The sequence below is a fragment of the Parasteatoda tepidariorum genome, chromosome 11 (genome assembly GCF_982258835.1).
Source record: "Parasteatoda tepidariorum strain Cologne lab strain chromosome 11, Ptep-v5.0, whole genome shotgun sequence".
NCBI classification, from domain to species: Eukaryota; Metazoa; Arthropoda; class Arachnida; order Araneae; family Theridiidae; genus Parasteatoda; species Parasteatoda tepidariorum.
This window is the reverse complement of record NC_141765.1, coordinates 72,554,716-72,626,804: the sequence shown is the minus strand read 5'-3', so window position 1 is coordinate 72,626,804 and position 72,089 is coordinate 72,554,716.

The following is a 72,089-nucleotide window of genomic DNA, read 5'->3' as shown; positions in this document are numbered from 1 at the left end:
TTTTTCCCTTTGCTCTTGCGTGGGAAACGTTCGATCCATTTCATAAACCAATAGCAACTACTAAGATTTCCCTCTTTCCCTAAATTAAGACATTTTACGGATTTTACTTTGCAAGATTTTCCCTAACATATAACCAAGGAGCGCAACTTTTCATGTGCACTTTTACTCATTCTCATGACTGCTCTTGTCTAATAATTAATAAATAAATTTTGTACCCTCCTTCCCGACCTATGACCTGTTTTAATCCTTCCACTCGGCAACGACGTTATATATATATATATATATATATATATATATATATATATATATTACTGGCTTTTATACACAGTTGCCATTACAAAATGCATGTATGTTTTTAGTTGTGTAATAAGTAGGATAAAACATTCCTTTGTCCGTTAAGCCTAATTTGAATTCGCTTTAATTTTCCCTCTGTGCTATGTGTTTACACGTTTTACAAACTAATAATATTTTAAGAAATAGTGTGTATGCATCCCCCCTACAAAACAGTTCTTACTTTGTATTGTATCGTAAAAATAATTTTGCTGAGTCATACATGTGACATATTTGATCGTTATTATAAACTTAAGTTTTGCAGAACATCAAAAATGGGAGCAATAACTTTAAACCAAAAGTAGTGTAAAGGTGTTTGATTACACCAGTGTTTCCCAAACTTATGACTTTTGTGTACCCTTTCTGAATTTTTCGTAACGCTGTGTACCACTAATAAAAAATGAATGCATTTGAAAAATGCATATAAAAAAATTGCACAAAAGTTAAAAATTTTAACTGGCTGTTGACACTACTAATTATTAACTGTTAACTCTGTAAAAAATAGTCAATAGAAAAATACGTAATCGTAAATTTTCATGGCTAGCTTTGTTTTTAAATAAAATTTTTTGAAATTTTCGTTTGTTGCAAGTTATTTCGCATAAGAACGCGTACCCCAGCTAAACTGTTCCCGTACCCCTGGGGGTATGCGTACCACACTTTGGGAAACACTGGATTACACCATGGTTGCTTCACTACGCCACTTTTGATGTAAAGTTGTTTGAAGACATCGTTTATGTTTTATACATTCTTCAACGATTAAAACAGAATGAATTACAGTGGCAACATAAATTTGCTCTTCTATTGTTTTGTTGCCCATCAAAGTTGGTATTTTTAATTCTCACCTATAATCCAATTCCATGTATTTTTCATTATAAAATGCTTGCAAATAAAAGTAGAAATCCATTATTCATTTAGATTTCATTAAAAATGAAAAGGTCCTGAATTTACCCAATGAAAACATTTTTGAAAATTACAATGGAAAACACTTTTAAAAATACAATAGAAACATTGTTAAACAGTGAAAGCTTTTCTAAAATGACAATTTCTGATTATTAAAATATCCAATCTATCCAAACCTCACCTTCAAAAACACAAATAAAACAACCCTCTATTTTGAAAAAGCTGTTTTCTTATAGTTTAGAACAAAAGAACCAAAATTAATTAAACACTGTTAAAATCAATATTTCAGCGGATTGTGTTTTCTCTAAAAATAAAATCCTCTGAATACCCCTACTCATCTCTATGATAATGTCCAAAATTTAATCAGAGCAGTTGGAATTTTACTTCTTTTTATCGCTAAGAAATTACCTATGTGCCTTAGAAAGATTTATCTAAATCAGTACTAACATTTAGCGATTTTTTCTTATTTTAGCGTGCCAAACATTTTTATGTTTTCGTTGGTGTGAAAAATTTCACTGGTGTAAGGTCCTTTTTAAGTGTTTGGCCAGCTTAATCAATGTATTCGGTTAATTAAACTTAATTGATCCGCTTCGAGCTTATATACTTAAGGACTGCTTTATTGTTTTATGGACAAAGAAGTTCTTTCGAAAGAGGAAAAATGCATGGGATAAGAAATTTTTTAAATAGCTGGCATGCGTGAGTACACAGCGTCTTTTAATCGATCTTTTTTGTTGCCTCCTTTGTTCGTTAAATACTAGATGAAGAAAAATTCTCTACGCTTCGAACAAGCTGTTTTATCCATTAAGTAAGCAGTTAGCATTAGTTCAGTTTTAGGGGTTGAATAAATATTAACATTCTTTTTCAGCTATAAAGTTCGAATTTATTTCGAAATAATAGAGCACAATTTCTTTAATTGCACTCTAGGGAAAATCAGTTCAACTTAAACTATAACACGGTGTAAATATTTTCAGCCTTAATAATATGTAAATTGAACCACGTTCAAAATAAACTATAGTATCAAACTTATATAATATTAGTACTATACTCAGAAATTTGAATGATATTATGGCCCAATTATTCATAATAATTAAGCCATAATATTGTTGATGCATCATAATCGTTGACGAAAAAAGTGCTGATTGACAGCCAATTTTTTAATCGCCATTTGATATATTTAGTCTCCCCCGGTAGTGATTGTTAATTTTATCTAATAATATAAACCAGTTAAAAACGCAACCTTGTCCACACTGGTTAGACGGAAAAAAAAGAAAAGAAAGAAAGCAAAGCAAAAATAACGAAATATACTTACTATAGGATGGTCAATTTAATCTATTGGAAGAAAAATTCTTAATTGGCTAAAAAGGCTATCGGAATTCTTACAATACGTGATGTCGTGGGAGAAAAAAACTGGCGTTCAAGTAATACTCGCCGATGAAGAAGTACGAACTTGGATGCTCCAGGTGGTTGAAGCTATTATTGACATTATTTACTAATAAATTTCTTTGTTAATTTATAAAATTTTTTCATGTGCAAATCCATTTCAGGCAAATCCGTGGTTAAAATTATTTACTAAAAAGATTTCTTTGATAATTTATATAGTTTTTCCATGTGCAAATCCATTTCGGGCAAATCCGTGGCTGAAATTATGTGCAAAACAGGCAATTCATGTTTCTTTCTCTTCTCTATATTATATTTTTTTCTTAAATATGTATTTATTTTCTAAAATTATTTATTGTCAACTTCTTTAAATTATCCAGTATAATATTACCTTGCGCACATCCATATTCAGGCTCATCTTTGGTAACTAACAAATCAAACTCACTTCAGTAATTCAGTAAGAACGCACTTTAAAACAAAACTCCTCTAGTTACGCTTTTATCTCAATTTGCGTTTTTGTTTTCACATTTTGCAATCTGGCAATCTTGTTACGAAAATATTTTAAATCATTCTTGAAAAATTTCCCGTTCATGTAAGTTCATTTGATTTCGCTACTCGCTTTATAGATTATGGTTTATGTTTTATTCTGTTTTTTCTTTAAATTTTATTTTCTGTTTTTGCGTGCTATTTTTACTTATTGCGTTCTATTTTATTTTCTGTAATTTTCGTAAAACTTTTTGAGTGCTCCTCACACTATTGTATTGATATATTTTGCTTTGGCTTTATTGATACAATATTAGAAAGCACTCTTTTTTGCGGATATAATTGTGTGGGCTGATGAAAAGATTATATCTTTTGTTTTCCAGATTGTTTAAAAGAATTCTATCCTTTTTTTTCGGATTTTTTTCCCCAGTTCTTGTTATTTTTATTTTTAATATTAATGTTCTTTTTTCCCCCTTTTTTCATTAGTCTGTAATTTTCCTTTGTTTTATCTTCACTTTAAACTTATATATATATATATATATATATATATATATATATATATATATAAGTTTAAAGTGAAGATAAAACAAAGGAAAATTACAGACTAATGAAAAAAGGGGGAAAAAAGAACATTAATATTAAAAATAAAAATAACAAGAACTGGGGAAAAAAATCCGAAAAAAAAAGAATAGAATTCTTTTAAACAATCTGGAAAACAAAAGATATGATCTTTTCATCAGCCCACACAATTATATCCGCAAAAAAGAGTGCTTTCTAATATTGTATCAATAAAGCCAAAGCAAAATATATCAATACAATAGTGTGAGGAGCACTCAAAAAGTTTTACGAAAATTACAGAAAATAAAATAGAACGCAATAAGTAAAAATAGCACGCAAAAACAGAAAATAAAATTTAAAGAAAAAACAGAATAAAACATAAACCATAATCTATAAAGCGAGTAGCGAAATCAAATGAACTTACATGAACGGGAAATTTTTCAAGAATGATTTAAAATATTTTCGTAACAAGATTGCCAGATTGCAAAATGTGAAAACAAAAACGCAAATTGAGATAAAAGCGTAACTAGAGGAGTTTTGTTTTAAAGTGCGTTCTTACTGAATTACTGAAGTGAGTTTGATTTGTTAGTTACCAAAGATGAGCCTGAATATGGATGTGCGCAAGGTAATATTATACTGGATAATTTAAAGAAGTTGACAATAAATAATTTTAGAAAATAAATACATATTTAAGAAAAAAATATAATATAGAGAAGAGAAAGAAACATGAATTGCCTGTTTTGCACATAATTTCAGCCACGGATTTGCCCGAAATGGATTTGCACATGGAAAAACTATATAAATTATCAAAGAAATCTTTTTAGTAAATAATTTTAACCACGGATTTGCCTGAAATGGATTTGCACATGAAAAAATTTTATAAATTAACAAAGAAATTTATTAGTAAATAATGTCAATAATAGCTTCAACCACCTGGAGCATCCAAGTTCGTACTTCTTCATCGGCGAGTATTACTTGAACGCCAGTTTTTTTCTCCCACGACATCACGTATTGTAAGAATTCCGATAGCCTTTTTAGCCAATTAAGAATTTTTCTTCCAATAGATTAAATTGACCATCCTATAGTAAGTATATTTCGTTATTTTTGCTTTGCTTTCTTTCTTTTCTTTTTTTTCCGTCTAACCAGTGTGGACAAGGTTGCGTTTTTAACTGGTTTATATTATTAGATAAAATTAACAATCACTACCGGGGGAGACTAAATATATCAAATGGCGATTAAAAAATTGGCTGTCAATCAGCACTTTTTTCGTCAACGATTATGATGCATCAACAATATTATGGCTTAATTATTATGAATAATTGGGCCATAATATCATTCAAATTTCTGAGTATAGTACTAATATTATATAAGTTTGATACTATAGTTTATTTTGAACGTGGTTCAATTTACATATTATTAAGGCTGAAAATATTTACACCGTGTTATAGTTTAAGTTGAACTGATTTTCCCTAGAGTGCAATTAAAGAAATTGTGCTCTATTATTTCGAAATAAATTCGAACTTTATAGCTGAAAAAGAATGTTAATATTTATTCAACCCCTAAAACTGAACTAATGCTAACTGCTTACTTAATGGATAAAACAGCTCATGTGCAAATCCATTTCAGGCAAATCCGTGGTTAAAATTATTTACTAAAAAGATTTCTTTGATAATTTATATAGTTTTTCCATGTGCAAATCCATTTCGGGCAAATCCGTGGCTGAAATTATGTGCAAAACAGGCAATTCATGTTTCTTTCTCTTCTCTATATTATATTTTTTTCTTAAATATGTATTTATTTTCTAAAATTATTTATTGTCAACTTCTTTAAATTATCCAGTATAATATTACCTTGCGCACATCCATATTCAGGCTCATCTTTGGTAACTAACAAATCAAACTCACTTCAGTAATTCAGTAAGAACGCACTTTAAAACAAAACTCCTCTAGTTACGCTTTTATCTCAATTTGCGTTTTTGTTTTCACATTTTGCAATCTGGCAATCTTGTTACGAAAATATTTTAAATCATTCTTGAAAAATTTCCCGTTCATGTAAGTTCATTTGATTTCGCTACTCGCTTTATAGATTATGGTTTATGTTTTATTCTGTTTTTTCTTTAAATTTTATTTTCTGTTTTTGCGTGCTATTTTTACTTATTGCGTTCTATTTTATTTTCTGTAATTTTCGTAAAACTTTTTGAGTGCTCCTCACACTATTGTATTGATATATTTTGCTTTGGCTTTATTGATACAATATTAGAAAGCACTCTTTTTTGCGGATATAATTGTGTGGGCTGATGAAAAGATTATATCTTTTGTTTTCCAGATTGTTTAAAAGAATTCTATCCTTTTTTTTTCGGATTTTTTTCCCCAGTTCTTGTTATTTTTATTTTTAATATTAATGTTCTTTTTTCCCCCTTTTTTCATTAGTCTGTAATTTTCCTTTGTTTTATCTTCACTTTAAACTTATATATATATATATATATATATATATATATATATATATATATATATATATATATATATATATATATATATATATATATATATATATATATATATATATACTATGCGCAAAAAAGGACCACTTTGAATAATTTTTGTTTCAATGATCATATCTTCACTTTCTAGGACTCATTCTTCGAGTGGGTGACCTCAAATATGCTAAATACCTAATGCAAACGATATTTTAAGTTACGAAATCAGACACAAAAACATGCTTTCTCACAGGAAACATACCTTTTTCTTAGCGGATTTGGATTTTTGACCTTCAAAATACGGGGGATAGTCGCAATCTGGAAAATTTGATCCCAATAATTAGATCCGAAGAGCGGTCCAAAGTTTGGACCGCTTAATCTGAATTTTACTTGCTGCGTATTTCGTTATGCCTCGAAGACATTTTAAACTGCTAGAAAAATTTTGTACACAACTATAAAATTTGTTTAGCCAAAGATAGTTCCATGCGAAAAATAACTTTGAGTAAATATTTATTATTTCATAAATTTTATTTAGTGTCAATAGAAAAAAATTGAATCCTAAGGTATAAATGTTTTACATCATTTTAAAGAACGCCTCTGACAAAATCGAATGTGAACAAAATCGTTCAAATAGCTCCTGAGAATCCAAAATTAAGAAATTTGTGTTTTAAAAATTCAGTTTCTCAGGAAATTTTTGGCTGATATCGTTCAAAATTTGTATTGTTCCTTATACAATTGCCTGTAAAAAAAAAAAAAAAAAAAAAAAAAATTTAAATTGCATTCTTTAAAATTGATATAGAAAATTGTAAAGCTTACAATTCCAAATATTTTGGACTGTTATTAAATAAAGTAGTAAAAAATAATAAAAAATTTTGAAAATTAATTTTTTGCATCGAATTTTTTTTAGATAAAAGAATTTTATAATTGTGGAAAAATTAACATTAAAGGGTCCAAATTTTAAGCAGCTGTTCTAAACAAACTATTGGGGCCATATTTCTCAGATTCCTCTTATATTTTGAGAGCCAGAAATTCGAATCTGTTGAAAAGAAAGGTACGTTTATTCAGAGAAAGTAAGTTTTTGTTTCTGATTTCGTAACTTAACGTCTGTATTAATTAATTAGCATATTGTGGTCTTCCTTTAAAAATTAATACTGATTCCTAGAACGTAGAGATCTAATCATTATGCCAAAAGATAGTCAGAGTGGTCCGTTATTATTTATTTATTTTTTGCGCAATTGTATTTCAAGAAATGATAATATGAAAATTCGATTTTTCTCAGTTTCTGCATATATTTTTAAGCAATTAATTATAAGAAAAACAATTTGCGATTATTGATTTTTTAACTTTTCATACCTATATCTTTCTAACATCTTCTAACATTTACTTTATTTAGTAAATGTTAGAAAATTGTTTTCATGTGAATTATTTTTCCTTATAGTTTTTAAAAAAGATGTTGTAATTGAAAAATAATACAAAATCTGATGCGAAACTGTTTCACTTTAAACTGTTACAAAATATATTTTTAATAACCCAAAGCACAAACAAGTCTTAACAGATTTAATTTGCTTTTAATTATCACCCGGAAGCTTAAGCGTGGAGTGAGGGGAGGGAACACACCTTTGTTTTTAGAAAACTGTTCGCCTATTTTAAGTTTTGTACATACTTTTATCGATAAATATACGTACTTATAAAAAATAAATAGGCATATACACAAAAAATTTAAACTAAAGGAACAGTTTTCAGAAAAAAAGTGTGCCCCCCCCCTTCCTAATTTTAAACTTATGTTCCAAAAATTATAAGAAAATCAGATTCATCATAATGTTCTTTTATTTATTGTTTAACAGTGTATTTCCGTGATATGAAATTCTCTTTAAGTCTAAAAGAATGAAATTTCTACTATGTGCAATAATGTGCTACTTTTTAATATTTTAATGCATTTAGCGCAATCTGGTATTTCAAATCCGGTGGTAGGTTTTTAAAAGTTATGTGATAATCAAGTAAAATAGCTTAGAATTGAAACATGCCGTGAATCGGTACATTACATTTAAAATAATTGACTAATGCGAAATGGATATTTCGTATGAAATGGAACTTATTGGTTAACAATTATAAGAATAATGAACATAAGCATTTAATCACATTTTACTTAAAAATTTATGATTAAAAAATATTTTTAGTTCAAAGGATGCTGAAAGTTGTTCAATGCTATAAAAAATAACTTAAAACGATATTAAAATCTTTTGACAGTTATAAAAAATTAACAGGTCCTTAAAAATTATTACACAATGTTATTAGAGCATAAGTGAAATAAAAAATTATATCGTGCATAAATTAAAATAAATAACCAATAACCAGATTTTTAAACTATATTAATTCGATCTATTTTAACATAAAAAGCAATGATCGAAATAATTAAAAAAAATTCACTAAATGGTTTTTAAGATACCCCTTACGCTGAAAAGTAATAAATATAAAATTATTTCATTAAATTATTAAGAAACTATCTAAAGTAATTAATTTCTTATTAAATTAAATGTAATTTTTTGGTGTTTTCCTTTAAATAGAAATTTTTTAAAAAATCTGAAGTTTTGAAGAATTATTGAGGGGGCACGCGCCCCCCTGTGCCTCCCCCAGACACTACGCCTGTGTCTCGCAGTGCACTGATCGTAAAAACATGGTTCCTAGTAGAACGCTGGAGTCAAGCATCACTGGTTGCGGTCAGTAAGTGGTTAGGTGACCACTTTGATCAGCCTGCGTAAGGACTGCGAGTGTGTGGTATTGGTCCTCGTCAAACTGTGCTACCGTGTAGTGCTCGACATAGTGCTTAGGTCATCGGGCTACCAAAGAGGAGGAGACATCCTCTCTGCGGAGGATTAAAAGTGTGAGGGCATGTCTTCGGATCAGCTCGGGAATGCTTCTAAGACCCTCGCTAATACAGTTCCAGGGCGACGTAAGTAAAGTACCTATCTTCCTCACATAGGTGTTTCATACTATTTATAAGACTCTTATCATTCTCTGTGGCAATCGCACGAGACCACCCTTGATCTCATCGATGGTCGCTCGAGTTGGTCTTCGAGCTGCAATTGAGCATCCTAGGTTTTCTCATACGTGTTCGATGGGATAAAGGTCAGGGAACATCGCGGACCACTCCAATCGTTGAATATCCTTCAGTTGGAGGCATTTGTCCATCTACTGAGCCTTGTGAAGACGCCATTAAAGGAGAAATTCAGTACATATGCATGTGGGAAAGTCTCACATGGAGTACAAGGATCTAGATCCTGTACCGCTCACCTGTCAGAGTACCTCTACCGAACACATGAAGGTTGGTATGACACTCTGTCATAATCCCTGCCCAAACCATCAGAACACCTTGATCATAGTGGTCCTTTCCGACAATGTTAGAAGGCCCATATCGACTCCCGGGGTCCCTCCGGATTAAAACACGTCTTGAATAGCAGTGCTGACTAAATCGTGACTCATCACTGATGAGAACCCACTGCAATCATCCTCTGTAAAAGATAGGTGCTCTCGTCACCATGTTAGACTGTCCTTTTGTGGTTCACAGTCAAAGGGATACAGGGCGACTGGCATACAGGCCATCTGCATTAAGTATCAGGGCGACTGATATTTGTGAAATGGATATTTCTGTTTGCATTATACAGGTTGCGAGAAAGTGTGTGGCTGTTTCGGATCTATACCCTTCAGCTAGAAGTCTCGAGTACGCCGGTCTTGGGCCGGCATTATAGCTTTTTTGCTGCCTTGATCAGATCGGTGGACCACTGTTCCTGTTTCTATCAGCTGTTTCCACCAAGTGAACACCATATTTCTCGAAATCTCGAGATCCCTAAAAGTGGTAGCCTGTGATTGGCTCGGTCAATTCTTTCAACAACCCGCCATCTTGTTTCATCCTCTAGATGATGACGACTGGCTATACTAACGATGGATAAGGAAAGAAATTTAAAAAAACAAAGATTGGGTTAAGCTACAATGTTTCAAAACGTCCTTACGCTACAGCTTTGGAAAGCAAATATGGTATCTTTACACAAACGTGATCACAGCGCCATTGCCTTACGATGTCACAGGCCACTGCAAGGTAGAGGTGTTCACGAAGAGCTTACTTATCATCTGATACCTTATTCGCACTTATAGTTATATGCAATATCTGATTGCTTATAAACGTTACTTATTTTGTTCATTTTTTTAAACAAAAAAAAACAACCGTTTTGCTCTAATTGTTTTCATCAGTGTCATGAAAATAGAAATCAGAAATTAAAACACATTTCAAGATGTCTTATCTGTACACAAGATTATACCGATGAATAAGTAGTTTCTCCTCATTAAGTATCAATTACCATTTGAAGCTGTCTTAGCAGACATTCTACGAGAGACTTAATGGTGTCTAGTAGAATTTGTATCGTTTCGTTCAATATTTTTTTTTCCATTTTTCCCTCCATTTTTCAGCTGTATTCTTCTCAGCTTTTTCAAGTTTTTGTTTCAGTATTCCCCACAAATTCACTGTGAAACTGAAATCAGGTGACGAAACAGGCTACTTTAAAATATTTATTCCATATTATCATCCAGCCATTTTGCGAGTTGTCATGAAATGTGAGGACTAAATTGATTTGTCTTGTTGTTTCAAAAAGTCAGTTGTGTTAGGGTAAAGCGTTTCCATAATGGGAAGGTGGGACGGAACTTTTGCTAATTGTTTGGAACTTCAATGGAACATCTCTTTTTCATTGGATGGAATGGATCATCTTTTATTCGTATTAAATATGATATTCTATGCTAATTTGCTAAGAAAATGAGATGTCTTCTAGATCCTGGTCTTCTTTGAGGTCCTTCATTATTTTTTTAGCATTTGTTGATACGAGAATTGTAGTTCTGTTTTTTTCAGTCATTTCCATCAGTTTTCGGGTTTCATCAATATCCATGCTTGTTAAAGTTTCAAGTTAATTTCCATCTTTTTCTTGCTTGGATATAATTTGTTATTCAAATCAAATTTTCAATATAAAATACATTTTTAAATGCGAAATGTTGATTTGTATAGAATTACTATATCCCGTCAATTAGTTTCCTTAAAACATCTCCAATATTAAAAATAAAACTATGTATAACTTAAAAAGTTTGCATTTTTTTACTTTGCCCTGTATTGCCACATAAATTAACGGTATTAGAGTTCTTTTGAACAGTAATCTATGTTAGTAGTTCAGTAGTCATACATCCATTTCCAATATTCTGAAGAGTATTGACTTTTGCATATTTAACTTCTTGAAATTTCAGATAAAAATTATTTCATAACAATAAATATTTGATTGAATAACTTCGGAATGGAGTAAAAGTTTCCAAAGCCTTTTCTTACTTCATATTTCCCCTAAGTTGAATAAAAGGATACTTTAATTTTAATATTATTGAGTATATGCAAAAATTAGACTAGAAATTATTATAGAAAGGGGACACATTTCTCCAGTCCACTGACAAATTAGCTTTCTATTCAGGTTTTCGTGTTATAAATACGCTTAGTAAATTCGACAATTTTTTAATTTCAGATATCTATAATATCAAATTATACTCTACAATGATTAACATTTTCTGAGCCTTTCGTTGAATGAATTATTAATCACTTTTCAACACGATTCTCTTAAATCTACCCCTACACGATAAAAATAGTCACTATTACAGAGGAACAATGTTCTTCCAAAGATTTAACTGTATTTCGGTCTCTTAAATCTGACAAAATACAAACGTGCTTCTGAAACTTATTAAAAGACTGGACGCCATCCATTTCCAATGTAAATGAAGGTCACGGATTCACTGAATAAGGTCAAACTCTCTGATTAACACTCACAGACCTTTACAGATGTGTCCTGATTACACCATTCTCTCGACAGTTCATTAAGTGGCAAGGAAAATCTTGACTGTACTCAAAGTTCTGTTCATGGATCAGCAAACATTCCGGCCTATTGTAGTAGAAGACAGTCAATCATTGGTGGCCGAGAGAAAGAGGTCTTTGGTCCTTTTGTATAGTGAGAATTCTCTTCTGATTTGGACAGGGTTTGTTAGGAGGGTGGCAATGAAATACAGAATGTCGAGCAATCAGAGTAAGGGCGAACCTCCAAGAAACAACATCTAAACCTCTCATTCGTCACTATCTTTGGGGTTGGGGGGATGCGAGAATAAAATTGCCTTTTCCGAAATCATGCAATAGAAGGCTGGTTCCACAAAAGGATACTCTAACATTGCGGAATCACGTTTTGGGGGAGAGGGGGGAGGAGCTTTTGTCCGCATCAATGACTGTCTCGCACATTCCAGATGATGCTCTTTATCATCCTGGATTAAAATGTCGTCCGGGACAATTCCGGAAAATGTGTTCCCTTTCGCGTCTTTTCACAATAGGCCTGGCTCATCCGATGATAGAGGAAGTTCAAAAGACAAGAATTTCCTAGCCTGTTTTCTTCCCTTCGTTTTAGTACTTCCCAAATATTTCTGATTCAATTCTTTTGTAAGAGAACACTCCAGTCATTCAGTGTCCAAACTTGATGTTGCAGTTTCAATGAACTCATTTTTTTTTTACTTATTCTCTTTACGTTGATTTAATGAAACTGTGTTTGTGGATAAATAAATTTTTGTCACTCAAAAGGGAGAGTGTTTTTATTTTATAAACAAAGTGTTCAAAACGAAATTTGCTTTTTGATTTAAAAAGATTTAATGCACACAAATGTAATTTTATTAAACAGACTTTGAAGGGTAACTTAACGATAAAGATTTTTTTGTACATTAATGCTGCTTAATTCAACTTAATAATAATGTTACTTTTTGCAATTAGTTGAGCAAATATGAAATGTATAATTTCTGCTTTACTTTTATTCATTTCATTTTTTATAAAATTAAAAGCTTTGCAAGTTTTTTTTTATTTTTTAAATTGCAAATCACTGGAAACTTAGTGGTACTTCAGATGAAAATTTTAAAATTTTGATTTATGCTTATTTTTATCAAATTATTTATTTTAGGTTATGAATGACTTTTTTAGAGGGATGAAAATTCTTCCCGACAAAATAAGAACTTATATTCCTTGCAAGAACTGCACCGATATCCAACTTACCCTGGATCACATTCTCAAGTGCCCAGCCCTTACCCCATATGTTTTACAACTGGGTATGGTGCTACTGGCTTCAGAACTTCGTGAGATCCTCTACAGTAATGATGTGTTGGAGCTAGCGGATGCAGTTTTGAAGGCACACGAGACCATTTAATTATCCATCGATTAATTGTCCAAGATTTAAAAAAAAATAAATAAATAAAAATTTTTTTTTTGATGCTTATTCTCAATTTCAATCAAATATTAATATTTTGTTCAGTCTTTTTCTTCTTTTTAAATGAGAGGGATGCTTGTCAGTTTCAGATATGGAAAAGCTCCAAACTGTTTTCTAATAGTATATTCATAAAACTTTTACTTCATTGATAAAGTTTATATACTTTTATGTATATATAATATTTTAAATCTCAGTTAAATAAATTGAAATACTCGCATTATTGTTTCTTTTATCGACATCTTTTTATAATGATAGCTAAAATAAGTGAATTACATAAAAATTTTAATAAAATTCAACTTATTTTAGGTTTCAAATTGATGTTGCTTTAATATGTAGTTATTAAACGAGTATTTCGGATAGTGCATGAGTTTTAATTGTTTTAATATTTGTGTGATAAAAAATAAATAATGTATAGTGATCGGATTCTCATTCACCATCATACAATCTTAATAGTTGGAAATTTAAATATGCTAATTAATTAGTACAGATGATATTTTTAATTACGACACAGGAACGTACTTGAATAAACCTATATTTTTCCCGAAGAATTAAATTGGAAAATATGGTCTCACTAGTATACTTAGGTAAACCCTTTAATTTCGATTTTACGTATTTCACCTATGGAACAATTCAAGCGAATTAAATGTTTTTGCCCACAATTATAAAATTCGACTACAAAAATTATTTTTTTCCGGTAATTAAGCTGTTTAATATTTCATTATTTATTTTATTAATAATAAAAAATATATTTTAAGATCTATAAATTTTCACATAATTTCAAATTATGTAATTTTAAATGACAAAATCTAAATTTTGAGCAGTTCCAAATAAATTCTAAATAAAAATTCCAAATTAACCAAAATTCCAAATAAATTCTAAAATTTCAGAAATTTCTATATTTTTTTTTCTCAAGAGCAATTTGACCTCATATTTAGTAACTTAAAATTACATATGTTATTAATAAGCTGTTTATCTACTTCATTTCGCTTATTATTAAGAAAAAACGTATTCAAGTGTTGAGGGCTTTCTTCAAATATTATATTAAATCATCTTAAGGTAAAAGAGTTAGTTTTAAAATTCCGTACAAAATTATCTTTGATTTGTATAAATATCTCTATAGATATGGTAAAATATATAAAAAGTAAAATTTACTGGACAAAATTTCAATCGACTGAACTAATTTGGCTTTATTTTCCAGATTGTCTGAACTGTCTATACTTTAAGATTCTAAATTTGTCAAAAAAGGTATATTTACTCATAGAAGGTACTTTTTATATAGTTTGGAAATTTAAAAAAATATCTTCTGCTCAAATTATATAGTATACCCCTAAAAACATTAATATTGCATTTTATTGCGTCAAAATTTGATTAGTTAAAAGTCGTACAGTTGTTTTCGATTTTGCACATAGAGCTCTACTGCAAAATAAAAGAAAAAAAAATATTACTATTTTTGGCATTTTCTAAAAACTTTTTTTCTGAAAACCTCTAAAAATTTTAAGATTGTATGTTATTATGCGAAAATTAGGTTATTCGAAAGTAATATAGTTGTTTTCTACTTTGCACACAGTGCACTATTGCAAATTAAAAGTAGTATTACAATTTTTGGCATTTCCTAACAATTTTTTCTTTATTTCAATTACTTTTGTATATTATTCACTTATGCTATAACCATTTAATACTCAAAAAATTACTACGACTGACTTTAAAAATGATATCTTTTATTTTACTTTGTAGACGTCTTACTCAACTTTAAAGTATTAAATACTCCGACCTTAACTGTATACCGAGGAAGTACTAAAACATTGTGTGAGAAACAAAACAACATCTGACCGAATCTAAAAGTATTAAATTTTAATTTGAAGATGTGTTAATTAATTTAAGCAAATAATAATTGAATAAGAGAAAGGATTATGTTACTTTATAAAAGTTAAGGGATATTACTCTTTTATTAATAAACCATTCAATTTAAGTTAAAAAATAAAACCCAAATGAGTAATTTCTCTTAATCGTCACTTACGGATTCAGTACGATTTAAATAAAGGAAACGATTTGGAGTATGTTGTCCAAATAGCTTCTAGAAATTACAAAATGTTACCATTATTTTTTGCTTATCACCATAAATTTACAATTGCACGTATTAAAAATCTCTTTCATTTGAAGATAATTTTATTCAAAACTATTTAATAATTGCTTGTCAATATTCGTGATTTAGTTGAATAATGACAGAAAATAATTTTTGAGAAGTTTTAAAACTTCTCTTAAAATATATAGTTTTTAGTGTTGAAACTCAAAATTGGAATTGTTGTATAGATATTAATAAGAGTTTTCAAAATTAAGACTTCAATCCATTTTTATATCTTAACCAATATTTAACCAATTTCACTGAAATTTTAGAATTGTTAATTTAAAAAACGCAAGTATGATTTCTCTTGGTAATGTCCTGTAAGTTTGTTAACAAAAGAAAGAAGAAACTATTGCATCTTTGACTCCAGTTTTCCCCATGCTATTGGTATAACTGTAACTTAACCAATTTAACAGATATTTCTCCAAAAGTGGAGATATATTATAATATTATCTTCTTGAAAAAAGTTTTCAATAAGCTTACGGAGAATATGACGAAGTAACAAAAAACGAACAAGAAATCTGGCTGTATCCTTAACTCAGTTTTCACGCATTACTAGTATCATGGTAACAAAACCAGCTGAACAGAAATTTCTCTCAAGTGAATCGACAGTATTAGTTGATTCAGGAGATTCTTTTTGAAAAATCTTTTTTAACAAACTTACGTAGAGTATGAATAAAGAAAGAGAGAAAGAATGAATGAAAACGCGAAGTCCTTTTGCATCCTTTGTTCCGGATTTCCTGCATGATTAGTATCATCGTAACGAAACCAGTTTTACAGAAATTTTTTTCAAAGTAGATAAACATTAGTCGAATTAGAATATTCTTTTTGAAAAACTTTTCTAACAGACTTACGCAGAGTATAAAGCGAAATCCTGCTGTATCATTTAGTGTAGTTTTCCTGCAGTATCAATATCATGGTAACAAAACCAGTTTTACAGAAATTTCTCTTAAAGTGGATATTTAAGTTTCTCAGAAGTTAAGATTGTTTCTGAAAAACCCGTCTACCAATACCTAGTACGAAAAAAGAAAGAAACTAAGAAAGCATGCAGTATTTTTAAGTTGATTATATGTTATTAAGTTGATTTGTATTAAGTTGATTCATTTCAAAAAATCTTTGTAACGATCTTATGTAGAGTATGAAGAAAGAAAAGAAGAACGAGTGAAAACGCAAAATCCTACTGCATTCTTCGTGATAGTTTTCCTTTATTGTTAGTGTCATAGTAACAAAATTACGTTTAGAGAAATTTCTCTCAGAGTGGATATGCATTATAAGTTGATTTAGGAGATTGTTTTTTTTTTCTCTTTCCTTTTTAAAAAAACAATTTTAACAAACTAAAAAAGAACGAAGCAAGTGAATCAATTAAGCTTACTGTATCCTAACTCCCGTTTTTCTGCTTTTTTTCGTTTTTAGTTTCATGGTAACAAAACCAGTTCTATAAAGATTTCTCATTATTAGTTGATTTAGGAGATTCATTCTGGAAAATATTTCTAACTAACTTACTTAGAGAAAGGAGAAAAAGAAAGAAAAAATGAATTGAAACGCCTAACCATACCGTATACCTTATTCTAGTTTTCCTGCATAAATAGTATTATGGTAACAAAACCAGTTTTTTAGAAATTTCTCTCAAATTGCATAGATATTGTAAGCTGATTTAAGAAGTTCTTTTTAACAACTAAAGAACATCATGACGATCAATTCTAACAACTTATGAATATTATGACAAAAGAGAGAAAGAAAGTATGAAAATGCGAAACCTTGCTGTATCTTTTATTTTAGTTTCTTTGAAATTATTAGTATCATAGTAAAAAAAATATTTGAAATATTGACTTTGAATTATTTTAATTATTAATTTTTAATTATTAATTAATAAACATTTAATTATTTATTTATTTTAATTAAAAATTACTGTTATTAATTTATTTTGCTTTTAATTAAGTTTTGATATGAGAATATTGTACTTGGCAAGTTAATACCTTATGATTTTTTGAACTATAAGAGACAGTGATTTTGTAAAGAAAAATTAATAGAAATTTTATGCTGCGGTAAAACATTTTTTTATCATGCTCATTGAAATAAAATACTTGATAAAGAATCAAATTAATCTCTTAATTTAAAGTTTCAATTGATGCATAAATGTTTAAATATATTTATTTACATTTTGGAAGATTTTATTACGTTTAAAGCAAGTGTGAGGCGTGATGATACAGCGAGATACAGAAATTGTCAGTAAAATCAGAATGAAAATAGGTTTATATAGTTTTCCCGATATTATTTACCACACAGGTGTGTCTACTTACACTAAAAATAAATAAATCAGACTTACTTGTTTCCATATATTTATTATTTTTTTAAATGTTAAAATTCTTTGAAAGTTTTATATTTAATGTTTTTTTTCAATATTTTTTTATATTCTTTCAAGTTGAAAAAAGGATTAAATTAACTCTTTAGAAAGGTATCATTGACCTTTATCGTTCTATTGATGGGCGTTAAGTAAGATGATCAATGAAGCAAACACTGTATATTTTGCGCTATTTAATTAAAAAAAAAATAAATAAAGAATCTATCACCATTATATAATTATAGTTACTTATTAAAGGTAATTTGTTGTAAAATGGTGAAAATAAACGAACAGTGGGTTTAAAAGTAGTACCGGTTTTCAATACCTTCAAAATTATCTTATTGATTTTCATTTTAACTTTTCAATAAAAACCGATTATAATGCAGCTGGAAATAGGTTTATATGCATAGTAATAATTATTATTAACACAATTTTTTGCATTTTATTCCATTTTTCACTTAGTTTTCAAAATTAAAATGATGTCAGCACTATTATGCCATTAAAGTGCTTGCGATTGTTAGTGTTTTGTGAGATCGTCAAGAGATGGCGCTGTGTATTCAAAATAGTCCTTTTATTAAAATCTGTTAGTTGACATTCATTTTTGCTATGTTAGTTCAGTACTTATTTTTATAAAAATTTACTTAGAATGAATTTATAAGAATTATATTCATTGTTTTTTAAATTCAAGTAATATGTTGCTATTTTGCTACTTTTTAAAAGTAATTATCTATTTGAAAACATAAAGTGAAAAAAAAAAACAAAAAGAAATACAAAACCAGAATGAAGTTAGATTTTCAGTAGTTTCGATCGAAAAATGTTATTCCGGAAATAATTTTTAGATAAAATTTTAAAATCATAAAATTGTTCAATACTTACAAAGTTTTAACTCGAGAAATCTTTTTATGACGCTCCATTTTATTTTAAATGTTATTTCATATTCAAAAGCTGATGATTTTTCTTTTTTAAAGAAGCTGATTCAAATGCTGATATCGATGGAAACGAAAAAAAAAGTTTAATTGGCAATGAGATTTATTTAATATTTTTTTTCTTGTTAAGACGAAACGAAATAAATATTGTTTTAGCTAAGTATTTTATACAGTTACTTAAAATACAATCTATAATTTCGATTATGTTTTAAAAAATGTGTCTTTTCATTAAATGGAAAATAATAATTAAATAAAAAATAATTATTTATCAGTAAATTGAATTATTTATTTTTATCACTAAGTATTCATGTTCTTCCAAATTAAGGGGGCACGAGTAAATAATTTGTCCAACTCTTAAAGTGTTTATAAAATGTTATATTGTTAATTTCTTTGAAACTTGCCAGCAAAGCTTATACTTTGAATTAAGTAAAACAAATTGTAAATCAAAGTTTATTCAAACTTTTAATTAGAAAAGTACGAGCTAGCTCAAATAAAACGATGTATATTGAAATTCTAAACATTTTAGAACGATTTTGCTAGATTTTTAGACCTAAATATTCTGTATGTAACTTAATAATATGTATCTCTAAGATAAGAAATCTTCTTTCTGTTAATGCTAAAGTATCATTTATATCATAATGTATATAACTGTAGATAAAAAAAATTGCAATATTTTTTATCATGAAGGGACTATCGGATTCTTTTCAGTTAGGAATGCTTGCAATGCTTCTAACCTAAAAGTAAATCTTCGGTGATAATTTTTCTCATATAAACATGAATTCTTTTTCTTTCTTGTTTTTATTTCCCTTCGTTTTTTTTTTACTTCTGTTTTTGTGAAGGTTTAGGATTTAGTGATAACCTCGCAGTTTTAATCTCCGAGTTTAATCTAATAATTAATGAATTTTTCAAAAGATACTTATTTGCGAATTATTTTCTACCAAATTTTAAATCTAGGATTTTGGGATTAAATAATAGAATGTCTGAATCTTAGAAACATAGGAATCAGGAACATTATTTAATCGCTAATAACAAATTAGGGATGAAATAATACCTTCATTTTTTCATTTAAAAAACTAGGAATCGAGGCAGCTCATCGTAGCAGCGTTACAACTTTGCTACGAGCCTTCAGATGACTTTTAAATAAGCACATAAACTAGAAATAAATATTAGAAGTAAAGAAATAAATTTAAATAAAATCAGCCATAGCTGAATTCTAAGAATAAATTAATCCTTGATAAGAAATTCAATAAATTGCTGAAATCTAATCATATTCTCGAACCTTGTCATTACCATCCGTTATTCAAATTTCTGTTGTTAATCTCTCTTCTGTAACCTTTAAATAATAATCAACTTAATGCTCTTAAATTTAACAACAACTTAGCTCTACCTTCCCTTCCCTTAATACCCAAGTTGGTTGCAATTATTCATAGAGCTGTTACATTTAGTATTCGCAGTACTTTTCAATAAGAATCAATTAGACATTTGATTGCTCTTAATTTAAATTCCAGGCCTTCTACTTTTAATCTTAGCAAAATTTTTCTTTTTGAATTGAAATCTTTAAAGTCTAAATCTGATAAAGGTGGTTAAATTGCAGTTCTAGACCAAGTCTTGTGGAATCTCTAAAATTAAAGGCCAAAATGAAGTATTACCTAGTGCTAATGAGTTGAATAAAATTAGATCTGCCATGATATAAATATTCTTAATCATCTAAAATATTCTCTTACACCTACTATTTCTCACTGTTTTATTTAAAAGCAGGTACCCATTCTTTCTAATACCTTTTCTTTTACATTAGCTAAGCATCAGTTTTATCCCCATTTTCTAATATGAATCTGTCAAAAACTTGTATGATTTTGTTAATAGGCTTCGTACATCTACATCTAATGAAAACATAATGGTCTTTTTCGATGTTAAATCTTTATTCGTTAATTGCCTTAAAAAGAGATTCTTCCACTTTAGACAAGTTGAAATTGACGAACTTTAGTCGCATTTGCTTAAAAGCTTTCTTTTTTAATGGTAAATTTTTAATGGCAATCACTTCACACTTGAACAGGAGAGTAATAAATGTTTGTATTGATATTATTATATGAATGATTATATTGATGATTATATTAATGATTATATAGATGTTTATATAAATATCTATGTTTATATTAAATAATAAATGTTATTACTCGTAACTGAGATGAATTTCTGAAAATTATTTCACACACGAGGAGTAATCTTTCATCCTATTCCTCTAACATAAAGATAGTTGCCTTACGAACACTTGTTTACTGTGCTTCTAAAATTTGTTCTCATATTCATTTTCTCAATGCAGAGCTCTTGACTTTATAGCTATCGCTACTGACAGTGGACCTTCTAATATTATTGACTTCATTTAATGAAAATTAATCACTCAATCCAATAAACCCTCTAATTCGAACTTTAAAAATTAGATTGTTTGACCATATTATCCAAAAAACAGTCCCCAAATTGATGTGATTTTGATTAAATTTCAGTTTAAAGTAGCTTTTTCTCTTATAAACAACTAAATTTAACCAACCTCAAAAGTCCTATTGTTAATATTAGTAGTTGGGATAATTATCAAATTTATTGCCTGCGTGGTCTATCGCATACTGGACAAACTAAGCTTACCCTTAAACTTCAACTTAGAGAACATGGAAGTTACGTCTAAAATCAGAGTATAAACGATCTTCCATCATCCTAGATAGTAAGAATTCTAATCACAGGTTTCAGTTTTTTTCTGTTAAAATCATTCAATATAACTGGTCATCTACGGAACTTTATATCTCGGAATCACTCCACATTTTGAAAATTCTAATCACACCTCCTTCTAGTATTTCATCCTTTCGCAATGTATGGAAATCTATTCTAATTTAATCTTTTGCTCCTGGGGTTCCCGCCAAATCCTCTCACACCTGTTCCTTATCACCCTTCTTTTTATTATCTTGTTCAAACTTGTTCCCCTGTCCGGATTGATTAAATCACATTGCACGTGTTTATCCATATCTTTACTTTTCATTTGGTGTTTAGACATTGAGGAAGGTTCTTTTATAGAGAACCAAAACTACTGAATGTTCTTTTCTATGCTTGACTGGTGCTTTATTCACGTAGTTTTTCGCTTTATTCTTCGTAATACGAGTCAATAATTAGTTACATACTGCCTTCAGCAGTACACAATTGTTCTATTATTTATTCAATTTGTCGGCATAAGCTTTTACACAAATCTTCTTGCATGTTTTTTTTTAATATTAAAAAATTTAGAAAGATATAAATTAAAAATTAACAGGTCACGCAATTCTAGTTATTTTTTTAAAAAGAATATTAAAAATCGAGGAATCTTGTAGAAAGTAAGGAAGATCTACAAAAAGATAACAGAACAGATGGACTTTTATCATCCTGAAAGGGTAAGTCATGTTTGAACGAAGCGCAGATTTTTTTTGAAAAAAAATTATAGAAAGATATAAATTCAAAATAAACAAATCACGTAATTCTAGTCAGTTTTTTTTTAGAAGAATATTTAAAATATGAGGAATCTTATAGAAAGCAAGGAAAATTTACAAAAAGATGACAGAACAGATGGACTTTTATCATCCTAAAAGGGTAAGTCATACTTGAACGAAAGGCAGATTTATCTTTTCTTAAAAAATATTAAAAATGTATAAGATATAAATTCAAAATAAGCAAATCCTGTAATTCTAATTAGTTTTTTTTGAAGGAATATTTGAAAAATGAGAAATCTTATAGAAAATAAGGAAGATCTACAAAACGATAATAGAACAGATGGACTTTTAACATCCTGAAAGGGTAATTCCTGTTTGAACGAAGCGCAGATTTTGATTTTTTAAAAAATATCGAAAGATATAAATTCAAAATAAACAAATCACGTAATTCCAGTCAGTTTTTTTAAAAGAACATTTAAAAAAATGAGGAATCTTATAGAAAGCAAGGAAGATTTACAAAAAGATAAAACAGATGAACTTTTATCATCCTGAAAGAGTAAGTCATGTTTGAACGAAACGCAGATTTTTCTTTTTTAAAAAAACATTAAAAAATGTATAAAGATATAAATTCAAAATAAACAAATCACGTAATTCTAGTTAGCTTTTTTTAAAAGAATATTTAAAATATGAGGAATCTTAAAGAAAGCAAGGAAGATTTACAAACAGATAACAGAACAGATGGACTTTTAACATCCTGAAAGGGTAAGTCATGTTTGAACAAAGCACAGATTTTGATTTTTTAAATATTAAAAAATATCGAAAGATATAAATTCAAAATAAACAAATCACGTAATTCTAGTTAATTTAAAAGAAAAAAAGAATATTTAAAAAATGAGTAATCTCACGAAAGATATACAAAAAGATAACAGAACAGATGGACTTTTAGCATCCTGAAAGGGTAAGTCATGTTTGAACGAAACGCTGATTTGGGAGTCAGTGATGTGACAACAGCAAACAGATATATAAAAAGGAACATTCCCCTCAAATGGGGGAGTAGGAAGCCTCCTAAATTGGTTGATTTGGGAACCGTTTTAAATTGGTGAAGGCTATGTTATATGACTGTTAAATAAGTGGTGCGGTAAAAGTATTCATCTTGCTGAGTAATGACGAAGTTAACCAACCAAAAAGTGCATTCGCTATGGGGAATATCGATGTAATTATGAATTTTCTATACCCCCTATTATATTTAGAGAAGGGAATGCGCTAAAGTCAAGCGATTTTTATCTGCCCTAAAGAGCCTACTATTATATGAGTATTTAAATCTTTACTCATTAGGCTACGGCACGGCCAAAGAAAATTGAATCAGGGGGGATGCATCCTGCTGTTATTTAAATGAAGTAAATAATATATGGAACAGTTGTAGTTCTGTATTATTAATTTTTTTCTTCTAAATGTTTAGGGATAATAGAAAGACTTTAACATTACCTTACTTTTTGTTTCATATGATTGTTTTATTATATATTCAGAGTGTTTGAAAAATGCGAGAGGATTATTCTCAAGATATTTTAAAGACTTCTGTTAATATAATTTTATCCTTTCTTGTATTTAATTATTATATTGGCAATTCTCATCAAATACGACAACTTGCAGTATTTGCCACAGGAGTCTAATACTATACTATAAAATAGTAAATTTTTTTAAAACTTTATTTATTATCATTATTGTTACCTTTTTATAATGATTTTATAATGATTTTGCTCTTATTTTAACAATTATCTATATTTGAAAATGTATGTTGAATTTCAAAATGTCATTTTTCTGGCATGCTACAAAAATTACTTTCTTTCCAACTCTCTATAAATTTTTCTCTATCCAATAAATTACATCTAAACTAATAAAAACATTTCAAAAGGATGATGAATGATTTCCAAAATATTTAAAAAAATAAGTTTTTCAGTTAAAAATTTGTATTCCTTACGTAAATATGCTATTTTTCTAGTCACTTATTTTCATTTATCTATAACCTACATGAATGATTCTAGCGTTAATTATTTTTGTTTGTTTAAATGCATGATTGGTAAGCCATTTTTTTAAATATATCTTTTAATAGAAACTAAGTTGACAGTTTCAGAAAAAAATTCATTTACAGAGATTTTAAAAAGCAATCGGGTTATGTTTTCTTAAAACCATTAATACATAAAATACGTTATTAAATTTGAGCGCTTATAAAACCCATGTTGTTGACAACACAAAGTAAAAGTGTTAGATCTAAAAGTAGATGAAAATGGAACTTAAAAAAAAAACTATAAAATTATAATGTCATTATCCTGGATATCATTACCCTGGCATTCCTCGCCGTTATTATACTGGTTGTCGTTTTCCAGGCACTAGAATGCCAGGGAAATGACAAACAGGTAAAAATAATTTCGGTTTTTAAACTTCCCTTAATTGTTTGTTAAATGGAAATAAATAGAAATAGGTGGATTACATAAGAACAGATTTAAATTTGAAGTTGAATCATTTAAATATTCTAAGATAGAAGCTGTTCCATTCAATCACTGTTTTAAAGAGCATTAGTTAAACAACATTGTCAAAAAGGTGAGAATAATTTGCAGTTTAAATTACGCTTTTTATTTTAATAGTCACAAACAGTTTTAAAATAGGAAAATAGGGACAATAAATTATGAGAGGAAGTTATGTACAATAGTTAGTAACAGAATGTCTGCATTTTTAGTGCAATTATGTTCACTTCTTTTTTGCAGTCCTAGAAAATAAGAAATTTTTGGTCTCAAATTCTTGTGAAACAAGACTTTCTTTAAAATTGCTAGAACTTCTCAAAAATATTTAGATAAAATTACTCTAGTATAACTGTACATTATTTATTAGAAAATTATTTTTATAATTGTGTATGTGTTGACCGATTTTGATGCAGTTCTTTCTGAAATTGAAATTTATTTTATCTTGTCTTTTTGTTACCATTTTGATAAAGATTCCAAAATTATATATTAATTATACTTTATAAAACACCCTTTATTTATTTGTTGCTGTTGATGTTCTTCAATAAGCTTCTCTGAGTTATGTTCACTACTCTGTTTAAGACCTAATTGTATAGACAGTTCTTTTATTTAAATCGCTGAAAATTTAGCATAGTAATGATCATGCTATTCTTATCGAAAATTTCAACAGACGAAATCTATAATTTTGTCTATTCATCTGTATCATATATATATATATATATATATATATATATATATATATATATATATATATATATATATATATATATATATATATATATATATATATATATATATATATATATATATATATATATATATATATATATATATATATATATATATATATATATATATATATATATATATATATATATATATATATATATATATATATATATATATATATATGTATATATATATATATATATATATATATATATATATATATGTATATATATATATATATATATATATATATATTTAGGACGAGGCTTCTGATTTTAAAAAAATTGTTATCGAACCAACCAGATTAAAGTGGTGGCCATAGATTTAAAACATGTAAAAATTTCTTTTGAAATATCACATAAGAATGTTTGTTTTATATCATCTTTCCTTAAAGAAAATCTCTAAAGACAATTTTTGTTATTAAAATAATAACTATAACAATATACTTTGGTTGTGTTGATAAAGTAGTATGCACTTTAGTGAGATCTGCAGCATATTCTGAAAATTTATTAGTTAGAATGAATCTGAGTAATTTATTTTCAGCTTAAAACAATTTTTCTTATTTCGGTATTTCTAATGAGAGATCGCAACTTATTATAAATTTCTTTATTTTGAATAGTCTAAGATTGTTACAAACTTACTGATATTGACGAACTGTTAACGGAAATTTAACTGCTTATTACTAGTTTATTCAAAAAGATAATTGCTTATTTCAAATTGAGCCATTTTGAAGAACTGCCTATTTCAAGATAACTGTTTAGGTAAGTTTACACATTTTGGCGAACTGCATTTTCTAAGATTACTAATGGAAATTCACTCATTTTAGCGTACTATATATTCAAAAATTATTGATTATTGTAAGCTTACAAAAATTTGATGTACCACCTACAACTTATTGCAAGTTTATTCATTTCAATTTACTGTTAGTTTATACATTTCGTGTTTAAGTGGGGCCCTTGTCAGACATTTGTTTTCTTCATTATGTTCGAAGATTTATAACAAGAATCCACTTCAAAACTGAATATATCTTCCTTCCACCTTAAAGAGTGTTATTTTTCTTGCATAATTAAATAAGTAAATTTTTAAACAAGCCTTTTTCTTCCAAAGTTCACTTTATAGATATTTAGCCTCTCTAGATTCGTAAATCACTATAAAGTATGGCCATCAAAAATCTAATCATTATAGCCTCGACGATAATTCTAGAAATAATAATAATAAAAAATAAATAAAGTCTCAGTTTAATCAATAAAATTCACCTAAATGAAAGATTTACACTCTTTATTTCAGACCAAATTTATTTGCTTAAGATAAAAAATAACCGATACATTTCAGTGTTCCCTTTGATTGTATACAACAGCCGAATCAAATTCACCAAAAAGATTTATTACTGATAAAATAATAATCTTATCTCCCAAGAATGTTAAGAGCTGAATGGTATTGGTAGCAAGAGAATCATTATTTATTATTAATGACGAATAGCCTAACATAAAAGATTTTCCTCTTAGAAATCACATGATGATGAAGGAGGGGTTTACATCACAGTAAAACCCTCCTTTAAGGATCAAAGCAGATAGAGACCTCCTTGTATCTTAAAGAAAAAGCATGGGAAAATATCTCATGGCCTCCGATCTATTTCATGACAAACAAAATATTTAAGAAGTCTATGTCTTTTAACAATATGAAAGACACTCCTCTTCAACTTTCTCATCCAAATGTTTTATGAATCAGAGCACGTGCGCTCCTTTTGTGTGAATGTCTGGTTGGTTATATACAAGGGGGCTTTAATAGGGTCCCCAACTTTTTAAGCCTTCTGTCTTTCAATAAACTGGAACAGTTGGATCTTATATAAGCCTACGTGTGTTTTTAAAAGTTTTAGACTGTTTTTAGAGCGGCATTTTAAATAAAATAAACAGAATTGAAAATATGTCATTTTTTTTATCGTTGTCCTTCTCTTTCGTTTCTTTTCTATTCTTAAAAATAAATTGGACTCTTAAGTATTTCGAGATCTAAGGCACAGAAAATATACATTGATGACAATAAATAACGGGAGACTATTCAGCTAAGTATATCTCAATAAAATTATCTGATACCTAGTTGTAATAATGATCTAAAGAGTGGTCAAATATATAAATAACATGGTTTTCTATGTATTTTTTAAACAAGTTTGTTTTGATTCTGATTTTTGTGGACAATTGTGTTCAATATTGTGTATCAAATCACCCCAATATACGCAGTTGCACTGAGTATAGAAATTTATAACAAAGATAATAAATCAATTTAGATACTCATTTTTGGCTAAATGGTTTCGCAAATATTTGAAGGAATCTTTCTTAATGTTTTTGGAAAACTTTTGCAAGTACGAAAATCGTGTTTATGACGTGGATAAATAATTGAACTGCATTTTTCGAAAATGGTAAAATATCTGTAAAAACCATGATCACTTTTTGGTATTTTTTTATAGGTGACATCTCATGACACAATCAGTTTATTGAAAGAAAAGTAATCTTCAGAAATGTCGATTGGACTTTTTTTCAAGGGTTGAGTAAAATGGAAATATTTCAGAAGTCTATTAATGGATTTACTCAAATAAAAACTTCATCACCTTAAAACTGAAATTATCCACGTTAAACAAAAGAAAGAAAAAAAAAGCTTACGTAAAAAGGTGGTCAAAAATTAAGTAGGATAACATTGTAAAAAATTAAGGGACAAATTGTATGTATGAATGATTAAGGGCAATATAAGCCTTATTTTCGCACTGTTCATGAAAGATTTTTTTTTAATAAAAACACCATTTTCACGTATGATTGTACTGCTCTGCTATCAATTGGAAATTATGGAAACTTGCAAAGTACCTATCTAGAAACAATATTAAGGACTAGTTTGCTGCAAAAATGTTACCTTATGAAAAAATTAGATTTACCACCATATTGCTACAAATTTTACCTCCTTACGCTATTTGAAATAATTTTAAAAATTCTGGGAAAACAATTTGCTTTATCTTGAGTTATTTATAAATTATTACATATTAAAAGTAGTTAATACTAGTAGTTAAAGGAAGAAATATTATTTATTAGAAAAAATATTTAAAAAATTTCAGAAAAAAATATTTAAACGAGCAGTAAAAATTTTTTCAATTTCTTCTAGATCTAACTTCGAAACAAACAAAATTGTGCGTAAATTTTTGGATTAGAGATAAAATTTTAACTTTGATATTAATAAGAAATTCTAATGGGATTGCTGAAACTTTAACTTATTCTGTATATAAGACCAACTTTAACTTATTCAGTATATAAAACCAACTTTAACTTGTTCTGTATATAAAACCATCCTCATTCAAACTCAAGAGAGTCCATGGTAATTTTTTTTAAAAATTGAATGAATGTAAAAAGCACACTTTAAAAATGGTTGTGTACTATAGCTCGGTGAATTTGGTGTAAAACAACCATAAAAATTGTGTGATGTCACACTTTATTTCACAATAACATCGATTCGAGTGTTCATATTCGCCTTAAAGGGAATTGTTAAATCTAAACAACATTAATTGAAAAAGCTTGCACCTCACTCACTCGTATTCACACCATTCGCAAATTTCATCCGTTAGCATGAATTTAGGAGTACTACACACCAACATTTAACCCGACCCTTATACCCCTAAAGGGGCATTTTTCAGTAATTTTGGATTGCATTGGATATCTTCAGTATACTATACGTGCTAGTAAAGTCTCTAGAATTGAAATTCCCGTAGTCGGTCACTGATCCATGGGTGCAGGGATCTGGAGAAAATTTCCTTCCCCTTTAAATCTATGTCTAAATTGAGAAGGTGGCCGCATGACTGAGATCTTTTCTGAGAAGGATCAAAATTACGATGGTATGTCTTTAGTTCATACTCAGAGATTTTTCCCAGACCGTCGCCGATAGCCCATTGTGCAGCTCTAGTGCGATGTAAATAAAGTACCTACTTAGAATGCTTATAATCAAATTCGAAAGGATGTGAATTTGTTGTGTTTTGTAGGCTGCTATACATTTACAGAAATAAAAGTTCCCCCTGACATTAAAATACAACGAGAGAAAATGCACTCTCAAAACTATCAGAATTTTGTAAAATTTACCAAGTTGTTTGGCTAGACATAAACACGAAAAAGTACAATAATGCTTCCGTAGCTTTTGGTAGCAATTTTTTGGTAAAATTGTAAATAAAATATGGTTTTATTATCATGCTGTTTAGTAGTATATTGACGAGAGTTTGGTAATTTAAGAAACGGTAATTTTGACAGTGCTAGCATAATTAGATATAGTGCGAAAACTTTCAGTTTGATAACCAATTTTATTTGATCGTTAATTTTTTTTCAGACCTTCTTGTTTTTTTTCTTCATTCTTTTGTAAACTATTTGTTAGCATCTAACAGCCTGTAAAACTATTAAAAAAATGCATAGTTTTAATTATACAAATGTCTGAACAAAGCTGAACTAAAACAGTCAGTGTCAAGCTGTTTCAACACCCTGATGATGAAGCATGGTGGATTGTATCAACCCTGAATTTATTCATTTATTGTTGCACATAATTATGCAGGTATGTGTTCATAACACAAAGGTCAGCTAATAAGCCCTTGTGAAGAACAGATAGCTCTAGATAAAGATGGACATTACAAAGATATATCCAGAGATACTGTAGGAATCGAACCCACCACCTCCACACTATGTTAGATCTATCTTTGTAATGCCCTACGCTAACTTGATCTGTTCTTCAAATTGACTTCGTAATGTGCACACAATATATATGAGTAACAATAAAAAAGCGTCCTCCCTGGCCTAGCGGTATCACCCGCCAAACGCTGTGCACGGCGTGGAGGGGGGCGGGTTCGAATACCGCAGTTACCCTGGATGCATCTTCGTGCTGTCCTTCGCTATACTGTGCTATATGCTCTTCCATTTGACAAAGGTTTATAAACCTAAATTGAGCACACAAGCCTGCAAATGTATGTCATTTCAATAAACCAATGTTGTTGTTGTTAATTTACGTCGCACTAGAGCTGCACAATGGGCTATTCAATAAACCAATAATCAACCATAAAGGGGTCTCCCTGGCCGAGCGGTATCACTCATCAAACGCAGTGTGAAGCGTGGAGGTGACCGGTTCGAATCCCGTCATAACCTTGGATGTATTCTTTGTGATGTCTTTCTCTAAATTGTTCTAGCTGTCCTTTTAATTGACAAATGTTTACAAGCCTAAATTGAGTAAACAAGCCTGCAAATGTGTGTAATTTCAGTCCCGCAGTTGACTGTTCATTAAGACACGGAAGCATCACTGGCTGGGGTCAACGTGCGGGTGGGTGACAGCTTGGATCAGTCTGTGTAGGGACCAAGGGTGTGCGGTATTGGTCCTCGTTAAAGTGTTTTACCGTAAAGTGCTCGACTTCGCGTGCAGGTCGTCGGGCTACCAAATCGAAGGTGCCATCCTCTCTGCAGAGGATCAAAATTGTGATGGCATGTCTTCGGATCATCCTGTTTCCCAGACCGTCGCCAATAGCTCATTGTGCAGCTCTAGTACGACGCAAAAGAACAACAACAATGTAATTTCAATAAAGTAACAATAAATAAACAAATACTTTAAATATTATAGTTTGTTTCTTATTTATTAATTTTACAGCGGCTGCTACTGCTGTAGTTGCTGTAGTTTATTTACGTCGCACTAGAGATGCAAAATGGGTTATTGGCGACGGTCTGGGAAACAACCCTGAGGATGATCCGAAGACATGTCATCACAATTTTGATCTTCTGCAGAGAGAGGATGGCACCCCCGCTTCGGTAGCTCGACGACCTGCACGCGAAGTCGAACACTTTAAACTAGAACAGCTTAACGAGGACCAATACCGCGCACCCTTGGTCCCTACCCAGACTGATCCATGTGGTCACCCACCCGCACACTGACCGCAGCCAGTGGTGCTTGACTTCGGTGATCTGCTGGAACCGTGTCTTAACGATCAGTTCACTGCGGGACAATTTTACAGGGGCCGCCCTGACCGAGTAGCCTCGCCATTTTTCAAAATGATGTTTAGAATGAAGATAACGCGCTAAATAAATAAATTTATTTATAATATATATGCAGGCTTGTGTACATCGTACAAAAAAATGGTTTGTCTCCTGTCAGAGAGAGAGAGAATTGAAAATATTATTAACTTAAAGAACAGTTGGACATTTTTTTATTGCTCTTAGGAATATAGATGAGGAATATGTTTGTTGTACTGTGAAATAAAAAACAAAACAGGAAAATTAAAAAAAAAGGATTAAAAAACTACTGAAAAAGTGCAATTTTCTTTGACACGAAGTTAGTGTCATCTCAGAAGTGACATTGAAATAGCTACCTTCATATTCAGGTATGAATTTCATTTCACTGTAATCTAAATGTCTCGTTATAAGCAAATTCCTTTTTTAATAAGTCATTCATTAATACTGCAATTTTATTGCTCTTCGGAATATGGATAAGAAATATGTTTGTTGTACTGTGAAATGAAAAACAAAACAGGGAAATTAAAAAAAAGATATTAAAAAAACTACTGAAAAAGAGCTATTTTCTTTGACACGAAGTTAGTGTCATCTCAGAAGTGACATAGAAATAACTGTCTTCATATTCAGGTATGGATTTCATTTCACTGTCTAAATGTCTTGTTATAAGCAAATTCTTTTTTTAATAAGTCATTTATTAATACTGCAATATTTTTAAACAATATATAGTACTTCTAACAATAGCATACAATACGCAAAATAAATAATGAAAAAATAAACGAAGTGCCTGACTTCAAATATGCTAATTAATTAGTGCAGACGAACGACGTTACGAAATCAGACACAAAAACCTACTTTCTTTCTACGGATATAGATTTTTAACCCTAGAAATATGAGGGGTAACCACAATATGAAAAATATGATCCCAATAGTTTGGTGAGGAGAATGTATCAGAAAGAGGTTCAGATGTTTGGGTAAAGGTTACTCATTTCAAAGGTTGATAAAGGTTACATTTGGGTAAAGGTTACAAATTCATTTATAGATAATTTATAATGAAAAATACAAATTTAAATGATTAGAAATTGTAGAGAGCAGAGCATTTCCGCTACAGCCCATTGTGGCTTCTTCAGTCGTCTTCAATGGAGGATTCTGCAACTCGAGATATACTCCTGCAAGAAGTGTAATAAAACCTCTGAATTGTCAAGCTAAAGCCGCATGACTTGGTATATAAAAGAAACATACGTAGAAGCAAAACTCAAAGACGAATTTATACGTTTCGCATTCAAAAAGGGAAAAGGAGTTGATACGAAATCGTAATTCTTAATTTTTTTTTTTTACTTGAAAAACTTAGTTTTCAAAATCATTTTACTTTATTTTCGAAATTTAACTTCTATGCAATTTGCTTGATATTTAGGTTTTCGTGGGTGTAACGTAATTGTGAGTTAGTTCCATCAAAAAATCCTCCACGAAGGCAAAATACTCCCAATACTTGATCCAGGAGTTCCCTTGTCTTCTGGATTGGGTTCAAAATTACAAAGCTACGGAGTTAAACATTAGTAGTTGAAAACCCAGAAACGGATTGCGTTCGCTAATGAAACTCGTGATTTACATGCAGATTTTTGACTGGGAAATCATGTTTAATCTCTGGATTAACTCATGGACTACCTGGTGATAACCCACGTTTGTGAATACGGATGTTAATGTTTTGATTACTTTTTCCGTATTTCGCATTATATCGAGAGCTTTTTAAGCGAAAATTTTAATTATAAACTTCGTATATCTAAAGAAAATTCCAAGCGAATTGTAATTTTTAGGAAATATTTTTTTAAAATTATTTTATATAACAAAAATCCAATAAATTTTGAATTGTAGTTTGAGCTCAAGCAGTCGAATAGTTTCTGTTAAATAAAATTTTAAGAAAAGTCGAATTTTTAAAATTTTATTTCTTAAGAACTATTCGACTGATTTCGTTCGAGTTTTATAATTTAACATTTGAAATTACATTCGTTAAAATGAGGTAAAAAAATTTTTATACCATACAATTCAAAATTTTTTTTGATTATTAAATAAAATATTAAAAACTAATAAAAAGTTACTAAAAGTAATCTTTTTTTTATTGAATTATTTTTGGATAAATGAATTTTATAGTTGAGTTCAAAAATTTTTCAATTCGCTTAAAAAGTTCTCGAGGTATGGCGAAATGCGCAAAAAGTAAAATTAACATTAAGGGGTACAAACATAGGAACGCTTTCCTAATCAAACTATGGGGATCATATTTCGGGATTTAGAAATCCGAATTCATCATTAAAAAAAGTTTATGTTTATTCAGAGAAAGTACGCTTTTGTATCGTAACATAAAATATCAGCTGCGCATATTAATTTTGTTTATAGTATGTCAGAATATTTTGTGTTTATTGCTAACCAGTGTTACTGAATTTGAGAATCTATTGTTTAGTTATAATGTCACTTTGTAGCTTTTTGAATTTTTTTAAAATTATTTTTCATAAAATTTTAATTGCAAAACAAATATTATTAAATCGTGTTGAAACTCCATAACTAAAGGTTTCAAGGAAAAACCTATGAGTACAAGTGAATGTTTCATTTGCGTCACTTACTGAATAATTTTAATTTCGAAGCACCTACCCCAAAATATTCAACATAAATTTCTATAATAATAAATATTGACATTACAAAGCTTTTTGAGAGCATTGAATAATAAATTATTTATTTCAACTGTATTTATTCATTCAAATTTTTTTTATTTTGTATGGAGTTAATCAATTTGGCTAATAAAGTATTCATATGTTAGATCCTAAGTTTTTTTTTAATTGAAGGAGTTTTTTCCTGTTCCCTTTCCTCACTTTTACGCATTCTTAGTACCTGAGTAACGAAACTAGTTTTACAGAAATTCATATAACAGGTCGGATGAAAGCTAATTAAACATTTTTATTGTTTGCTTAATTTATTTACTATTACTATTATGTCGTATTTAATTATGATTAAATTCGTTTGAAATAAAATAAACAATTTTCATCTAGTTGTATAAGTAGTTTCATGGGCATAAAAAGGGAGAAACAGCCATAACCATTTATAGGAGGAGGATAGTTATTTAAAATGCTTTATAATTGACTTTGGGAATATTTTTTCATATTTAAAATCTTCTGAAATTTTTGTTTAATCTGTTTGAAATCTTTTTTGGAGGAGAAAATTTATTTTATTTCAATTTAATATATCTTGAAATTACAATCTTACAAGCTCAAAGTATCAAATGGAAAAACCACATACATAACCAGTGCCTTATTTCGACAGAAAATGAGTTTACTTTTTTTTTTCCACGGGGAAATTTTCAAAATATTTATAATTATTATTATTTTTTGTGGAGATATTTTTCTAGTCGGTTTTATTTCATGTTTGTCATCTGAACGTATAATTCACTTTTATGCAACTTTGTCATATGAAATAAAAACTAAAGAAAATTAGACGAAGCACATTTGTAATCAGTACTTGTGTTGGATGGTAATATAGAATTTGTAAAAACCAGTTAAGTTACCAAGGAAGCTGAAAAAACAATCTGAGCTTCTTTAAACATGCTTTCTTTTTTTTATTTTTTTTTTATCAGAGTTTGTAATAAAATGAGTTCCTGATTATCGATTGCTAAAACTCCAGAAACAATCCGTAGGTCCCAATTTTTCAAAAGTTAAATATTCTCGCTACAGCCTGTTCCGAGCCAAGGGGTCATGGAGATTAAGTCTCCACAATCGCTATGATTGTGTTAAAGTTGTCAGCGTTAAGCACAGGTCACCTTTATTTCTTAGACAAGCTGGTATCGATTGATCTGAAGCTAGAGAGATTCAAGTGAGATTGAGGTGAGACTGAGGTTCAAATCCCAGTTATTGTCATCGGATTACTTTAAGTTGTCCATCAGACAGTATTTTGGTTCAATAGGACTCTAGTTCATAAAGAATCCAGACGAAAGTTTTTGTTCTATAATTCACGTTTAACCCCTTTCCTTATCGCTCCCGTGAAAATGACGGGGTGAGGTTTCGCCCTCTATTTCTCGCTCCCGTGATATTTCCGGGCTTGAGTGTTCAGTAGTAACGCGCCAATAAGAATAAAACTAATTCATTTCTTTTGCCCGGAAAATGTTTTATATCTCATTTTACGCACCAGATGGCAGTACCAGGATATTTTTAAAGTAATTGTAGATGGTTAGCCCATTTTAAACTAGATGTAGGAAGGACACTCGGTACCATTGTCCAGATTGGGACGTTGGAATCTGTATCTCATACTTTGAAATTTATCACACAAGAAAAAATTACTAATCTTTATTTATATTATACGTATGTTTAATAAAACTCCTTTTCAATGTTTAAAATACATATTTTTTCAATTTTCTTTGCTTGCTGGAGAACCAACATTAAGTCATGTGGGCTTTTCCTAAAATTTTAATTTTTTAAAATTTTAAGCTAAAAACAAATCAGAAATTAAAAATGAATATACATATATTGTTCATACACATATTTTTATATTATTTTCAGGGATAAAAAAATAGGCACTTTTATGACCGTTTTTTTTTTTGAAAATTAACCGATCGTTAAGGGGTTAACGAACGTATTACTAACGGCAAAATAAATTAATTTGGCAGTCTGTGTATAGAAATAGTTAAAACAATTTTAATTTGTTTTTCATATGTAGAGTGACAATGCTAAAACTCAGCCCAGTATATGTTTGTAGTGTTTCTTTTCTTCTTCTGGTTGTTAAAGCCTTAATCGTATTTAAAAGATGCATGTAAAACTGTGCTATACTGAAGGACAAAGAATTTTCAGTTTATCGTAATCGAATTAAAAGAACAATATACTTTGCGAAAACTTTTTTTTCTTTTGAAATGATATAATTTATTTAGATTTTAAGAGGATGAAATCATTATACTTGGAAGAAAGTTTGAATATCATCGTCTGTATAAATTAATTCAAATATTTAAAACTAGAACTTGAACAATTAAGCTTAATTTTGGTATAAGGAAATCTGATCACTAGACCAAAAGTTATGAAAGTGCACCTGTTTTTATTAGAGAGCAAAATAAAAAACAGAAAACTTTAATAATTTTTGATCCAATGATCTGTTTTTTTTTTATGTATAAATACGATATCCTAATACTATCAGGGATTGACTTTATGAGTCCTAATTAATTGAAACAGACGATATTTTAAGTTAAAAAATTAGGCGCAATGATTTCTTTCTTTCTGAAAAAACATTTCTTTTTTTTAATGCATTTGACCTGATCCCTCAAAACTATCCGATATCTGAGAAATATGGTCCCAAAAGTATTGGTGGTCAGAAGTCTCATTTCCTAAAAGTTATCTTACGTTAAGCATATTTTGCTGTAGAGAACTAAAAAATCTTGTTCTGATTTTTTGTGCTGATGATTCCACCCAAGAAAATAAGTTTGAAAAACATATTTGTAATTTTTATTACATAATTTAATAATATTCAAAAAAGTTTTTGATTTAAATTGTGAGTTTAGTGAATGAATTGTGAGTCAATTTTTGAGTTTGAATGATGTCGTAAATAACTGAATCCTAAATTTGAACGATATCTTTCAAACAGTTTTCAAGTTTTAAAAAAAAATCTTTAAAACACATTTGTCAAGAAACTATTCGTCCAATTTCGTTCAAATTTTAGAATTTTTTTTTCCACTGTTGGATAATTTAAGAAGATGTACAAAACAAATGAAATAAAACAAAAATACGACCACCGAAGCCGACGTCTTCAGGGGGTACCGGCCCCGGTAGCCATTAAAAACAAAACCATTTCTATTTGAGGGAGAAGCAAAAGCTTAAAATATCTCCCTCAGTACCCCGATGGTTTTGTATAGAGGTCCAGGAAAAACAAGATACATTCAAAAGAATAAACAAATTACGAAAAGAAAATCAATAAAAATCATCAGAAAATTAAAAACTCACAGTCACAGGTCAAGAATCAACTTCAAAAGCGGAGGAAAAGAAAACACTAAAAACTGAAAAACAACGCCCCCTATAATAATGCGCAGTAAAAGTTTAAAAATGATATGAAAAGGTCAGGAGAAGGAGATACGTAGATAAATTAATAGAATGCTTAACTGGGGCTGCTCAGTTAAGACTAGAATTGCGCCCTGTTAAAAGAAAAAATATAAAAAAACCTAAAAAGCATCAATCATTTTTTTAATTAAAAAATTAACTTTACAAAAATTAAAAGGAAAATCATTTTTACTCAAATTATTTAAAAAATTATCCACAGCTTCTCGAAAACTTTCAACATTATTACAAATTTTCTTGATCCTAACTAATTGCGAAAAAACAAGATTTTTGAATATTTTACTACACAAATTAGTTTTAAAGTTGCAGAAAAAAATAACATTAAAATTAAAGGCTTTTCTTTTATCAAACACACCAATTTTAATAAAATTGTTAACAATATCAATTTTAAAATCTAAATATTCAATATTAAAGCAATTTTCATTAGTTTTTTTCAGGACCAAATCACCAGGATAAATTGTATAAATAAAATTAAAATCGTCACAATTAAACAAAATCAAATCATCAATATATCGGAAAGCATTAAGTACTCCATGTTCAAGAAATTTAGCCTCAAAAAAGTGCAAAAAAATGTTGGCAAAAGCCCCAGAAAAGGAATTACCTTGTGGAATTCCAATAATTTGTTTATAAAAATCTAAACCATTAAAAAGAACATTCTCAAAAAGATTAAACTTGCATAAATCTAACCAGTTAAACCTATCAATTTTTTCATCAAATAAATACTTGTCATAAATACCTTCACAAATCTCAATAATTTTTTCATGTGGTATGCTGGTATACAAATTTTCAAAATCAAAAGTGTTAATGCTGGAAATATCATTACTTTTAATAAAATCCAAAACTTCAACATTACTTTCAATAATAATATTTTTCTCCTTTTTAATTTTAAGCAAAATAATTTTTAAAAAACAAAAAAACCTTTTACTAATATCAGAATTATAACTATTAGTACCACATGCTATAAACCTAAATTTAATTGGATTTTTATGAAATTTAACTATTGGAAATAAATATGGAAATGTAATCCTATTTAATTTAAATTTTAATTTTTTACTAAATGCAATAATTCTTTTTTCAATAACTTTTTTATCTTCTTTTAACTTTAAATAGGTATTATTTGCATTATATTCTCCAATAATCAATTTTTTAAAAAAATATTTACACATAATACAAAAATTATTTGAAGCTTTATCTACAACAGTAACAATGAATTTATCCTTAAGATTTTTAATTTTTCTAGATAAATCATAATCAATAAAAGTACCTTTAGGAAAAAAACTAAAACTGGTATTAAAGTCGAAAGGGTTTTTTGTACGATTAATTTTCATGATAAGAATTTTGAAAATGCTAAGTTACCACAGATTATTCATGGTCTTTCTGATTTCTTTCCTTTAGAACAAATTAGAGTTACTGCTGCTTTTAAATATTCTTTTACACTTAGGAAAAAGGTGTGTAATTATAATTTTTTAAGTCGAAATCTTAATTGTATTTCTAAATCTGATTGTTATTGTAATGAGGAGGGTTTTTCAAAATTTATTGATAATGATTATGGACATGTTATTACCGGAAATTTGGAAATTGTGGGTGATCAGGATCTAATTAGCATTTTAAGTAAGGGTTCAAAATTTAGAACCAGAGTTAAGATGAAAAAAGAAGATTTTATTTTATCCATTAAAAAAGATCTAGATTTTTTTATTGCAAAAATTTCCAGAAAATATCATTGGCCTGTTGAGGGTTTTTCTGAGTGGAAGGCTAAAATTATTGAAAGGGTTAGATTTAATTTATTTAATACCAGTTTTAGTTTTTTTCCTAAAGGTACTTTTATTGATTATGATTTATCTAGAAAAATTAAAAATCTTAAGGATAAATTCATTGTTACTGTTGTAGATAAAGCTTCAAATAATTTTTGTATTATGTGTAAATATTTTTTTAAAAAATTGATTATTGGAGAATATAATGCAAATAATACCTATTTAAAGTTAAAAGAAGATAAAAAAGTTATTGAAAAAAGAATTATTGCATTTAGTAAAAAATTAAAATTTAAATTAAATAGGATTACATTTCCATATTTATTTCCAATAGTTAAATTTCATAAAAATCCAATTAAATTTAGGTTTATAGCATGTGGTACTAATAGTTATAATTCTGATATTAGTAAAAGGTTTTTTTGTTTTTTAAAAATTATTTTGCTTAAAATTAAAAAGGAGAAAAATATTATTATTGAAAGTAATGTTGAAGTTTTGGATTTTATTAAAAGTAATGATATTTCCAGCATTAACACTTTTGATTTTGAAAATTTGTATACCAGCATACCACATGAAAAAATTATTGAGATTTGTGAAGGTATTTATGACAAGTATTTATTTGATGAAAAAATTGATAGGTTTAACTGGTTAGATTTATGCAAGTTTAATCTTTTTGAGAATGTTCTTTTTAATGGTTTAGATTTTTATAAACAAATTATTGGAATTCCACAAGGTAATTCCTTTTCTGGGGCTTTTGCCAACATTTTTTTGCACTTTTTTGAGGCTAAATTTCTTGAACATGGAGTACTTAATGCTTTCCGATATATTGATGATTTGATTTTGTTTAATTGTGACGATTTTAATTTTATTTATACAATTTATCCTGGTGATTTGGTCCTGAAAAAAACTAATGAAAATTGCTTTAATATTGAATATTTAGATTTTAAAATTGATATTGTTAACAATTTTATTAAAATTGGTGTGTTTGATAAAAGAAAAGCCTTTAATTTTAATGTTATTTTTTTCTGCAACTTTAAAACTAATTTGTGTAGTAAAATATTCAAAAATCTTGTTTTTTCGCAATTAGTTAGGATCAAGAAAATTTGTAATAATGTTGAAAGTTTTCGAGAAGCTGTGGATAATTTTTTAAATAATTTGAGTAAAAATGATTTTCCTTTTAATTTTTGTAAAGTTAATTTTTTAATTAAAAAAATGATTGATGCTTTTTAGGTTTTTTTATATTTTTTCTTTTAACAGGGCGCAATTCTAGTCTTAACTGAGCAGCCCCAGTTAAGCATTCTATTAATTTATCTACGTATCTCCTTCTCCTGACCTTTTCATATCATTTTTAAACTTTTACTGCGCATTATTATAGGGGGCGTTGTTTTTCAGTTTTTAGTGTTTTCTTTTCCTCCGCTTTTGAAGTTGATTCTTGACCTGTGACTGTGAGTTTTTAATTTTCTGATGATTTTTATTGATTTTCTTTTCGTAATTTGTTTATTCTTTTGAATGTATCTTGTTTTTCCTGGACCTCTATACAAAACCATCGGGGTACTGAAGGAGATATTTTAAGCTTTTGCTTCTCCCTCAAATAGAAATGGTTTTGTTTTTAATGGCTACCGGGGCCGGTACCCCCTGAAGACGTCGGCTTCGGTGGTCGTATTTTTGTTTTATTTCATTTGTTTTGTATTGATACTTTTTTCTGAAATTTCTGCTGCTTTTTAGCGCGTTTTTTTCAAAGAAGTTTTTTTCCTTTTGATCTTAATTATTTGTGTTTTCTTTCAGTATTGTAATTTTCAAATTTGGTTTATGCTGCATTTGCGCTTTTCTTATTTGAAAAATTATTTTGTTTTTATTTCATGCTTCAGGTGTTTTCTAATTAATTTAAAGCGTCAAAGGGTTTTGTTGGATGTCTAGGTTTTATATGTCTAATTTAGTATTTCCTTTTAGGTTAATTTTAAAATAATGCAAAGTACAATATATAATTATTTTATGGCGCCTGGCTCGTCGCGCGCCCAAACAAGGTGCACTGAAGTTAGTCTTGACTTAGGGATTACTTCGGACAAAAAGTTACTAAGTCAAATATTTTGTTTAAATAAATTTAAAAATATAAAAAAATTTAAAAAGTTTAAGAAATGTTGTAATAAAAAATGTAAAACTTGTCCTTTGGCTGATAGTTCTCAAATTGACAGTCATTCTAATGTATTTTTTTGTAAAAGTATTAATATTATTTATTTAATTCAGTGCAATTGTTGTAATTTGTGTTATGTTGGTCAGACAGGTCTTGAATTTCATAAGCGGATTAATTCTCACAGATCAGCTATAAAAAATTTTAATAATAGTAATTGTTCCACGGATTATGAAATTTTACATTTTCAATTTCATGATTTTAATAATGTTACTCTTTTTATTTTGGATTTTATGGAAAATTTAGATAAAAGACTTGATTTAGAAAATATTTACATTGGTAGTCTTAAGACTCTTTTTCCTTATGGATTAAATAGTAAATTTAATGGGGAAGGTACTGTTAATACTGAAGATTTTTGTATTTATAATAAATTAAAAGTTTTTGATTTTCCTGGTGTTTGTGAATCAAAATTTAGAAGTAAAAGGGGAGGTGGAAAAGGTAAGGGTAAATTTATTGAGTTTGATGAGTTTTCGAATTTTTGTAACTTACCTGTTAATTTGAATAATATTTTCACTATTAGGAAATATATTTTTGGTTTTAAAAATAAAATTTTAAAAAATTTCCTTATTAAATTTGGTTCTAAAATTAAATTTGATACTGAACTTGTTAAATTTATAGTTTTGGATTTAATTAAATCAAAAATTGGTGTTAATAAAACTGATTTGCTTTTTAATAATGTTTCTAAAGTCGAAAGGGTTTTTTGTACGATTAATTTTCATGATAAGAATTTTGAAAATGCTAAGTTACCACAGATTATTCATGGTCTTTCTGATTTCTTTCCTTTAGAACAAATTAGAGTTACTGCTGCTTTTAAATATTCTTTTACACTTAGGAAAAAGGTGTGTAATTATAATTTTTTAAGTCGAAATCTTAATTGTATTTCTAAATCTGATTGTTATTGTAATGAGGAGGGTTTTTCAAAATTTATTGATAATGATTATGGACATGTTATTACCGGAAATTTGGAAATTGTGGGTGATCAGGATCTAATTAGCATTTTAAGTAAGGGTTCAAAATTTAGAACCAGAGTTAAGATGAAAAAAGAAGATTTTATTTTATCCATTAAAAAAGATCTAGATTTTTTTATTGCAAAAATTTCCAGAAAATATCATTGGCCTGTTGAGGGTTTTTCTGAGTGGAAGGCTAAAATTATTGAAAGGGTTAGATTTAATTTATTTAATACCAGTTTTAGTTTTTTTCCTAAAGGTACTTTTATTGATTATGATTTATCTAGAAAAATTAAAAATCTTAAGGATAAATTCATTGTTACTGTTGTAGATAAAGCTTCAAATAATTTTTGTATTATGTGTAAATATTTTTTTAAAAAATTGATTATTGGAGAATATAATGCAAATAATACCTATTTAAAGTTAAAAGAAGATAAAAAAGTTATTGAAAAAAGAATTATTGCATTTAGTAAAAAATTAAAATTTAAATTAAATAGGATTACATTTCCATATTTATTTCCAATAGTTAAATTTCATAAAAATCCAATTAAATTTAGGTTTATAGCATGTGGTACTAATAGTTATAATTCTGATATTAGTAAAAGGTTTTTTTGTTTTTTAAAAATTATTTTGCTTAAAATTAAAAAGGAGAAAAATATTATTATTGAAAGTAATGTTGAAGTTTTGGATTTTATTAAAAGTAATGATATTTCCAGCATTAACACTTTTGATTTTGAAAATTTGTATACCAGCATACCACATGAAAAAATTATTGAGATTTGTGAAGGTATTTATGACAAGTATTTATTTGATGAAAAAATTGATAGGTTTAACTGGTTAGATTTATGCAAGTTTAATCTTTTTGAGAATGTTCTTTTTAATGGTTTAGATTTTTATAAACAAATTATTGGAATTCCACAAGGTAATTCCTTTTCTGGGGCTTTTGCCAACATTTTTTTGCACTTTTTTGAGGCTAAATTTCTTGAACATGGAGTACTTAATGCTTTCCGATATATTGATGATTTGATTTTGTTTAATTGTGACGATTTTAATTTTATTTATACAATTTATCCTGGTGATTTGGTCCTGAAAAAAACTAATGAAAATTGCTTTAATATTGAATATTTAGATTTTAAAATTGATATTGTTAACAATTTTATTAAAATTGGTGTGTTTGATAAAAGAAAAGCCTTTAATTTTAATGTTATTTTTTTCTGCAACTTTAAAACTAATTTGTGTAGTAAAATATTCAAAAATCTTGTTTTTTCGCAATTAGTTAGGATCAAGAAAATTTGTAATAATGTTGAAAGTTTTCGAGAAGCTGTGGATAATTTTTTAAATAATTTGAGTAAAAATGATTTTCCTTTTAATTTTTGTAAAGTTAATTTTTTAATTAAAAAAATGATTGATGCTTTTTAGGTTTTTTTATATTTTTTCTTTTAACAGGGCGCAATTCTAGTCTTAACTGAGCAGCCCCAGTTAAGCATTCTATTAATTTATCTACGTATCTCCTTCTCCTGACCTTTTCATATCATTTTTAAACTTTTACTGCGCATTATTATAGGGGGCGTTGTTTTTCAGTTTTTAGTGTTTTCTTTTCCTCCGCTTTTAAAGTTGATTCTTGACCTGTGACTGTGAGTTTTTAATTTTCTGATGATTTTTATTGATTTTCTTTTCGTAATTTGTTTATTCTTTTGAATGTATCTTGTTTTTCCTGGACCTCTATACAAAACCATCGGGGTACTGAGGGAGATATTTTAAGCTTTTGCTTCTCCCTCAAATAGAAATGGTTTTGTTTTTAATGGCTACCGGGGCCGGTACCCCCTGAAGACGTCGGCTTCGGTGGTCGTATTTTTGTTTTATTTCATTTGTTTTGTATTGATACTTTTTTCTGAAATTTCTGCTGCTTTTTAGCGCGTTTTTTTCAAAGAAGTTTTTTTCCTTTTGATCTTAATTATTTGTGTTTTCTTTCAGTATTAAGAAGATGTAAATATTTTTCTTTTACATTTCTGCCAGATATTTTAAAACTGGAGAATAGTTTAAAAATAGTTTAACATCCCCTTAGATTAACTTAGGAACATTTATTCTTTTTTTCGTAAATACAAGTAAAAAAAATAATAAATTATTGCAAGCTCTTGTTATATTTTTATCATAGCGTCAACAAATTTTTATTTCATGCCAATTCATAAGAAGAAATTCTCTCTTCAACAAAATAAAACTGTCTTCACAAATTCATTAAAACTCTCAACTTCATATTGCCCAAAAATCCATTCCAGAAATCTGTTTGTCTATTTATAAAAACACTTTGATTTAGAATCCGAAATCTAATCCCTTTGAATAATAAAGACAACATAAAATGGCCGTCAATAATTCATAACACATTCGGGGTTTCATTCACACGTATTGGTTAGTGTCTCCCACGCCTTTTCAACCAGGCGACAAGTTTTACTTTTTGTCCTCTCAAAGAAAACCTCGACATGAAAGACTTGCGTAAACATTTCTCTTTCATAGCGGCTTTTCTTGATTAATATGAACGTAAATTAATTACCGAATTGCTGTCACTTCTTGTCTTGTTATAGCAGTGGTCTTCAGTGGTTTGACCCTGCCATAGATCGACCTTGTCTGCACAGAAAAAACACGTGTGCCCAAGACTTAGCCCAGCTGCGCTGCCATCCAGAAAGAAGATAGATGGGGCTCGAGCCCCTCCCCCAGTCTTAATTGCTCCCGCTATGTTACCCGCCATCAAATTTGTTATCTGGCAATGTCACCACTTCCTCCAACACCTCAAAGACATGCCGACGACCCTTACAAGTCGGAGGTCCAGTCAAAAAATGAATGTCGTGCTTGATCACCTTCAGTAAAAGCTGTCTATAGCATTTCAAACAAAAATAACAGCTCAATCAGTTTTTAAATGGATTCTAAAACAACAGCAAAAAAAGTCATTTCTTCATAAGTCTAGTTCCTGAGAATCCCGTTAAAACAAGATGTATAGCTTTTGAAGGTATTTTTTGACTTCGAAGTAAGCATCTCGGTGGGAAAGTTTACCCATCCATTTCCTCGTTGTTAATGATTAAGACTTTTTTTTTTTTTGAAGTTTGCCGAGTATATGTGTTCCGACGTAATTGGCGTAATAAGAGGCATGTAAGGGATGCAATATTTAATTTGATTGCAACAATTCCATCAAATTTACCTTACTTCGTAAGTTTTCTAAATTCCTTGTTTTGCATCCAAGATACGAAAAAAATCTTACAATTTTTTCTTACTAGTGGTTTCTAATTTAAATGTTTATTTATTGGAGGTGGATACAGTGGTTCAACATATTATGTACCTATTCTTCTGCAACCTAAAAAAGGTGCTGAATTGGTGGACGAAAAAAAAAGCCCCGGAAGAAAAATCCAGAAAAAATAGCACTAAAAAAAGCATCTCGTTTGTAATTATATGAATTTAACATCCGATTCACTTCGAGTTTCAGGATTAAATAAATATTTATTATAATGAAATTAGATATTTAAAAAAAAAATGATTAATTTAAAGATTACGTAAAAGAAATTTCAACATTTTCATACTATTTAACACATTGATTAGGACTTTTAATCGGTTCTAAAATTGTTCAACATTTGAATAATTTCCTTTATGGTATAGCGATATAATAATATACAAACAATATTTTTTAAACTAATTATTTTTAAAAAAAGTAGGATTAAATTCAAATAATTTTTAAATATTTTTAACTTATCAAAAAAATAACTCCAATAGTTCATTGATAAAGTATTTATAACAATACTATTATATAATGTATTTACATTTGAAATTATTTTAAGTATTAAAAGTTCCATTCCATTAACACAAAATTAAACGTTGTATAACAATTTTTAAAAAAATATCTGATTCCGTTCGAGTTATAAATTTAATTATATCAAATTCAGCTCCAAAAAAAAAGAAAGAAAAAATAATAAAAAATAAATAAATAAAAAAGAACGGTAAATAACTACAAACTAAATTCTGCAAATATTCTGTTTTTGCTTGCTTTTCAAAAGGTATAGCATGACATAACTACTATAAAGTGGTGAATCATATAAGTCCACGAATTATTCAGAAATAGTGGTGGCTAAAAATCTACTAAATTGAATTTATTAAACCAAGAATCACAATTGATAAACTACCACTTTAAAACATTTATTTACTGTCCGGAGCAAGTTGGCATTTCTGTATATATATACGATAATATAATGTGTTTCAACTTGGCACTGTATTCTATTTGCAACAAATGTATGGTTCCACAGTTTCTAATATTGTAATGAATGCAGTCATTGTTAATTTTACTTGAACTCAGTTTTTTTAGCAACACTTCGTGACAAAAACGATGATTCTTAAGAGCAGATTTACAATACTCTACCAAAATAAAAAGTTCTAATTTTTGCCAACCACCCCTGAAATATTTTAGAGATTTTTCTCAAAAATCTATAATATCAGGAATTAAACCATAATTTCAGTTTGTTTTGGGATGCCGGAAACACGGAAAGAGTACCAAAAATAGCACCTAATTAACTACTGTATAAATGTAACATCTTTTTCTATACTGGTCGCTGAACTCAAATTCAAAGTAATTAAATAATTTTTCGATCATAATTAGATATGTTTTTTAGAAATAATAATTAATATGCAAAAGTTAATTTGAAAGTGTGTAAAAGTAACTTTCAATGTTTTTTATATTTTTAATTGTAATATAATGTATAAAAGTTATGTTATTCATAGTTTTACTGTCGCTCAAAAGGAAAATCTTTTCAGATAAAATATTAACGAAAATTATAAATATTTTATTTAATACAATTTAAAAAAAAACTAGTAGAGAGAAATTATTATTTGCGTATTATTAGTTCACAATGCAGTAAATGTAATTGGTTAAGTTAAGAGCAATTTTAGAACAGCTGAAGAATTCTAATCAGTTTTACTGGAACTATAAGAATTCCAATTATAGAATAATAATTATTAGAATTCTAATCAGTTTTAAAATCGAATGAACTGGAGAAGGTTCCTTTCTTTAAACTTTAAATTAATTACGTTCAAATACTTATTTAATTGCATGCATTAATTTTAAATTATTAACCTTAAATTACGCTTGAATAATTATTTAATTGCATTGAATTTCGTTTTTGAAACAACGGCCCGAATCAAGTCGGTCGTTGCATTTATATAATAATTAAGAAGGTGCTCTTATTTCCGGTGTTTTTCTTTCTTTTTTTTCGGTGCTCTTTTTCCCCTCCACTGGAAATAAATGCAAGGATGGAATTAACAATTAAAAAAAAAAAATGTTGGGCTTCTTAGAAAAAAATATACAACGGAAAATATTGCTTTATGCATAATTTTTTTAATATAATCATAATCATTTAATAAATAAAAACTTACCTTAGTCAATAACTTACCTCGATTAATTTTATCAACATAATTAGAGACTTTACTTACACATTACTAGTAACAAAATAACTTATCTAATTTTTTCATTTACTTGGCTAAAATTAAATTATGTACGAATTTTTCTAAATAATCGATCTAAGATATGAAATGCTAAACGAGTTTACATTGTGATTTTCATTTTTCCCATTAAAAACTAAAGTTTTCGAATAATTAGAAAAATTTTAAAATTTGAATAGTTGTTTTATTTTTAAACAATTATTTTGTAACCTTTTTAGACGTTTATAAAGCCTTTTTTTCTAGTAATGTTGTATTAAAATATTTTTAGGATTGAGATTGACTTGCAAAACGAAATTAACTTAGCTAAAGTAATTTTATTTTAAGACAATTTGCTTTTTTGCCGGGAAAGTTGGTGAGATATTAAAAGTTTTATTTTCTGTAAAAAAATGGCAATAAACGTGAACTCTTCTACTTATAAATAATTGAATTTTTAAATTATGTGTTTATTATTACAAATAAACTATAAATATGAGTGGTATACTTCCCACTGATTCATGAAGGGCTAAAGTAAAATTCGACAAAATAAATAAAAAAAAAATTTCAAACTAAAATCGCCACCTCTAAATATTAACTTTTTTTAAATTTGTTTTAATTATTTGCTTACGAATTTTAAATAATATTCTGGTTTTCTAGTTTGAACCAAATTCTTTTTATTTGAAGAAAGCTAGCAGTAATTGATAAAAATGTACTACGGCTTCTTAATAAATATTTTCATAGTTAAATAGAAATAATTTTTTATTAAGAAATATTATTATTTATTCAAATTATTTGGCTTTCGTTAAATTTATCTTAATCTAAATGTACAGTTAACTGTTTTTCTAAGGTAGTTTGAAAAAACGCTTTTCGTATACTATTTTAGAAGACACCTTTCATTTAACCAAATTATTATCAATTTAAATCAATTCATATTATACCGAATAATATGATGATAACCTTCTTCAGTAAAATATTATTTCAGGATCTTTCGGTAGAAAAATTTAATAAAAACTTTACTTCGAAAATAATGAATAAAATTAATTATCTTTTTCCCCAACCTTATTGATAACGAACGTAAAGAATCAAAAAATATTTTCTCACAATCTGAAACATTCCTAAGCTCGTAAAGAATAATTATGGAGAGCAAATTAGAATCCCTTTAAAACGAATAAAAACTAGAGGCGTAAACGTCAAATAATAGCGGCAAACAATGACACCCAATTTTTTTAATTTTTTTATTCGCTTTTTCCCGCGTAAATAAAACACTTGAAAAAAGATGCAGTGACTTCTACAGAAAAGCCGGAAATAAGAAGTGAAGCTGCATTGAAATTGCGCCTAGTCACAGTTCCTTTTGAGATTTAGGAAAATGCAGTATGAAAAGAAGAAAAAAAATGATAGAAGAATAAAATATCCTTCGGCGTTGTTAAAGCGGTCTTCGTAAAAACGAAATTAAATGTCACGCTGAAAACCAAAAGAAGTGGGAAAAAAAAAGACTGAACTAAAGTATGGGATGGAAGAGGGGAGAAATCTGTGAAATGTGAATAATGGAAGCAGTGCATATAATCTTAATGTCGCAAAATTGCATTTGCCTTGAAGGGAAAAAATATACTTAGGATAAAAAAGAGAAATATTTCTAAATATTTTCTATTGCGGTTTTTTATTCAACAATCTATTTGCTTGGAAAGCAATTTCTCATATTGCTTCAAAAGTGAGGAACAATTACTTTCACTGAATTTATTCAAGCTGTGTAAATTATCGATATACGAGCAAAAAGGTGGCTGAAAAGAAATGCTCTTTCCTGTTAATAATTCTTTTTTATAATTTTGCTCTTTATACTATCATTTTTGTGAATAAAGAAAATCAATTTTATTAAGCTAGAGAGAAATGATAATATTGATGAATTAAATTATAATTGTTTCGCTTTAAATTTAATTAATAAATATCACCTGAAGGTATTTTAAGCCCTTATATTTACGAGACTTAAGTTAAAGATTTAAATTAGATTTAAATTAGACTTTAAAGATTTAAATTAGATTTAAAAAAGAATTAAAGATTTAAATTAGAAATTTAAAAAAATATGTCTAAATATTTTCTATTGAGTTGAAACTATTGATATCGTGCAAATAATCGATACGCGAGCAAAATGGTGACTTAAAAGAACCAAGCTTTTCTATCAATCAAGCATTTTTTTAAAAATAATTTCTTCTCCATAACCATTTTTTTTAAATATTTAAAGTTCCGTTTTATTGAATTAGTGAGATACAATAATAATGAACTAATTTATATTAGTTTTTCTTAAAATTAAGTTAATAAATATCATTTAAAGGAAGTTTAAGAGCATTTATATTTGCAAAATTTACGTTTGTAAAAATTTTCCATAAATAGTTCGAAAATATTTTCGGTAATAGAGAAACAAATTATTATGGCGAATTTAAAATGTTTGTTAATTAAAACTTTTTTTAAAAAAAAAATTAAGAGTTTTGATTTAGTACACTCTCAGAAAGAAACCATAATATCGATATCTTAAACTGCACGTTGAGAACAGGTGTAAAATTGAAAAGTTTTCTGCTCAAGGTGAATCGTGTATTGAAAAATAGGAAATGTGGCTTAATTTATTAAGGTTGCCACACGTTTGAACGAGAATATGTTTCAATTTGCTCCAAAGGTTTTTTTTTTGCAGTATAGTTAATAACAAGATGTAATAATTTTTAGAAATAGTCAGTTGTATGCAAAAATTGAAGTTTTGAATGCACATTTGTACCTCGAATATACAGAAATGAATAACCTATTTATCAATTGGAAAAATATTGCTTGATATTTGAACGAAAAATTTGGTTGAAATTAGAAAGTTCAAGTTAAAATTTAGAATTATTTTCATACTGTGCCGTCAAAAAGGTTATTATAATTTGTCTATAAGGAAATACAACACAAAAAAAAACTAAAAAAGGAGAAAAAAATGTTGGAAAAGAAAGTATTTCGAGCAATATTTTTTGTTAAATTTTTATTATTTATAATTTCAGGTACACAAATCTCTCATATTTTTTTCTAGAACATAATTTAAAACTTTACTACAGTTTTTTAATGAAGCACATATATGAAATGTTTGTCATTAGAGACTTCATTATTTTTTAAAGACAAAACCAAATCTTCAACTCCTTAATATTCAGATTCAAAAAAATTTCTTTTGCAAGTATTACATATATAATATGATATAAACTGAGCAGTTTTCAAAAAATTATGATTGAACGAAAAATAAAAATCATTTCATTAAAATTCCTTGAATTTTGAAGACAATAATTAAGCGAATTCTTTACATTCTTCATGAAATCGGCAAGATATTATTTTTGTATATAACTTTAAAAAATGCATATAAGAAAACACATTCATTAAATTGATAATTGCCTGAATACTTAATAATATTAAAAATTTATGTACATGTTTGAGTTTATTTTTAAGCATTCTACGATTATTGATTATAATGCAAGAAACTAACCCTTAATTTCGATAGGGGTGTAATATAAAATCCCTTATTACGCCCCTATGTCTTTATGTCAAATCAAAGTTAAAAGTAGCTGTCTCTAAATTCCAAATCACAGATTCTTTAAGGATCATAAATATTCAACGTCCAATTAAAAAAATTATTTTTAGAGTCAATGGGCAAACATTCTTGGAATTGGTACTAAATAAAAAAGTTCCTTGGAGTAGCACCATGTAGCGCCACGTAGCGGGAGAAGATGTTTAAATGTTCCCTTTTTGACGACGTTTAATTACGTAAATGAAAATCTTGCAAATGATATCCTTGTATATAAAATCGGGACAAGCAAAAATGCCGATACTAATTGCCAATGTAAGTCCCACCCAGTCCTCTACAATAAATAAAGTTTGTGTGAAATTCGTAAAACGTTCACTTTTATTGTTCGAGCAATTTTTGGAAATCATTTTCGGAAGCAGTGAGGATATCTGTGTCATAGCTATAAAACAAGAGGCTGACCATCATAGACTATTTATTTATTGTTATTTTTTCTTAGCTTTGGACTACACATGTGCTAGAGCACACGCCGTTTTTGGTGAATATGTGTTTTGGGGATTGTTCAACTAACATAAGATACATGTTTCGCTGATTCTTTATAATAGTGCATATCTTTTCAATAAAATAATTAAAAAAAAGACTTCTAGTACTTTTAGAGCTTTCTTTATGCATGTGGGATAAGTTACATAAATTTTTGAACAAAAGAAAAATATTAAGCCCATGTCAAAAAGTTGAGACCTACAAATTTCCTCCTTGATAACATAATATGAAAATTAATATCGATTACCCTACGTTGTATGTTAATATCTAACTGAAGTACAGCAATTTTACCCTCTTTGTGAAATCTCACCATTTTTTAAATGTGAAATGGAATTGAATATTGAAAAATTTGTTTTCGGATTCTTAGTATAAATAAAACATAAAGCATGGACATAGAAGTAAGAAATGCTTTTTCCATTTCGAAGAAATTAAGGCGATAGTATCATAACTAGTATTTGAGAAATTTTAATGTTATTTTCTCTTGTATAAAAAAGCCTTATATTTCTCAATAGCATAAGAGTTTTCAGTTTATTTCTTGAGTTTTTTATTTGTAATAATGCGTCACTTCCAATTACTTTGTATAAAACTGCCCAGCTCTTGATTTTTAGATCTAGGCTGAAGTCTGTTCAGATTATGTCAACTAATTCTCTTCTTCGAAATTTTAATTAATTCTTCTTTTTCACTTTGATGTCTTTTTTATTCTTCGTGCTGAATTCTGTCAAAATTGTTAATTAAGCTTCATTCTTTTCAATTCTAAAAAAAGAAATGTTAAAGTTAATATCCTCTAATACTAAAATAATACAAACATATTTGCTGTTTGGGCGAAAAGATTTTACTTAATAGAATTTTACTAAACTAAACCTCGATAATTATTAGTGGATAAATACTTTAAAAAATATCTGTTAAAGTTAGGAAAAATCTTTAAATAAATTTTTTCTAAGCGTTACGGACATAAAATTTATATATTAAATACCAATACAATCAATAAAAAATAAATATCGATGGATTTGATATATTAAATTAAAACAGAATTCATTAACTAAATAACAATAGGATAATTAAACTAAATAGGACTAATAAAATAAATATTAGTAATAGGATTAATAAACTAAATAATAATAGGATGGGTAACTTAAATAACAGTAATATTGAAAACTTAAATAGTTGTAGAATTGACTAGCTAAATAATAATAGGGTTGATAATATATAATTTAAATAATAACAGGATTAAATAAATATATCAATAACAATAGGCTTGATAAACTAGATAACAAAAGTGTTGATAAATTAAATAAATTACATTATTTTTCAAATTCTACTTTGTTTTTAACTCGAAAAATGTTGAAAGCTGCAAAAGGAATTTGCATCAATGCATTATAAAAAAAAAAAAAAAAAAAAAAAAAAAAAAAAAAAAAAAAACCTCCTTTCATACAAACTGCAAAGAAACACTTAAAAGAAAATAAGTTTTTGTGCAAAATTCAAAAATTTTTTTTATTAATATTTCCATTATATCAAGATATATTATGGGTTCTGTTAATTTTCCGCTTATAATGCAATAAATATTAGGTTGTTAAGCAAATTCTGCAATGCCTGCGAAAATTTAAACTTTTTTGAATTTTTATTTTATGCTGTTGTTTTTTCGTGTTCATAGTTTAAACTTTCATCAGTAAGCTCTAAATGACTTTGCATAAAACTGAACTTCGGGTTTTGATTCGTTTTTGCTATAAACGAGATCTTTCAGCAAGGGATGCTGAAAGGGTGCTGCAGAACTTATTTAACAAACTAATAAAACTTAATGAATCAAAATTTTTTTTAAAAATTCCTTATTATCTCTTTTATAAATACAGTAGGGAGAGTATTATTTGAATAAAACACAGATACACTCTTGATTTTTTTCTATTAAAAAATTCGCATTTTACGTTAAGAGAAAAAAAAATTGAGGTTAAGAAGCTTTGTTTTTGTGCTGTACAAAAATCTAGAGCGATTTAGACTGAAAACCACTTTCTATTTCTTACTGATCAAAATCCAAAAAAAAAACACCCGTTTAAATTTTTTACAATGAAAAATATCACATTCAATATTAAAATTGAGGTTAAGAAACTTTGCTTTTGTGCTCAAAAAAAGAAAAGCAAACATGAATTATTGGGGGGTTAAAAACCACTTTTTTTTAAAGACAAAAGCACCCCCTTGACTCTCTAGGTTGAAAAGTATTTTCAACAAAATGATAAAAAAGTAAGGTGATAAAGTTGCTACTTCCCCGTAAAAAAAATTCTTGAAATTTGTCAAAAGAAATTTCCCCAAAATAATTAAAATAAAACTTTTTAAAAACTTATCTTAGTATTTTCAGCATTTTTATAGCCTATTACGTAGTGTTGACGTTTTTCTTTCTAATGACACCAAAATTAAGAAACATGACTCATAAATGAAAAAGATATAGTCATTTTTAGCATACGAGTCACCATCAGAGTTTCAAAATGGCCCCTTTATCTCAGTTTTAGCCCAAAATTTCTCAAAAAATATTTTAGAATTTTTCATAAAGAGCTTTTTTACAATAAATTGTCATGAAAATCTGTGACTTGATGGTAACAGTTATTGATTGATTTCACTTGGAATGGTTTCACTATTTAAGTCAAAATTAAAGCATTGATTTACGTTTAATGCTCTATAACTGTTTTCTTCTTGATGAAAGAATGTTTATAGACCAGGGTTATATTTTCCTAAATTATTTTATTTGAAAATTTAGCAGATCTGCACATTTTTATTTTCTTGTATCCATTTTCACGTTGAAATTATAAAAGAAAGACGACAAATACATGACAGTTTTGATTGATTGAGAAAAAAATGTTTTAGACATTGAGGCTATGACTGTTATTAAGATTTTTGTAGCCTTTCAATTCATTTTCTTTTGAAGTGCTATCTTAAGCAATTTTGAAAGAAAAAGGTTGTTTTTTAATGTAATAAGAAAGTTACAAAAGTCAAGTACGTAATTTGACGCACAAGACGAAACCACTTAGCTTCAAGTTTCTTTAATTCCTCGAGTGATTTTTGTATGGTGTTTTTATTATTGCTTACATAGAACAAGGCTATTTGCAGCAAAAAGTATCATAAATAAACCTAACCTTCGGTCAGTTCAATTTCGATCAGAAGACTAATTAGTACACATGACATTTTTTTGGGAAACAAACACAAGATGCTATTAATACTAAGTACATTGAACAGTACAAAATTATTCAAAATTTATACGAAGCACGAAAATATTCTTTAACGTTTGTTCTAATGAACGGATTTACACGCATTGAATGCTAATATTAAAGATACAAAGGGTTGATGCAAATTATGCAAATTTATTAGTGATAATTAGTTGTTAAATTAAGTAATCAGACATTTTGTATAAAAACTCGATAAGATTAGGACTTTTGTCCATAAAAAGGTGGGATGGGGTGGTATTTGAAATCTTGGAAAATATAGTCGCAATGATTATGTCAGGGAAGTGGACGAAAGATTATGCCACCTAATATTTCACGTTTTGCGTATTTCACAAGGAGCTTGTAAATTAATTCGAAAGCTTTTTGCACGCAATTATAAAATTCAATAACCCAAAGATAATTCAACGAGGAAAAAAAATTTACATTTAAAATAATTTTATTTGTAATGCTTGAAAGCAGTGTATTATTTGATTTTCGTTTTATGAAAAATTCGACTGTATGTATTATCTTTAGCCCTAGATATTATACATACATTCAGTTAATAATAAATTATTTTAATTCATTAATAATAATTTTAATTCAAAAAACTACATTTTTTCAGAACTATTAAATTAATCATGATTGATTAAGTTTTGAGTTGTATAAATATACTTGTATAGATGTTTATTCATACTGCCTGTATAAATAAACATAAATTTGTAAGAAAATAAAAATAGTAAAATTTATAACTATATCTTAAAAAAAATTTACCGAACAAATTCATGGTTTAAAGCAATATCTATGTTATTTGTTTCTGGAATCTGGTTCCGGTGATTGTTACTATGATAACTAGTGAAATTTCGACGATTATCAGTACAGGATGTTGAAATAGTGGTGCAAACTTCAAGGGGGTGGTAAAACATTAATCGCAAGTGGTAAAAACCAAAAAGAACTCTTATTACTTCGCTGATAAGCAGAAGAACAAGTATCTGAGAGAAAATTATCACTTTAACAATTATATGAATTTCACAGCAGATTCATTTCAGGTTATTAAGACTTGGTTTCATCAGGATAAAATATTTGTCCGAATGTAATTCGATATTTCTATTAAAAATCAATCACTATACAAAAATTAGCTTGAGATTCAATATAGTTTGAGATGACCCAAAAATATTCAGTTTGATAACCTATATTTTACTTAGTAAACACTTATTAACTTCGTTTTTCGTCGGTTAATTGCGTTTTTTCCTATGTAAGTTATTTATTTATATTTATTTATTATTACGCATACATACGCAGGCTTGTGTGTTCATTACAAGCTCGGACTATGCTGGTGTTGTGTCAATTCATCGTGGGACAATTCATCGCGCCCAATTCATCTGGGCGACAGTTCGTTGCGGGCACAGTTCATCTCGAACACGCTTTTTACTGTTTTGATAAAATACATCAATTAACGAAGACAAAACTCGTGTCTACAAAAGCTAAATAAATATTTAATTCGTGTCCATTAAAAAATTATGAAAGCTCCAAAGTGGTTTTGTTTTTCGTTTATTGTTACTCATAATAAGGAGGCTTGCGTAAGACAAAAATGATTGTTGTAGCTAATCCTTAGGATCCAATATTATAATTTCGTAAAAAAGATATATATTGGTTGCAAAATATATTTTAATAAGTATTATCTTGGCTAAGCGAAATATTTGTATAAATTGCTGTCGCAAGAAATATAATATTCTACCTATCGCCATTATTGTTTAAAATATTCCAGATAGTCCAAATTTAATTTTTAAGCTTAATAATTCTCTAAAGCATATTTTTAGTAACTGTTTTTTTCTTAAAATAATTTTTCCTTCACTTAATTTCAATTTTTGTAGCGTATTGTCACTTTATTTTACTTTCTTCTTAAAAAAAAGCTTGATATGATTTGAAAACTTGCTGTTCACACATTTTGTTCTAGAAATTTCTCTCTTTTATAAAGTGCCGAGCAATGAAATTCAGTTTAAAATCTGCAGAAAAAAAGGTCTTCTCTAGATAAGTATATTAAATCAAAAAAGTGGTAGATTATGAAAGAAAAAGACGTTCGTTATAGCGGAATTTCACTGTACTCGAGAAACACATCTACTTTTTTAAAATGAAATCACATTTTGGGGTCAAATTATAAGGAGTAACTGTAAAAATATGGTTCAAATAGTGTAACTAGAAAACTACTCGAGCTGTTATTTTTACTTTTTGCATTTTACTTGAGGCGTTGTTCTCAATGTATTTTTATACACTAAATTGAATGAAACCAATCTTGAGACTATCTGAGGAATAGTTTAGAAGGTATAAGGGTTTTATTTAGAAAAAAATGAAATTACGCAACTGACATCACTCTCTAAGAAAATGAGGCATTGTTTCTTCTGTACTTTTTTACGTTGAATCAAATAAGACCATAGAAAAGCTAATAAAAGTTCAAAATTTAAAAGGGTTTTGGTATATAAAAAGCAAATCTTTTGACATGCACTTATGCACACTTTTTGCATTGATATGTAAGAGCTACCTGAACATGAGAGGCTTTTTTTCGATGTAATTTTCTACGTTGAATAGATTGAGATAAAACTGGAATTAATAAGATGAATACTTAATAAGTTTTAAGAGTTTTGTGTACTGAAAGTACTATCTTACACTTGCGCATCTCACATTGCTATACAGACAAGTGAGACATTGCTTCTCATGCATTTTTTCTAGATTAATCGAAAGAAGAAAAAACAAAAACAAAAAAGGACAAGTATTTAAAAAGTTGCAATAGTTTTTTTTTTTTTGTGAAAAAAGTAATATTTCTTTAATTGTACTTATTATGAAGAAATTCCTTGTAATTTCAAAGCTATTTATCTAATTGACTTGAAATTTATTCCTTTCAATTCACCATGAAAAATTACATTGGAAAAAGTATCTTACATGCTCAGATAGCCTCTAGATGGCAATGTGAAAAGCATACATAAGTACATGTCAATCGAAGCACTTATTATACATTAAACACATTTATAAAATATTCGTTCTATTTACTCTCTTATAATCACATTCATGAGACAAAACAACTTAGGATACTATACCTCACTTGCTTGGATAGCAATGTCTGTTGGGTAAATGGGTACAAATTTGTACTTTTTGTTGATAAATTCCATATAACATCTAAACAATTATGCCGATCATCGCTAAATCGGTTTTATTCAATTTAGCATAAAAAAAAAATTAAAAAAATACACGGGAAACAATGCATCACCTGAATGTTTGGAAGAAATTCAATTCTTCCCCTTAAAACACCCCCATTTCTCTCAAAAACTGGAGCAGCGTAAAGAGGAGAGTAGGGGTTTTCGGGTATCATTCATAATGACATTACAAAGCTATCTGTCATTAAAATACCTCTGGTGTTAGTTTTTCAGAAGAAGCACTGTTTATATTGCTATAATTATTTAACTAAGATGTAATTAATTGAAAATGCAAGAAATATACTAACGGTGAATTGTCGCTACGATGAGTTGAGCCTACGACGAATTGTCATTGCGACGAGTTGTCTACGACGAATTGTGCACGCGACGAATTTTACCCATGACAAACTCTCGTTGCAAAGAGTTCAGCCCAGCATGAATTGTGCCCTTTACGAATTGTCTTTGTGAGGAGCACTCACGATGAATTGTCGCGATGACGAATTATGCTCACAATGGATTGTCCCACTACAAATTACGCTCTCCGAATTGCCCCTTATATGCCCTTTCAAGTCTGTATTCAGATAGCACAAGATACCAAAAGAACATTTTTTCTTGGGGCACGGTAGGATTTGAACCTGCTACCTCCACTTTACAATAGATACATCTTTGTAATTTCGTTTCGAATTTGAGCAATCTGTTCTTCATATTGACAAGGGCTTGTAATAAATCTTACTTTGCAATGAGTATACAAGCCTGCAAATGTATGAGTAAAAATAAATAAATAAATACTTGGACTAAAGGAGCTTATTTTTTTTAAAAAATTATTTAATTACGGCAGTTTCATCATTTCGCCAAATGCTATTTAAAATGGAGGTAAAGACTTCGAATCAAAACGTAACCATTGATGTGTGATATTAAATAAATAAAATTGGTTTAGTATACATAGTTTAGTACGTATACAGATACTTAATGCAAGGAATAGATTTTTTCTAGTCAAATTGCAGAAGAGATAGCACAAAAATTAGAAAAACAGCACTAATATATTCAACCAGCTATCTCTACGCTTCAACACTAGTGGCTTTAGGAAGAACAACGCAATGGTGGCTCCAATATTATATGGTTATACCTTGTTATTCAGTATTGATGTTTCACTAACCGTTCTGAAGCATAGATTGGGCTCAAATTCTGCTGTAACTTTAAATATATATTTTTTCAATCTTTCACAATATTGTGCTATTCGTTTTACAAACTGAAAAGAGTTTTCAAGCCTTTATTTGTATTTACAAAGAAACATACATATGTGTGTAAATAAATAAATAAATCTCACTACCCCCATAAAAGATAGATAAAAAGGTCACCTTTGTTTGGTGCATCTGAGTTAAATCTTTTTAATCACTTTAATTGCGCATTTGTAGCCATCATTTATGTCCCTTTACCCCTGGCTATAATTCAGAATTTATATTTGAAGAAGAAATAATTAAGTCATTTAACTCTTATCAACCCTTTAACACAACTTCAACCTTTTTAAAAAAGCCATAGAGAAACCATTTAAAAGTTATATACATCAGAAGGTTAAAATTTCCAAACAAACGATAAAACCAGTGACAGTTCTGAAGAACGTTTTGGTAATTTTATTGTGATATTTAGAGCATGCATAAAAACCATTTATTTGGTTAAATTTGCTTTTATATTTCGAATTTTTTACTAAATCTGTGGAAATAAGAATTATAATAAAACCAAAATTTCCGGTACGCCTTTACCATAGCGAACAATAAAATTTCAAAATAAGTGGTTTAAATACCTTATATTTTGGTTTCATTACCAGAAATGTTTCTACTATACAAATGTGGCAATTTTGCAAGATGTTTTTGCTTTCCATGTGTAAATAATATTAAATATAAATATTAAATGTTTATATTAGTCCTTGTGTATTAATTTATTTAAAAAAAATATTTCATTTAAATACATTTAATTCCTGCTTAACGGTTGAATCGGTTGTGTTAAAGGAGTGCTTTTTTACAGCTGCTTTTTTTCGTGATTTTTCTTCGTCAGAGTGGAAATACTTCGTCAAAACTTTCAATGAATAAATAAAATTTCATTGATTTTTTTTCATATTTTATTTTTATTTATTACAAAAACAAACATAAAAGAATGAGTCGAAACTCAAATAAATGATAGCTTACATTTTTAACCTTTTGAGGCTTTAACAAATTGCAGAGAATAATGCTTTTACTTAGTTTAGATAAAATATTTTTCCTTAAAGAAAAATTCAACTTGATTAGTTTTGAAATTTAATTTTTACTATAACGAAATATTTTAAGTATTTTCTGCATAATGCAGGATGTATTTATAACGTATTTCTTCACATTTTGGTTATGAAGAAAATTCACTGCACTCAATCATTAAGATATTTGTATGCTATAAAGATATCCAAGGATTAATTTAATTGAATTTTTTTTTTTGTAATTTTTAAATTAAATAAAAAAACTCCGTTCAAAGAGTGCCAATCTAATTTAGACCTCCGCTTGGTAAAGACGTAAACAAGAAATCTTAAAATATTCTTTTTTATGTCATTAAGTTGTACTAAATGTTATCCAATATATTGGACGCTGGTTCTGAGATTAATTATCGCGTGTATAAAAATGCTCCCAAAAAACTTAAAGTCGAGAATTTCGCATATTCCTAATTCTCATCCAATTTATTTGAATGGTATGTGGAACTTGTGTTCCATTGCTCGTATGAATTTTCTAGAGCATACGCATTTTTTTAACATATATATAATGATAAACTCCTTAGTTGGTTTTAATTAATTAAAAATTGTAAATGTAATAACATTAAAGTACTACGGGAATAATTAACAACATGTTCGTTGAATGAAAGACTGTTGAGAGAGTTCGAGAAATTATGATAACTATCAAAATTAAAAATTCTACTTTGATGTAGTGTTTTCAATTTTATAAGTTTATGTGTTTTATAAGATTTATAATGATTTCGTATGTGTACACAGTCGAATTATGTTAAAATGGAAGCTTTTTTTACATAAGTTGTTTTCTCAATCATTTAATAAAGTTATATTATATAGGAAACACATACACCGAAGAATCATTACATTATGACCACCCTCCATCTATAACAATGCCCCCCCCCCCCATGTTCTCATGGTTTCTCGCCCAGGAACAATGTTTTCATGGGGCACATTAGGACCCATAATCCTCATAGAACAATCCCTGACGTCTGTAAGCTACTTGAACATAGTTGCAGACCAGGTTCACCCATTCATGGCAACAGTTTTTCCTGCGGAGGATAATGCACCATGTCATAAGGGCCGAATCGCCATGGATTGGTTCGAGGAACATTGCAGTGACTTTCAAGTCATGTCTTGGCCCCCAAATTCACTTGACCTTAATCCAATAGAGCATTTGTGGTCCTACTTGGAAAACCAAATTCGTGCTGCCACGCTACCCCCTCGCAATGTGAGGGAATTGCAGGACCAGTTGGTGAGCGCTTACCTCAGACTACCTATCAGCACCTTGTGGAATCAATGCCACGGCGGGTGCTAGCAGTTTTGAGGGCTAAAGGTTTTTCTTACATGTTATTAGCAGGGTGGTCATAATGTAATGGCTCTTCGGTGTATATCATTGTACTACAGTGAATATTTTTAGTCAAGCATTTTTTGTCATTTATAATGAGAAATAATGATAATTATACAGTAACTTTAGTTTTATCTCTTAGACTATCTTTTTAGAAGATATCAAATTGATTTAGATAATTTTTTTTAATAAAAGATCAAGACTATGCCAGTTTAAAAGTATGAAAGTATCATTATTTTTATCTTCTTATTTTTAAAGGAAACATAGTTAGACAAAGTGTATAAAATCTCTCAGAAGAAATTTTTCCTGCTAACTAGAATTTTCAATCTTGGAATAATCCAATCATCCAAAGAACGTTATACTAAGCAACTAGTTAAGTAATCTTTTCGCTTTTATTCATTCCGATAACTTGCAATTCTGCTTCATAAGCAAAAATAAATTTCTTGGATGCTCTGAATTTGATTTCTACTGCGTTAGACAATGTCGACTAAAATGCATTTAAAATGTGTTTTATAAAGCAGTCTTTTCGGTATCCAACGGAACATTGGCTCTTCAAAACAAAATGATGGGGGAGGGGGGCTAAAGATTTTCGATGACGCGTATATCGACTACAACACACAACTTTTCAATCCCTCTTATATCTGATTGTATGCCTGCTCCCGATGATAGCTATGAAAACGAGTAAATAATATTGAAGGATTTACCCATAACTGATCAAGAGTTTTGAAGCAGTAAAACTCTGAAACAAAATTTATTTGAGCCAACTGGTCTGTGTAGGGGTCAGGCAACTGGTCTTGCAACGAAATGGTTCTGGGTTCAAATCCCGTGCAAGGCATAGACGCTCTTTCATTCTCTGTACTATCTGTCCTTACTGTGGGAGCAACGTTGATCCACCTAATATGGTGCCCCTGAAGGAGTGGTCAACAAATCTTCCCTGTAAAATGCCTGAATTGACGAAATGTTAATACAGGTGGGCAATGGAAATAAAATTTAAAAAAATATTTATTTGCAAGTGCAAACTAAAAAAAAAAAGTTTTCAAGCAATGGTAAGTATGAAAGGGATATTTTTAAAAGAGTATCTAAAAAATAAGGTGAAGATTACATATCTCGTTAGTGTTAATATCTGAAAAAAAAACATGCTTATATTTTTTCAACCTGATTTTATGTTTTCCCGCTTCCTGCGTTTTTTGACACCAGTTCGACGGGAAACGTAAAATTGGGGTTCCACTGTATATTGTTGAATTTAGTAGAAACAGTGCAAAATTTCCTTTTTCAAGGTGTGGTGTGAGTGGTTATGGGCTTATTAGCATATATCTTAGACATTAAAAAAAATGATTTGGGTGGCCAGTTCTGATCACTAAAACAGGTAATTATATGACTGAGAAAAGATTCAACATTGCTCAAATACTGTGCAACAATGAAAACGCATTGTTTTTTTCGTTCGTAACTTTTGTTGCATAAATGGCTCAAACTTAAAATCTTGCCTGAATTTTAGATTACATTTTATAATATAAGATTGGTTAAACTAGAGCTATTTCTCAGATGCGAAACAACGTGAAAAGAACACAAATCATATGAATATAAATTGGTTCATTTGGTTCTTTAATGAAAAACTTTCTTTAGTGTTGAAGTACAGAATGAAAAAGGAAAAGACATAGATGCAGACGGAAACGATAAACCTGCTGCAACAAAGATAAAAGGGAATGGCTAATAGCGTTGGGGGAAGATTGAACAAAAGAAGGGATTTATTGTGCCATCTAAGTAAAGACTACTATATATTATAAATCCAAACAACGGGTAACAAATATTGTCAGTTTAGGTATACATACTACAGGTTTAGAACTATAATGTAGAGTCAAAACACGAAATCTTGCTTCCATTTCTTCTCTGATCTTGTTGGTTTTTGTCGTAAGTAAAATTTCTTCTGATTTATTATTATGTGTTCCACCAGTGAAGAAAGTACCGCAACTACATACCTGTCTGGACACGAAATCTCTTTTTTTTTTGCTTCTATTTCTTGTTTTATCTTGTTCCCCTTCTCTTGTTGTAAGTAAATTTTCTTTTCATTTATTGTTATGCTTTCCACCACTGAAGAAGGTACTGAAACCAGTCTATATTGGCATTATGTGTTTTCACGTTGTTTAGCTTGTAAATTCTCTCTTTACTTGTTAAAAATAGTTACATTATCGAGAAAATTTTTCTTTTTAAAATCCCAAAAAACTACACAATTTAAAGTCTTTTCTTTAAACTCATTTTCCTTTTTACACAAGAGAGGAATAAATTTCTTGTAAATCTGAGAAAGTTCGAATTTTCATCACATAATTTTTCGAAGTACAGCAATTTGTAGGAAGCGAAGAATAAAGATGCGTTTCAAATGGAAAGAACGTAACTTTCGTAGTTTAGGTATTTATCTTCCCGTTGCCTGCATTTCGCGAGATAGGGGTGATGAGAAATATTTCCAATTATATGACTGTAACCGAAACGAGCGAGGGGGTTGTTGGAAAAAGGAGTGGAGAAAGAAGCGGAACTTCTGTTTCAAGAAATACCGAGCCAGACCACCCTAAACTTTGGGACGAGATTCGTTACGCAAATAGCTAAATATTTTCTTACTCTAGAGACGGTAGAAATTTTTGTTTATTTATTTATTATTTTTTGTGACTGCGATAGGTTTTGTTTTTCATTGAAATTGGGGGGAGCATTTTCGTACGTTTTAAAAATGAATTCGCGAACATTAGGGGAGAATGGTGTCAATTGTAACATTTTTTACTTAACTATTTTTAACTAACAAAAAATCCAATATATTATTAGTATTAATTGACAGACGAATAAAGTAGACTATCCTCTACGAGAAAAAAAATTAAATACCAGATTTTAAATATTATTATATTAGTTATTAACAATTTTTGACAGTCGTGCACTTGTTACAATTGTCCCCACTTACGGAGTCAATTGTAACAGTTCAGAAATTCAACTAAAACATAGTTAATTATACATATTATCATAGTTGTGATATATTTTTTTATTGATCAAAATAGTAGTGATATTTTAGGAGTAAAAATAATAATGAGCAGAGACCTAAAGGGTTAAACTTTTAACTTTAAGGGGTTAAAAATTTTAATTTATGCTGTGAAAGGTGACAAATAAAATAATGCACATGCAACATAATATAAATGCTATAGGAAACTATTGGTGGTTCTTAAAGAGTTAAGCAATGGTTTGTAAACATAAGATTATTTATTTACAGCTGTTACAATCGTCCCTTTACTTATTGTTACAATCGTCCCGAAGACGCCATTTCAGCTTCATTTGTTAAAAACAATGCTAGTTAATTAGCAAAACTAATCTTTTTTTTATTGAAATGTTAATTAAGGAGTCCACTTACATATTCGGTTACTAATTTTTATTTGTTTAAACAAAATTACTTTGTTACAATAAAATATTCTAATACCAAAAAAAAAAATACTTGCGTGACGTGAAAATATCTTTTGTGATGTAACTCTTTCAAAAGTACATAAAAATGGTTGCCATCAGGGGTGTACAAGTAGATTTGTTAAATACACCTTGTGCACCACCTAGGAACCAAATCTAGAACCCGACACTCGAAATTTTTGCTCTGTTACAATCGTACCCTGTTACAATTGACCCCACTCTCCCCTACCTATAATAGTTCTTAAAGCATCATATTGTTTTATACCCCACTTTATAGGGAAACAATTTTCTAAAATGTTTATATGAGAGCTGGGTTGGCTCAGGGGATAGTGCGCTCTCCTACTATTAAAGCAACCAGTTTGTCGACCAATAATACGTTCTTTCCATCAGCTGGTCAATTCGAATACTGCTCTTGGCTCACACTGATCACAATGTTGACGAAAAAATATTTCCCGTGATAATCAGATTATGGGTAAGAGTCGGATGTCTGGCTAACCGTAAGAGATTTTCATGTTTTTCCTTTTCATGTAACACAAAAGCAGATTGGTTCCATCAAAATGTCCACGAGTTTGTCCCAATGCTTGATTCAAGAGTTCCCTGGTTTTCTGTGTTGGGTTTTAAATTATAAGGAAATTGAACATTAAACTGTAAATATGAACAGTATCGGCTGTTATACGCCAGTGATAATATAAAAATATTGACTAAATAGAATGTTTACAATGTTGACGAATATTTCTACTAATTGTTTAATGTTCTGTAAGTGCATTCAAAAAGTTACACATAAACAAATTTAAATATATCGGAATAATTGAAAGCAAATGTTCAGATCCTAAAAGAAAAAAAAGTAAAGAAAAAGTAAAGCAAAATTTTTTTAAAAGAAATGTTACTCCCAGTTAAACAGGTTAAGAAGAAACTACGTTTTGGTGTTGTCATGCGTTTCTTTCACATGTCTTTTTGATAACTCGATAAATGCTGTTACAGGTTGGTTTGAATGTTTTGTCCCATCCAATATATTTGACTATTACAAAATTTCTTTAATGATAGAAACTATAACTATTTAGACGAGAAACGTTTTTCATCAAAAGAACGGAATTTTTAAGTTGCCTTAAAGATGGATAAAGGAAAAGAATAGTCACTTATATATTTCATAAAGATATGCCGAAATTTAAATGTTCAGTTTTCAATAATTCTTCAAAATAGTTAATCCAGACAACTCAATGTTTGTTTGTTACACAGAAGTCCTTGGTATATAGAAAAAAAAAACTCCGGAAAAAAGCTCATAAAATAATAGACTGGAAAAAGCACCGAAAAAAAGTACTGAAAAGAGCACGGAAAAATTACCACTTTAACAACTATATGAATTCGGCCATTGAGCCTGAATTTCAGGTAACTAAATTTTTATTCTAAACAAATTTGGTACTTTTTTAAAAATTAATTAATGTACAAGAATATTTCCACGGAAAGGCACTTTCCGCACATCATAGTATTTAACAAAATACTAAGGACTCTATATCAGTAAAAAGAAAATCATAACAAACTCTGTTTCACCTCCATTGGTAAATTAAAAAAAATTTAAAATATAGAAAAAGTGAATTAACCACATTTAAACCACAAAGTTTCAAGTGCTGAAATTTTTTTCGCTCAAAATATCAAAATGTGCAAACAAATTATGGCAGGATTACTTTCTTACTGGAGCAGGATTGCTATGGCAGGATTATTTCCTTGTCATATTTTGATATCTTGAAAAAATATATTTTGATATCTTGATTTCGGCATATTCATGGTTTATTCTTAGTTTTCGCAAACTCTCTTTTTTCAATACTTTAGGATACTAATGAAAGTAAAGCAGATATTGCCATGAACTATTTCTCCTTCAGTAGCTCTCTTAAGCAGCTCTGAAATTGTATGAATTCTAATAATTACACACGGAGGGTCACACTGACTAGGTCAGGAATTGTATACGTATTTAGAATACTTCCTGCGTGATAAAATACAAAAAGGGTTCACATAGTTTCCTTTAGAAAATGACTTTTGAAAAACACATTTCGCGAATAAACGTGAAGAAAGGACCTTATTTAGCATCAAGGAAACCATGAATCACTGAAAAAAGATCCCATTAACTATTATGTAAATTTAATGTCCAATTTGATTCAGGCCGTTAAACCCGAGTTTAATGTCATTTAATAATTATTCAAACGTAATTAGATATTGTTAAAAAGTTAATAATATTCATAGCTTAATTTAAAGTTGAAGGAATGATACTTTTTTTACCTTATATAGTTTTAATGTATTTATATCATACTATAGTATTATTAAAAGAAATGTATCAATTATATCACTAAATAATCTTTCTGGTTCTTAATCCATTGATATTAACAAAAATTATTAAATATTTCAATTTAATATTTTTTTTAAAAATAACTACTTGAAAAAGTGTTATTCAGATGCATATTATTATTTTATCACAATACAAAAATGTTAATAATTCTATAAGTGTAAATAGGTAAAGTTCCTTTCCGTAAATTTCAAATCAAACCTTAATAATTAATGATTTTTTTTAAAAAATAATGTAACTTGATTCGAATAAATATTTTATCTCATTGAAATAAGTATTTAATTACATTTAATTTTGGCCTGAAGGGAATAGGTTGTTTAATTCTTATAATTACAAATGAGGTGCTTTTTTTCTCCAACCGCTTAATGTATCAATTGTTTTTCTGCAAACTGAATGTACGGAAAATTAATAAATAAAAAAAATTCATATTTTTTAAAATAGATTTCTATTTACATTTAATTTGACATATCAACCCTTTCACGCCTGGTGAATTTTTAAGCAGCAGAACTTAGATGCATTCTTTTAAAATTTTCTATTCGTTTATTGAGGGTTTTTGATTTGTTTTTGAATTTCCTTAAATTTTTTTTTGTTAATTTTTATTTAAGCTAGCTTAAACTTTTGTTTCCAACAACGATGTCTTCGATGTATTTTTACGCTTATTTGTTGTCTAAAATTCAAAACGCTTTTAAATTAAATTTTTTTTATCAGAAATTAATTATTATTCATTAAAACAAATTTATTTTATTAAAAACTCATTAATTAATTAAAAATTATTAATAAATTAAAAATTATTAATTATTTAATTGGAAAATTATCAATTATTATTTATTCAGGAATTATTAATAATTATATTAAGCAATATTAATTAGTTAATTTATTCATTTAAAAAACTATTTCCGCAATTCCGCATCCTCAGTGGTAGACGGATCATAGGTTAGAGTTCCCTTGTCAGGTTAACCGTGGGAGGTTTTCGTGTTTTCCCTCTCCATGTAACGCAAATGCGGGCTAATTCTCTCAATAAGTCCTCCACGAGGGCAAATTTTCCCCCCATACTTGATCCATGAGTTCCCTTGTCTTCTGGATTGGGTTCAAAATTACAAAGGCTTCGGAGCTGAACTTTGTTAGTCGTAAACCCAAAAAATTGGGTCGGCCGTTCAATCACGGTTATAAAATATGAAATAAAATAGCTGTACAAGACAGCGTGAATTAATTAAAGTAATTATGATCTTCTTGAAACCGCTAAATATAATCTTAATTCTTCTTTCCTCCAAACATTTTGAATCTTGTGAAATAAAAATTCACAGTTCCATATATAAAGTAATATGGTAGATAATATTTTGTGAGAATAAGCATTTAAATATTATTCACAGACTCTTTTTAAAAATGTATAAACAAATGAAAACTAAAAATAATTTTAAAAAAAACTGTATTATATATAAACTCTCTCATGTAAACAATAAAGTTTGTCTTACATGTAAAAATGCTCAATGAAAGTTCATAAAAAAATCCTGAGTTGATTTAATTGGAAAAAAATAGTGTATCTTAAGAATCATTAATGAATGACTTACACAAAACTTAATATTGTCATTTAATTATTTTTAAGATAATTTAAAATCAGTATAAATATAATTATATTAGAACATGTAATGACTAAAACTGAACTCAAAATTGAGTATCACGAAAAAATAATTTTTAAATAAGCATAATTAACTCGATTTTTTTATTTTTTATAAAATCGAAATTGTAACATTTGGATATAAATTAGTTTACCGTTTTATTTATTTATTTTTTTTGTTGTTGTAAGAAACTGATTTAAAATTAAAAATAATACAAAATTCACTATTTGTTTTAAATATTTAATAAAAGAACCGTTTATTATTTAGATTAAATTCTCTCCATGTTAATTTCCTGTCAAATGAATAACATTTATCCATTATCCCCAATATGTCTCTCTATCCAGCATTTAGTTTGGACTTCAGTATAAGTACTTACATAGCTTTCTAAAATTCACAGCGAGGAAAAAAATAACTGAAAAAGGACGCAATATTACGGCACATTAACAGTGTGGGGAAGATTTCAATGACACATGTCGGTAAACAAGCGAAGCTCCTGCGTGTTGTTTGCGGACGACAGAAACAAACTTGGAACTCAAAAATTAGTTCCACTCCTATTTATGGCCAGGAAATGGCTAATCATTATTATAAGAGACGGATGTCATACTTTCGAAAATATTTTTTTTTTAAAAAAAAACTATGCACAAAACTTAGTAGGGGAAATTTATTTTGGTTCCCTAGAAATATTTACTTATAAATAGTATATAATTCATCTTCATTTGTTATCTTAATTTACATTTCCTTCGTTGAGAGCAAAACTTGAAACTTAATCAGTTGAGTCCTTTAAGGGAACAATTGTGAAATGCTTTTAAAAATGCTTCTATTTTTCGTACCTTTTAAAGGGGGGAGGGAAACATTGCATCATTTATTTAGTCACCTAAAACGCTTGCAAAGATTTTATGAGATATTTCAGGAATCCAATAATTATACAGAATTAATGCGTAAGTTTTTGATGTGAACTAAAATATTAGCTGGAAAATTAACAATTTTCATAATTAGAATATTTATATTATTATGATCTGGAATATTTTTGAAATATTTCAAAAAATGCATGCCTTTTATTGTCCTTTTTGTTTGAGAGGGAGGATTGTTTATCTGGTTGCAAAAATGGTTACAAATATTTTAGGAGATATTTTGAAAATTTAAAAAAATATATAACGATGTTTCTTGTTTTTGATGCAACTGAAATATTAGACTTTAAAATTCACATATTATGTTGAATAAAAATACCCGTGTTTTAGCTTGTTTTCAGTATTATTTATTGCAAGTGTTAAAAAAAAAGTGTTTAAAAAATTATTGAAACTTATCCTAATTTCTATTATTATTATTATCATTTCTTAAATTTTTATCAAAATCACTCTTTGGAGAATTAGAGAATAATTACAATATATTTTTGAAAATGTCTAATGTAATTCAACAATCTCAAATTGAATCACTTGTTAAATTTATATTGCTACTAACGGTGCTCTTTTTTCCTTTTATGTTTATGGTGTGAGTGAACTTATTAGCATGTACGTCAACCCCGCTTAAAGGAATACCATCGATTCCAGTCAAATCAATGCAATTAAGCGGGTTATTCGATTAAGAGGGGAGTGCAATATTCTATCTTACATCCTGAATTTCTGCAAAATTTTACTTCTTAATGGTATTTAATGCATAGTATAGCCTTTTGATTAAATAAACTCAGTTTTATGATCAATAAACAATTATAATTAAAACTGTTTGCGTTAGTATTATAAAATATAAATGTCATGTAAAGTTACATAAAAATAAATTAATGTCAGTGAAAAGTATAATGTAGGTGCTAAAATATTATATATCCCTTCAGAAAAAATCTATAATTTAAGACTGTTTTTTTTATACCCGTTAAATTCATCAATTTATCAAAATTAGACATTCCCTTTTAATTTCTACTGACATTTTTATGACTTGTGCATATTCCTTTCAAACACATTCAGATTTTTTTTAAATCTTCGAAACTTGAGAAACTCCAAATTAATGCGCTATTTTAGTTAAGGATTTTTTAAAATTTATTGTTTCTAAGATTCATTGCTTTTCTTTTTTCCGATTAATTTAAATCATTCCTTTTCGCTCTCAACTTGCAACCAATTCAGAGTTATTCACTGGATTAAGCAATTATTCTATTTAATAGGAAGACACTCTGTACACTAATGTATTAGGTTATTGAAACTTTTTCTTATCAAAGCTAATATGCATCAAGTGGGGACCACAAGTCTTGACCACAAAACAAATCACTCTAGCTCCTTTTTACATTCTAAATGATGTGTGTGAAGTAAGTCCAACCCCCTTCGTTTACTTCAATGTATAAAACTGGCAGCAAGATTTGATAAATTTTTCAACTTTACCCTAAACATCTACTAATAAATAAGAAGTTTCTATTAAAATGACCACCTATTGTATCCTTATTTTATCTGTAAAAGGGAAATTCCATTTTAGCTGGTGAAACAATTCTCAAAAATTAATATTTTTTTTTTTTTTTTCATTTCAGTACCACTTTATGCAATTTGGCGGGGGCAAAAAGAGGCAAATAACAGTTCAAACAGGGAAGTTTAACATTAGTTTCATATAAAATGATTTGGTTCCATTAAATTTTATTCGTATAAGCGGTTATTCGATTATCCGATATGCGATTAAGTGGGGACGAATGTACTTCAAATTTCAAAAGAAGCAAAGAAAATGGTTCGTATGATTTTCCATTTTTGATCACCAATGTAGAAAATAATTCAACAATGTTCACAATATTT